At 39.9% G+C, this 71,150-nt stretch overlaps 2 protein-coding genes across 9 annotated transcripts; one reads left to right on the top strand and one right to left on the bottom strand.

Annotated features, from left to right (window-relative positions):
• The first annotated feature begins 3,022 nt into the window (after positions 1–3,022).
• LOC111872559 (zinc finger protein 501-like) lies at positions 3,023–14,729 on the top strand. The gene is made up of 5 exons (XM_023866596.2): positions 3,023–3,126; positions 5,252–5,312; positions 5,934–6,089; positions 8,498–8,665; positions 12,694–14,729. Exons 2-5 carry the CDS (start codon positions 5,253–5,255, stop codon positions 13,753–13,755), a joined length of 1,446 nt encoding a protein of 481 aa, XP_023722364.1. The 5' UTR covers positions 3,023–3,126; position 5,252; the 3' UTR covers positions 13,756–14,729.
• Positions 14,730–20,247: 5,518 nt separating this feature from the next.
• Positions 20,248–64,735, bottom strand: LOC111872557 (protein alan shepard; the record flags this gene model as incomplete). 8 transcript variants are annotated; one of them, XM_023866592.2, is given in 10 exon segments in its annotated part: positions 20,248–28,724; positions 32,377–32,537; positions 35,648–35,746; positions 44,341–44,424; positions 46,006–46,197; positions 48,215–48,377; positions 48,891–49,048; positions 59,082–59,206; positions 62,179–62,237; positions 64,521–64,735. In XM_023866592.2, coding segments are annotated over 9 exon segments (1,245 nt in total), but the record flags the coding sequence as incomplete, so codon positions are not given.
• Positions 64,736–71,150: the final 6,415 nt, after the last annotated feature.

Raw genomic sequence — 71,150 nt, 5'->3', positions numbered from 1 at the left:
TCTCCTACATATGTGAGTAATTTCATAAATGCACAGGTTCACAACACTGCGGATTAGATGACACAACAACAGTGAGCCTCACACCAGTTACAGTTCAGGGCTTGACAAAGACGTGCATTATTTTGTTTCATTTATAATGTACTGTTCTTAAATAATGTGAGTTAGAAATGGAGCCTGCATGGTTCTCGGGTATTGTGACTGTTGAAGATCAAAGGTCGTACATTAAAATCTAAACTTTATGTGGAAAAAACCCAACACAAATCCACAGTGCTTTAAGTGAAGTTTGTGGCGAGTTAACACTAGACCGTAGTACAGTTTCTCGCTCAGCTAGTCGTTTTCGTGGCAGTCGTGTGAGATGATCCAAGGCCAGGAAGGCCGAAAACATCAACAGATGAAAGACGTGTGAAACTTGTGTCAGATGCTCATGAAGATGATCGTGCGACATGTGAGGAACTTTCTAAAACCACAGGGATTCCAACAAACTCAATATTCCGAATTCTGACAAATGATTTAAAGAAGAGAAAGATTTCTGCGTGATTGGTCCCTCACTGCTTGACTGCTGAACAGAAGCAGAAACGCCTCAACATTGCAACCTTGCTGAAACAAAGATTTGACATTGAAGGGCAAGCATTCTTGTATCAACTTGTTGCTATTGATGAAACGTGGGTCAGAGACTTTCAATGGGAGCTGAAATCACAGTCCGAGTGGAGAGGTCCATCTTCCCCACGACCAAAAAAATTTCGACGATCTCAATCAAAGGTCAAACAAATGATGATCTTTGCTTATGATCACCAAGCAATCATCATGACAGGCAGAGTTTCGTGCGGAAAAAGTGCCACAGAAGTTTATTATCGTGACTTGATGCAAAATCTGCGCAGAAAAATACACAAAAACCGACCTCACTTGCTCGAGGCTTAGCCAATCATTCTCCGTGACAACGCTCGCTGCACATCAGGATTTTCGTAACAGAACAGCTCTGCCAATACAGTTGGGAGGTGTTGCCTCATGCTCACTACAGCCCGGACATGAGTCCACCAACCTTCGACTTATTCCCCAAGTTGAAACAACATATGCGAGGCCGTAGTTTTCCCTCCCTGGAAGAGCTTTCTGCCGCAGTTACCCGAGCCATTAGACAGATAAACAAAGATGGTGTCCTGGATGGAGCAGTAAAGCTTCCCACACGTTGGGACTCCGTCATTGAGAAGCAGGGGGACTATACTGAAAGACTGTCAAGGTACTTAAAAAAAATAAACGTGGACGTAAACAAAAAAATGTTTAGTTTCTTAGGCTGTAACAATTGACAGACAATAAATTCTTATGTGCACACATGCACAAAACACTCACCATCCTTTCTTTCAAGGAAATATCTCTTCAGCTATGTGGCAGAATTCTTGGCATTCCGTTACATAGAATTCAAAATCTTTCATAACCTTGAAACTTTTTTTTATCACAGATTATGTTTTGTGTTGCAATTACACAGCTTTACAAGAATTCAAGTGACATAACATCATATTTCTAACAAGAGCACCCGCATCTAGCTGCGAATATTTGCCCTACTCTGCGAGCAAACATACTTCAACATGATCGAACATAACGTCCAACAACCAAACCCGCGCAAGAACCAGCAACGTTTACGACATGATGGAAATGGCAGTGAGATTCCACGGTGACAAAGAAAACGTGGAAAGTTTACAAAGAGCATCAGTTACAACAAATATATGGAAAGTTCCCACAGCGACAAACGCAATAACAGTGGGACGCTGCCTGGGGATGCCTGGGAAAACAATCGCGTTTCCTCAGAGATGAAAGGAAAAGAACTGTTCATAGTGTTAAATCACAACAGATGGTTAATTATGTAGCAGCAGCCGAGGTTATAAAGCCGGGTTTACACCAAGGAAACTGGCAACCGTAATGCAACAGCGATTTCAAAGAAATATCGCAGGTTTGAAGAAGGCAACTAAGAAATGACCGCTTTCACATGAGGGGTTCTTGAAATCTTGGAAACTGTTTATTCTCAAAGTTCGTTATGTGGTTGGCTTGTGCTGATTGCATGATGAATTTGGCTAGTTAAAATCAGCCAATAGGGAACTGTTCTTGTGTGGGAGAGAAAGCAGCCTTAACCGGTAAATTCCCCATACTATGAAATACTCGATTGTAACTCTTATATGCAAGAAAGGTGAAAAGAAGAACTGTGCAAATTATGGAGCAATTTCACTGTTAACTACAATTCCCAAGGTGTTTGAAAAGATAATATTTAGAAGATTATTGTCACATGTTCACGCTTATGACATTCTAGCCAATGAACAGTTCGGATTTCGCCCCAAATTATCCACTGAAACAGCTTATATAACTTAATAAATACAGCTTTAGCAGCTATTAACAATAAAGAAAAAGTATGTGGATTCCTCTTCGATTTGAAGAAGGCTTTTGACTGCGTAAATCACGAAATACTTTTACATAAACTTGAATTTATGGTATAAATGACAACGTATATATGTTATTAATATCATATCTCCAAAATCGATATGAAATGGTGGTAATTAAAAATGGACCATTTCATAAGAGTGAATCAGATTGGGGTAGGGTCAAACAAGGTGTTCCCCAGGGATCTATCCTATCTATGCCATACCTCTTACTTTTCCTGCTATATATCAATGACTTACCTTTATCTATAAAATAAATGAACACCAGTGTAAAACCCCAACAGTTTTATTTGCGGATGATACTAGTGTAATCGTCAGTAATCAAAACATTGAGTTTCTCAGTCTCCCCGCGAGTTGCGTTTCCGTTTCCTCAATTTGCGTTGCTCCATTTATAACATGTGTTCAACTCTGGCTGATAACACTTCTCGGAAATCACGGTTGCGTTCCGGTTGCCAGTCTCCATGGTGTGCGCCCGGCCTTAGTTTCTTCAGTGTGCGCCTGCTAATTTGAATACCAGTTCTGTTATTGAAATTGGCGACATTTCTTTGAAATCACTGTTGCCAGTTTCCATGGTGTACGCCCATCCTAAAAGTGAGCAATCTAATAGAATCACGACGCTCAGAAAGGATACTGAAAAGTTTACAAGCTTCCAACGACGGATATCACGAACACAAACGTGTTCAATCCTAACAGTTCCGAAAATGTAATTTTTGTGAAAATTTCAATGAATGATATGATGGGATTGTTAGCAGACCCATCTGCTGCGCAGAATTAGTACTACATATACACCAGGTTGCTCCAGGCCCTCCAGCCCCTCCAGGCTCTCCCTGTTCAGCGCCCGGGTGCAGTTGGTCCAGGGGCGTGTGGCACACANTGGGATTGTTAGCAGACCCATCTGCTGCGCAGAATTAGTACTACATGTACACCAGGTTGCTCCAGGCGCTCCAGGCTCTCCCTGATCAGCGCCCGGGCGCAATTGGTTAAGGGGCGTGTGGCACACAATAGATAGGATATATAGTAATCTAGCAGAGCAGTGTAATTGCTGGTTATTATGAGTTAATGGCTGAGGGAAGAGAGGTGTAGGGACGATAAATATTGGGAATACCGGTCTTTACGTTAATACCGGCCATTGCGTTTGAATAGTTGTGTGTAAGTTTAAGTTAAAAATGTATTTTAAAACATATTGCTATATTATAGTGATAAATCACTGTGTGAATGTTATGTTATTTTTGATGTGAAGTTATTATTTGACATGTTCAATTGTAATTCTCTACATATATGGATGAAATTAATAATAATAATAATAAAAAAAGTTGTGGGTATTCTTCAGAGAATCATAACGATCATTGTAAGGAAATTGGATTTATTCATATTTTGGCAGTTTTAAATTTAATTGCCGACATTTTGTTTCAACGTTTTTCTGGCATGTCAGTTTTTGGTCGAGGTATAATCTGAAAGTATTTTACTTCGGTTTGGACCGGTATTTGCATATTATTGATAGTAACCTGTGGGCAAGTTATGCGCTTCGTGGTGAATGTAACTGACACAGATTTTATTTGGGTTATTTTGATTTTCCATTTGCTGTACCATCTCTGGAGATTTAAGTGATGTTGAAGATGTGATGCTACTACTGGATCATTATTTTCTGCTAGCAGGGCTCTTTCATCCGCCAAGGTTGCAATTGTAGTGTTCTTTGCTATGGGCAAGTCTGCAGTATAGATTAAGTATACTAGAGGCTTCATCACGCTTCCTTCCAGTACGTTGTGGGTTTTTCACTGTCACTTTTGGGCTGTAATTCCAAGCTATCCATAGAAAACAAACTTCTACTATATAAGTGTATAATAAAACCCATATGGACATATGGTATAAAACTATGGGGCTGTACAAAACCATCAAACACGAAAATAATTTAAAGACTTCAATCAAAATTCTTGTGCTCAGTGACTAAAGCACCTTGGTATATCTCAAATTTTACTATTCACAATGATCCGCAAATCCCATTTGTCATAGAAGAAATACATAGATTGTCAACACACTACCATCAAAGCATACTTGAACACAATAACAGACTAGTTGTAAAAATTATCAACCTACCAAAAGTAAGAACATTCAGGAGACAGCGCCCGTCTGACCTACCACAACCCGCAAATGATGAAGATTAAAATGATCACCATTCCTCTACAGGGCTTGTCATAGTAACATCAGTGGATGACTTCTCTACTCAAATCTACTCAGAACAAATTTACTTTTTATTCAATATTATTGAGGGTAAATTATATATAAGCTATTAATTAAATAAGAAAAAAATATTTTGGCACATTCTTAGCAGTGAACACAGTTGGGGTTCTTGATATTATTCTGCTGTTGCCAGTTCTACTTGAGATTCTAAATTTATCAGCACCTTTGTAAGTCACATGTTCACATACCCATTATCAGTTGTTACACATACCAGTCCAACTTATAGAGGAACTCATTAGGGCTATTGGTCTATGGTGAACTGGTTGAAGTTGCAATGTATACAATTGCATAGTGAATACTATAGGATTACCGTTTCTAGGATGTAAGTGAGTGCAGTCAGGTAACCTCTTTGCAACATTTTGGGAGAAAGCTGCCTTCAAAACCTGAGCAACAATCTGTCAAGACTACACAACACATAATGAGACACAAAGTTTCACAATTTCTGTTGTAAGAACAAAGAAATTCATATCGGGATGTTTATACACAGTCATCAGTATGTTTACTTACAGACTTGGGCAAACATTCTTAGCACCATACTGGCACACTTGTTATAAATTTGATGATATATCACTTGAATTCTCTTGCAACAGAATGCCAAGAATTCTGCTACAGAGAGCTGAAGAAATATTTCCTGCTGTAAGAGAAAGGATGGTGAGTGTTTGTGCTTGTGTGTACAGAAAAAATTTGTCATCTGCCACTTCTCACAGCCTAAGAAACTAAATATTTTATGCCAAGCTAGTGTTAGTTTTCATAATCAATCTGGGGAGTTTACATGGTTCTTCAGATAATAACAGTTTTGGATATTATGTAGGAGAGGGATCAATTCAGGGAGAGTGCTATGGGTAGGTCATATGGCACAAATGTGAGAATGATAAATGTATACCAAGCTTTAGACAGAAAACTTGAAAGAATGAAACCATTTGGGAGACATTTATGCAGATGCATTTTAAAGATATAATTTTGGGTTGTTTGGACTTCGCTTGTGTCAGGATGCAAAGTCATGATAGGCATGTGTGAACACAGTAATGAGCCCTTAAGTACCATAAAGAGCAGATATTTTCTGTCCACAATGACCATTAGTTTTTCAGGAAGGTCAGTGGACTATGAAGTTAATACTTGTCAAGATTTTTGAAGTCTGTAGAGAAGAAATCTGTACAGAGCAGCTGTTACTGGTTAGATGTAATGAGAAACAGCCATAGCAAGGAAAGCGTAAATTGTTTCATGTATGGTGTTGTACAGCCATGACTGATAAAAGGTATGATATCTTTACAGAACTATACAAATTCAGAGAACATTTTAGTGGGTCCATATGGTGAGACATACCCAGCAAGACATGATGCAAACCAGACCATGAATATAAAAGCTGAAGAAGTCTCATACGCAGAAGAGGAAACAAATCCTCTTCAGAATATAAAGGCTGAACCTGAGGTGAGCTGTGTATTTCCATCTGTTCACTGTTAGGCAGATATCACAAATCTGTCGAAGTGCGAATTATCTTTCTCATCTCCATATGCCTGTCTGTGTGTGCACATGAAACAGCTCCACTGTGCTGCTTACTGGACTTTGAAGACATTTCTCTGAAGTGTCTCTAGACCTTTACAGTTCCTTGAATGTTGCTTATGTTGTACCACTTCCCTTTCCTATTAAACAGGTCTTAAATTGTAAAGTAAAGATATCCCTGTAACAGGCCATGGAGGCCCATAGGGCTGTGAGATGTTGAGGTTCCCACGTTTTCTAGACAGTCGCCTCATAGATGGCGGCAAGGTTGTCAGCCCTACATGCTGGCCACCCCTTACCCCCAAGAATATTCAGTGTACTCATTTCTTTTAGAGGCTGAGTCAACCCCAGGGCCATAGTGCAGCTGGAAGGATTAGGTCAATTGAAAAAATTGAATGACCTCATCGGTACTTGAACCCACGACCTTCCGGCTTGTAGCATAGTGCCTCAACCAACTATGCTACCACTTGCGTTCTAATATAGAGGAAATGAAATACTATGCAAACTGAACAGTGTTTCAGACAAATTCTATAGTAACAAATATCCTTACATAATTACAGAACTGTTCACAATTAATTACTGGTACACCTATTAGAACCAAGAATTTGAATTACTGGGACTTTTGTAAACAAGTTCCAATGAATCCCACAAAATATTTATCATGTGATAAACAAGTTTCAAGGTTACAAAGGATTCTGCATTCTCTTGCAACAAGGGTGCCAAGAATTGTATTGCAGAGAGCTGAAGAAATATTTCCTGCTGTGAGAAAGGTTTCTGTCTTGTGCTTGTGTGCACAAACAATAATTTTATTATGATATAAACTCCGTCCCAGGTGCAAACAATATATTATGTGTCCTTGATCTTGCTCCTTTACACTACATATTTCGGCCTCAGACGGCCATCATCAGGTGTATAACACTCACTCTTTACTACGTAGACACGTAGTGTCTACGTAGTAAAGAATAACAGCGGCACACACACAGGAAGACTACACAGGATAACACCTATACCGTGTGGAAACAGGAACTAGCCGCTGCAGCACTTTAGAGATAGGGCGAGTAACCCTAACAATTTTAAATTTTAAAATTTAGAGAAAAATTTTAAAGGATTTTAAAATTAGAACTAAAGATTTTATAGTGCTACTACAGGAAAGTCAAAATTAACGTGTGTAAAATAATCTACAAACCAGACAGATATCAACGAAGTAGATGTTGATAAGAACAAGGAAAGTGTTTTTAAATGTTAAAGTTTGGGCTGGGTGCAGTGTGACAGCAACGTGAGCGTTATACACCTGATGATGGCCGTCTGAGGCTGAAACATGTAGTGTAAAGGAGCAAGATCAAGGACACATAATATATTGTTTGCACTTGGGACGGAGTTTATATCATTTATCGTATAGAGTGCAACAGGATGCTTAAATGTAATATAATAATTTTATTGTCGTATGTTAGTTCTCATGCCCACAGAATCTAAAATTTTGTGTTCATAGTCCATCTGGAGAGTTTCTTACACTCCATGTACACATTATAATAGTTTGGCATTTTCTTTAGGAGAGGGATCATTTCAAGAAGAGTGATGTGGGTGTCATGTAACACACATGCTAGAGTGAGAAATGCATACAAAGTTTTGAGTGGATAACCTGAGAGAAGCAGATCACTTGAGAGACGGAGTTGCATATGAAAAGGCGCTCTTAAGATAGAGTAAAGAAAATAATTTTGAAGGGTTTCTACTGAGTCTGCTTGCCTTAGGATACAGAGCTATGATCAGCGTGTGTGATCACAGTAATCAGCCCTTAGGTACCCCAACTAATTCCCATGGAGCTGAGTCCTTTAGATGCTACCAGTTCATTGCCATGTCCATAAGAAGCTGTCACAAGTCCCTGTCCTGAGCCATAGCACATTTCACAACACCCCATCCTATGTCTCTTTAAGATCCATTTTAACATTATTCCTCCACCTATGCTTAGGTCTTCTAGTGGTCTCTGTCTCTCACCAAAATCCTGTATGCATTTCTGTTTTCCCCCATGTCTGCTATATGAGCTTCCCATCTCATCCTTGACTTGATTTTAATTATGCTTGGCAAAGGTTACAAGTTATGAAGCTCATTATTCAGTTTTTAGGTACCATAAAATGTGAATATTTTATGTACTGTCACTGCACCACTTAGTTTCCCTGGAAGGTCACTGAGCTATGAACAGAAACTTTCTACTGATTTTGACAGCTGTAGAGAAGAACATCTGTACAGAACAGCTCTTATGAGTTAAATGCAATGAGAGAATATGCTGTTTCATGTGTGGTGTTATACATCCATTTCTGAGAAGGGTTTGATTGTTTTTACAGAACTACACAAATTCAGAGAATGTTTTAGTGTGTCCATATGGTGAGATGTACCCCACCCCTCATGATACAAATCAGGCCATGAATATAAAAGTGAAGGAAGGTTCAGATGCAGAAGAGGGAGAGGATCCTGTCCCAATAACATTTCCAGAAATAAAGGCTGAACCTGAGGTGAGCTGTATGTACATTATTAGGCAGATAACACAAATTTGCAGCAGTGCTGGTTGTCTTTCTGATCTCCAGCTCTGTCTGTACTCATGAAACAACTGCACTGTGATGCTGACTAGATTTTGAAGGCTTTTTCTTTTTCTGAAATGTCTCTAGGGAAGTGTAGGTTATTGAATGTTCCTTGTGATGTACCACTCCCATTTTCTTTTAAGCCAATATGATACAGATGAGATTAGATAATATGTAAACTGAAGAATGCTTGAGATAAATTCCATAGTAGGAAAAAACATGCACAATTTCCTTGTGCAGTGCTTTGATACTATGTCATGGGCTTCCCAGGATGTGTAAATGCTGATGATTATCATTTATTCATTTTCCATCTTCGATGCAGACTGTATCCATGTAATAACTTAAGAGTTGTCATTATGCTGAGGATTTGTAACAGGATAATTAATGATTCTCTACAGGTTTGTGACAATGTTTGACAGATTATAGACATGTGTTGCCAGTTACCCTTTGTTTCAAAGGAGATCACTGAATCAAATTCAAGGACACATCCTGCCCAACAATAGTCTCTAAGGCCTCTGATAGATGGGGGAAACATTATAGACACAGTTAGATGAAGATGACCAAGAAGGACGCATTCACTTCCAGCAAGACAGCGCACCCCCTCATTACCTTGGAGAAGTGCGCGAGTACCTCAGCACCCGTTTCCCAAGTCGGTGGATTGGTAGAGCGGCACCGATAGCATGGCCACCCCGTTCCCAGAAACTGACTCCCCTGGATTTTTTCTTATGGGGATTCGTTAAAGATCAAGAGTTCGTACCACCTTTGCCTGCAAATATCATTGAGCTCTGAACTCGACTTACTGCCTAGGTTGCAGAAGTGACACCAGAGATGCTACATAGTGTGTGGCAAGAGACTGACTACAGGTGGGGACATCTGCTGCATTACCAGTGGAAGTCACATTGAACCATAACTATCCGAGATAAAACTTGGTGTGTATGTCCTCTGTATAAATTTATATAAGCTTTCAAAGTTGTAAAACTCTTTTTGAAACACCCTGTATATTAAAACTGCTATACTGCATTAATATGCACTAAAATCATATGCTGTAGTTCACTTAATATAATAAAATAAAATCCATTAAAATTTTCATTACTTTAGTGAAATTCTGTTCCACCTCACAAGGGGTTTTGTCCGTTTGTTTAGAACTGTTCACAATCATGGAATATAAACACGGAAGCAAACACACCACGTGTTACTAGAGGCAACAGCACACAAGCAAGGGGCATATTACAGATTGAAGACGTAACAGAATGTGCTAACAAACATAAAAAAAGCTGCAGCAATAAAACGCCTGGACAGAAACATATAGTTTCTTTTTTAGAACATTTTGTTGACTGCAGGCTACCTTCTCACCTTACAAATACCTGTGGTAACCTCAACTGTAGCAGTACTTATTAACCCTTGTTTACATGATTTGTTGTGGGTGGAATTTCCCACTTTAAAGGGATTTACTTCAGGTGACACCTTTGCAGGCCCCACTAAACCACGGTTGCATGCAGCAGCCAGCAAAGCTGGGTCATTTCAGAGTTTGTCAACAAAACAACCTGAGTGGTAATGCTTCTGGATAATTTACTCTTTAATCTCATCATGGCAAGACATGTGGACCAACACACAGCATAACAGTTTGCAGTTATTTCGGCTGTGGTATTCTGGAGTGGAAGTCATTCGGCTCCATGAGGCCCAGTTGCCTGACACATGCTGCTGTTGCAAGGCGTTCCCACTCCTGGGAGATGACCGACATGAATTTGTTCATGGTATCAGGAAGGCCATGCCCTATATAGTATACATACTGTAACGTGTTTCGTTAATGAATAGGCCGTAGAGATTGTTAACTGGTTTATTCAACAATCTACAACTATCGGCTACAGTTAATTATAACAATGTTACGGGTTTCCACAGTTTACAAACCCTACAACAAAATCTCTTAACACTGTCTTCAAGAGACTTCAAGTATTAATAACGCGGGAGCTATACAAGTCTCCCTGAAATACACACTCTGAGTATAACTGTACTACAGCACTCACTATGTCTGGAAAGCACACAATAAGTCTTCCGCTCACTGACTTCTTAGTTATCGCACACTCGCAGGTTGCTATGTTTCAACTGTTGATAACACACTTGGCGACTGTCACATTACAACTGACTCGGCGACTGTTACGTTCCAACTCCGAACTACAACTGAAGTCGCCGACTGCTAGCATAGAACTCTCTCGTAGCTATATAGCCATGCGCTGTTGCTAGTGTGACGTGGCATATAGCCTAGCAACGCTGATATCTCGCGCCGTCGTACGTCACCGCGGAGGGGGGTAGGAGGGAGCGCTACGTCACCGACACGCGCCTGTGGCCTGAGTTGCCACGTTGCTGCTGGGTAGGGAGGGGTTCTCCGTAGCGCAACATGTTACAATACTGTTCTTTCACAGATTTTACTGAACCATATGCAGCCTGTCTTAGTGTCATTTTTTAACTTGGCCTTTATTGTTATTTAATTTTGCAATCTGTTGAACAGTGGCAGCACAGCTTAACTTTTATTCACTCAGAAACCAACATACATAGGTCATACCGAAAGTCATGAGCAACTCTTTTTTTGCATGCAACCTGGGAACAGCAGACGAAAGAGAGTACAGTGGTAGGTGGAACCAGTTGTTGTGTTAACCTTGAGTGTCTTGTGACATCAATAGCTTGCATCATGTGACCAGTATCACTCCTAACAAAATGGCCGGCAACAGTATGTTATTTCGCCACCGTGCTGTCATCGAATTTCTTGTGAAAGAGGAAATCCCCGCTGCAGAAATTCACCAGAGACTTCAGCGTGTACATGGGTGTGAAGATGGGTGAAACATTTTAAAGATGGGAACACCAGCATTGAAGATGAGCCTCGGAGCGGTCATCCTCGAACAGCCTCAACTGAACAGAACAAGGAAAGTGGATGAGATCATTCAAGGCGTGACTGTGGACACAATAGCCCTAAAACTTGGGCTATAGGAAAGTTTGTGCTCGTTGGGTCCCACTGTTATTGACTGAAGACCACAAAAGTCAGCAAGAAGCCATCACCTCAGAACTGCTGCAGAGATATCGACACGAAGGCGATGATTTTTTGCTCTGTATTGTGACGGGTGACGAAAGCTGGTTTCACCATTTCGAGCCTGAAACGAAACGGCAGAGTATGGAATGGCATCATTTGCATTCTCCATCAAAAAAGAAGGCAAAGACAGTGCCATCAGCTGCAAAGGTGAAGGGCACAGTCTTCTGGGATGCAGAGGGGTTTATTCTGGCCAAATTCCTGGAACCTGGGCAAACCATCAATGCTGCTCATTATGTCCAGACACTGCACAAGCTCCGTCGTGCAGTGTGCGATAAACCTCCAGGACGAAACATCATCATCCTGCACAACAACGTTCACCCCCACACCGCTCACCTCACATTGGAAGCAATTGCAAAGATGGGGTGGGAAGTTCTTCCACGCCTCTCATATAGCACTGATCTGGCACCTTCCAACTACCATCTTTTCGGATTTGTGAAGGATCAGTTGCGTGGACAAAGGTTTGAGACAAGGGAAGCCGTTCAGAAAGCAGTGCATCAGTGTCTTCGGATGGCTGGAACGGAATTTTACAGAAGGGGAATTTTCAAACTCCCAGAACGCTGGGAGAAATGTGTACAAAAAAGTGGTGGTTATGTGGAAAAAGAAAGAAAGGTCTGTAGATTGAGGTGGTGTATTTGGTTTGTGAATAATAAAGCATGTTACTTTACAAAAAGTTGTTGCTCATTACTTTCAGTATGACCCTCGCACATGGGATGGATTCATACACGCAACCACACAAGGGAGTGTGCGCTCCCTCTTCCCTCCCCATCACTCCTTTTTCACCCCCTCATGCCTACCAATTTTAACATCTCACTGCACTGGGGCTTCAAACTCTTTTTTCTTCCTACGAGGATTTTTCATGTTATTTCCTCTCATTTTCCAGAGTACTTTGAATGAACTTCAGCCTGTGCATGGTGAGGAGCAACAGTATTCTTGTGATGAGTGTGGTGATTCATTCAGTCAACAGCTAATTCTGAGAGCACACCAACATATGCATACTGGGGAGCGGCCATTTAGATGTGATGTATGTAATAAGTCATTCAATCAACGGAGTAACCTGAATGCACATCAGCGCGTACATACTGGGGAGCGGCCATTTAGATGTGATGAATGTAATAAGTCATTCAGGTGTAAGCGTAATCTGCAGACACATCTGCGCATACATACTGAGGAGCGGCCATTTGTCTGTGATGTATGTAATAAGTCATTCAATCAACGGAGTAACCTGAATGCACATCAGCGCGTACATACTGGGGAGCGGCCATTTAGATGTGATGAATGTAATAAGTCATTCAGGTGTAAGCGTAATCTGCAGACACATCTGCGCATACATACTGAGGAGCGGCCATTTGTATGTGATGTATGTAATAAGGCTTTCAGAGAACAGAGTCACCTGAAGACACATCAGGGCATACACACTGGGGAGCGGCCATTTGACTGTGATGTATGTAATAAGTCATTCAGTGATCATAGTGCACTGAAGAGACATCAGCGCATACATACTGGGGAGCAGTCATTTGTATGTGATGTATGTAATAAGGCATTCAGGAATCAGGATACACTGAAGAAACATCACCGCATACATACTGGGGAGCGGCCATTTGTATGTGATGTATGTAATAATGCATACAGGAAGCAGAGTACACTGAAGAAACATCAGCGCATACATACTGGGGAGCGGCCATTTGTATGTGATGTGTGTAATAAGGCATTCAGGAATCAGGATACACTGAAGAAACATCAGCGCATACATACTGGGGAGCGGCCCTTTGTATGTGATGTATGTAATAAGGCATTCAGGAATCAGGATACACTGAAGAAACATCAGCGCATACATACTGGGGAGCGGCCATTTGTATGTGATGTATGTAATAAGGCTTTCAGAGATCAGAGTCACCTGCAGACACATCAGCGTATACACGTTGACATGTGCAGTAAATCATAAAGCAGTAGAGATGGGTTTAGACTAAAGGAACAATATGTAATTTGTAGCATTCCACAGTATTTCATGTTGTAGATAAGACAGTTTTGCTGTCTGTTGCATGCTGCAAGATATTGGGAGCTTTTTACTGTTGCTAACCTTTCCAACTGACGGGAATGAACCAAGCCCCATAGTACAACATGTCAGTGTGTATCAACATCTGTTTAATTATAATTATTGACTGTGCACAAGACCCTGTCTTGTTGAGTGGAAACAGACATGACATGATGTTAATCTGCAGTGGAAGCTAGCAGTTAGTAGCATGTAGTGACTGAAATTGATTGGCAGCTTCATTTGTTTTTTGTTCTTTGTTATCTATGCTCTTCCACCACCTTCTGTGAGTAAATTCGTTGATTAGTTAGTTGCAAATTTATATATAATTTGGATTGAGTATAATGAGATGACTGTTATGAATTGGTCAGATGAACACAAACAGTGCTGTATTGGTTATTGCAGACAAAATATTATATTGTGGGATACTTGGTATAATGATTATAAAAAGCAATTTAAATAAAGATGTCTTGAGTCTTCTTGTGGAGAAATAAAATAGTACAGTAAATGTAATTTATAGGATCATGAAGACTTGCATACATCTTTTCATTGTGAATATCAGATAGCAAAGTGCAATGTGAGAGATGTGGATTTTATCAGCGCGTTGCTAGGTGACAAATCTGTGAACACTTTCATGGTGCAACAGGAAGTACGAGTGACATTACATACCCCCACTCATCGCATTGCTGTGTGACACTCGGTAAACAGCCCTCCCCACTAGGCTGTCATCACTCAACAGTAGGCAATCCATGTGTAAACATGCCTGAAAACAATACCTGATATCTGTTGCCAAGCAGCAGTGTGTTTTCTATGTGGTCCATGCCAAGTATTGAGGAGTTCGTAGAAGACATGTGAAGTTTTAAAGGATGATTCTGAAGGCTTTATGTGTGTGACGGTGCAGTGGATTATAAGGTGTATGTAAATCAGCGATAGCGCTGTGTAACCAAGCTGTTAATAAATCCAATCATCCAATCTAGAACCCATAGTTTCATCATGCGTACCCTCCTACACGTGACAATATAAACACACATTAACCACTGGCTCCCAGAGTAACATGAGTGACAAGTTTTCACAAAACTCCAGCATGGTGTCAGCACTGGAACATAAAGATCAATGAAGGGAAGACTCAGGCCATCTACTTCTCCAGAAGGCATAGAATGCCTGAAGATGCCCTACAACTAAATGGAAAGAACATCCCATTTGTAAATAGTATTAAATATCTCGGTGTCACCTTCAACAGGAGGATGACATGGAGACTACACATAGATAAAACCGCAGCCAAGGCCTTGGGCACGTACATTAGGATATACTCTATATTCAAAAGGAAGGACTTGAACACACACATTAAATTAATCGTGTACAGAGCACTAATTAGATAAATAATGTCTTATACCTGTCCCACCTGGGAGTTTATGACAGACACTAACACGTTGCTTCAAACTGTCCTGCTTATAACATCTTGGCACAAACCACATAGAAAACACTGTTTCCACTGTTATAGTCCAACAATACCTCCACCATCGTGTTTATATGCCAATTGCATAGCAATGGCTGCACTCGCTGTCAGTTTTGGGGTCTCTGCCCAGCAACGGGTCTATATGCCACAATATTAGAACCCATCATAAAGAATCAGGCTGGGAGGGCATGGTATGCATTTAACTGGCTCAAGAAAAGAACCAGAGGTGGACTCCTATCAACATGAAACTTACCCATCGGATTCCACGACATGCTGAGCCCCTGTCAGCCTATCGAATGACTCTGCTCCACGAGTTAGTATTGTCAGGTGTTGGTGACTAGACACAGGGCTTGGGTCCATTACTGAATTTACTGGCTGCTTGATATTTGTAACCACAAATAACTAGTTCTACGATTTGCCACAGCACATTCAAAGTCTTCCCAGTCTGCTGTCTTCACGTAATTGTGGTAGCGGCTTTCGACGATGGGAATTCTCTTCATTGCTTCCATGCTCAATGGAACCTTTCTTTGCTTGTTGACCACTAGCTGCTAATCACTATTGTCTCAGTCAGTCAAGTCAATTGCTGCTGATCTTTGCGAGCACAGTCAGAGTCAAGAGGGCCAGCCCACCCAAGTAATTTCCAGTAGTAGTGGGACCCCGCCTCTCGTTGAAGAGGAGGCTCCATCCTTCTTAACAGATGTCTATCAGTTCATTCAGAATTGCATGAGCTGTGGGCCAAACACACAGTCTGTTCCCCTTTGATGAGTCACATATGCACGAGCTGCATGAGATAATCACGACGAACTGCTTCCTGCTCCAACTGTCCCATTATCTGAGCAAGCAAGGCATTTACTTGTTCTAGATCTGCTGCACTTGACTGCTCAAATCTAGCTCTGATCTCTGTGTCACCTCCTGCTTCATCTATCCTCTGTAAGCAATCTTCATGTAGCAAATTAAGTTCACATAAAATTTCAAGAATTGTGGACCATTCACAGTCTGATCCGGGTTCATCTATTATTTGTTGATGATGATGTCTATCCCCATCCATAGTTTATTTTCCTTTGGTGCTAATATGACTCAACCAACCAACAAACAAACAACAGAGTCAGAGTTACTTTACGACTGAGCGGCCTCCATAGTCCAGGGGTAGTGTTCCCACCTCATGACTCAAGGTACACGGGTTCAAACCCGGCTGAGGTCGTGGAATTTTTAAGGGCGGAAAAATTCAGGGAACAAGTCCTCCGGGAGGGACTTTAAGCTGTGGGTCCCGTGTCGTAGCTTTACGGCACGTAAAAGAACCTCATGTCTCAAGGAGACCTCTGAGCCAAATTTGTAAGGACATTTCCCACCCAACAGTAGTTTCTAACACCTCTGGTAGATGGGGGAAGCATCTAGGTACCGCTGAGCTGGCAGAATCTTAATATGTTAGATTTACCGGGGGTACAGGTCAGATGGGACGGAGATGGCATCGCACCAGCAGGTGAATATACATTTTTCTATGGAAAGGGGAATGAAAAATCATGAATTAGGTACAGGTGTTTTCATACATAAGAGAATCATATCAGCAGTTAAGAGGGTAGAGTTCATTAGTGATAGGATATCATAATACTAAAAGGTCACTAGTGTGATATTCTTACGAATGTCCACTCCCCAACAGATGATAAAATTGATTACATAAAGGCCAGGTTCTATGAAGAACTAGAACATGTATTTGATAAATTCCAGAAGTACCCTATGAAAATTTTGCTAGATTTCAATGCCAAAGTAGGGAGGTATTTTCAAACTAACAACTGGGAATGAGAGTTTGCATGAAATTAGTAATGACAATGGGGTTAGAATAGTAAACGTTGCCACATCAAAAAATCTTACTGTCAAAGTACAATGTTCCTGCATCGTAACATCCATAAATTTACTTGGACATCTCCTGATTGGAAGATACACAATCAGACCAACAATATTCTGATAGATAGAAGACGGCATTCAAGTATCCTTCATGTCCAATCATTCAGGGCAGCAGATTGTGATACTGACCACTACCTGGTGGTGGCAAAGTTTAGGGAAAGACTGGCAGTGAGCAAACAAACAACGCATGGAGAAGTTCAATCTCAAGAAATTAAATGAGGTAGAGGGTAAAGAGCAGTATCGTGCTGAAATCTCAAATAGGTTCACTGCTTTGGAAAACTTGGACTCTGAGGTGAATGTTAATAAAGCTTGGGAACTATTAGGGAGAATATCAAAATTTCTGCCAAGGAGAGTCTAGCTTATTATGAACTGAAGAAGCATAAGCCATAGTTTGATGAAGGATGCTCAAAATTACTAGACCACAGAAAACAAGCCAAATTGCAATGGTTACAGGATCCAAGCGAAATAAATAGGGATATTCTGAACATTATAAGATGCAGAACCAGCAGGGATTTCGGGAAGAAAAAGAGGGAATATTTGAAAACAAAACTTGATGAGCTTACAATGAACAGTAAGAACAAGAACATTGGAGACCTGTACATAGGACTAAATGACTTTAAGAGGGGGTTACCAACCTAGAAGTAACTTAGTAAAGGATGAGAATGCCGATCTGCTTGCAGATTCCCATAACATTTTGAATATGCTGAAGAACTACTTCTCTCTTATTGAATGTACATAAGGTCAGTGATGTTAGGCAGATAGAAATGCACACAGCTGAGCCGTTAATAGCTGATCCTAGCCCTTTTAAGGTTGAAAGTGCTATTGCAAAATTGAAAAGATATAAATCGCCAGGCAGTGAACAAATTCTGGCAGAAATTATTCAACCAGGAAGTGAAATATTACGTTCCAAGATCCATAAGCTAATTACTTCTGTGTGGCATAAGGTAAAACTGCCTGATCAGTGGAAGGAGTATATTATTGTACCAGTTCACAAGGGTGATAAATCTGACGGTAGTAATTATCGGGGGACATCACTGCTATCAACTGCGTACAAAATTTTATCCAATATTCTTCTCTCAAGGTTAAGTCCATATTTAGATGAAATTATTGGGGATCATCAGTGTGGGTTTCGATGTAACAGATCACCTACAGATTAGATCTTTTGCATTCGTAAGATATTGGAGAAAAAATGGAAGTATGATGACAGTACATCAGCTATTCGTAGACTTCAAGAAAGCCTATGATTCAGTTAGGAGGGAAGTATTGTACAATATTCTGATAAGAGTTTGGGATACCCATGAGACTAGTTATGATGATTAAAATGTTTAAACGAAACTTATAGTAATGTCCGTATAGATAAACATTTGTCTGATAAATTTCCTATCCAGAATGGTCTAAGACAAGATGCTTTATCGCCACTCCTTTTCAACTTTAGAATATGCCATTAGGAAGGTCCAGGAAAACCAGGTGGGACTGAAATGAAATGGGATACATCAGCTGTTGACCTATGCCGATGATGTGAATCTACTGGGTGATAATACAGATACCATACAGAAAAACACACAAACTTTAATTGACGCAAGTAAGGAGGTTGGTCTAGAAGTAAACATAGAGAAAACTATTATTTTTTTATTGCTAGTGGGGTGGGACTAAGTCCCTTGTACTGAGGCCACTTCTGGCTTATTGTACCAGCCCCAGATGATAAGTGAGGGTGATTGTGGAGCAATTGGTGGAATGAATATTGGCAGGGGAAACCGAAGTACACTGAGAAAACCTGACCCAGCGCCACTTTGTCTACCAGAAATCCCACCTGACCAGACCCGGGATCGAACCCGGGATGCCGCGGTGGGAAGCCAGCAACTAGCCCCTTCAGCTATGGCATGGTCCCTGGACAAAACTAAGTATATGTTGCTGTCTCGTCACCAAAACGCAGGGCAAAATCATGACACGATAGAAAACAGGTGTTTTGGAAATTTGGCAAAGTTCAGATATTTGGGAACGATAACAAATCAAAACCTGTTTCAGGAGGAAATTAAAAGGAGATTGAACTCGGGTAATGCTTGCTACCATTCAGTCCAGAACCTTTCGTCTTCTCATCTGCTGTACAAAAACATAAAAATGAGAATACAGAAAACTATAATTTTGCCTGCTGTTCTGTATGGGTGTGAAACTTGGTCTCGAGCTTCATAACTTGTACTCATCTCCAAGTATAATTAGAATGATTATGTCAAGGAGGATGAGGTGTGCAGGGTATGTAGCATGAATGGGGGCGAAAAGGAAGGCTCATGGGATATTGGTGAGAAAGCCAGAAGGAAATAGACCACTGGGAAGACTAAGGCATAGGTGGGTGGACAATATTAAAATGCATCTTACAGAGATAGGATGGGATGGTATGGTATGGATTGGATTGATCTGGCTCAGGATATCGACCGGTGAACATGGTAATGGACCTTCAGGTTCCATAAAATGCTGGGAAGTTCTTGAGTAGCTGCAGATTTGGCTCCTCCTTAAGAAGGGCTCAGCTCCATAACTAAGTATGGTGTAACCCATAAATGTGTATAATAAATGCTTTCTGAGATATATCATTTTGGATACCTTTCATCCATACACACTGTATTATCAATCCACCTATGTCTTGGTCTTTCTAGTGGTCTCCTTCCTTCTGGCTTTCCCCACCAAATCATCTATGCATTCCCCTTCTCCCCCAGGGACACACTATATTAATATGGCAGTTAAGATGTATCTCCTTGGTTGAGTGGTAGTAGCCTGTTTTCCAACCATCTGCACAACATGAATAGACAAACGCATTATTTATCAGTTATTTACTTCTTTAGAACCACACGTTTTGGTTAATTAACGTACATCAGGTGGATATTTCTACAAATAAAAAGCAGGTAAGTGAATTGCTTATTACTGACTACACAGCACCAGATGCATCTGTATGCGCAGAAACATAGCGTTCAACCAGCTTGAAGTACATACAGCCTGTTTTAAAGTAAAAAGCACATACTTCCACAACTGCAGGATTTTATAAAAATCTAGACACATTTCTTCCCAATGTAGGGATCTTTATTGATCAAAAGAGGGAACCCTACTAGCAACAAAATTTGTGCCCTCATCTTTATTTTTTGAAACCAACTGATAAAAAAAATCATACACTTTTTTCATGTTTTTAATTCTCTTTAAACATCCTCATCTCTTATCCAGTCACACAACATATTAACTAACGCCCACATCTGAACAACTGTTTATTTCCAACTTTTCCTTCGGTTATGTACTGTCAAAGGAATGTCTCTTAAGTCTTGAGCACTGGTTATCACTGTTGCAGTCACAGGACTGAAAAGTGTGAAGGTTCCAAATGTGAATTATACATACAATTCCCATCCTTACCTCTTACATGGAGGTCTAACTGACATGATCAGATTAATCTACTGACCAATCAATCATCACAATAATTTTATGTGCCACAACAGTCTACATTCATAGCATTAGCAATCAAATTCCTTGAAGGAAGACGCTCTTCATGTGTTGATACTGGAAGTGCAGTTAAACAGTTATCTAGATGAGGCTAAAACTATTCGTGCAATATTCAAGCATACAGAGTTTCTTGCCCTTTAAACAAATGAATGTTGAGCTAACAAAGTTCTATAATCTAAATACACAAATACATGTTTCTCAACAATATCCATCTTCCAGTTTTTATTTAAAGCACAATGTTTCAGAGACTTGATTCTGGCCTCCATCTCCCAAGATAGGGACCAGCTCTATCAACAGGGCCCAAATGAGTACGTTTTACCTGAAGATGGAGATGGAATCCAGCCTCAAAAATGTTGTTTCAAATACAAACAGGTTGATATATAATGCCCAGAAACACAACAATTGTATTAATGTACCTCTGTCACAAACTTTTAGATCTTAATCTAAATACAGTAGTAAAACACCTCAATCAGTTATCTACATCTCACACTAGTTGTGGTTTAGCTACAACTTCAAACCATCTGCATCAAAAGCCTTACCAACCACACAACAAATTCTTCGTATGTTATCATCTCTTGCACAATTCAGCACTCACACTTCTCACCTTCCCTGTGCAATTTCATCAATATATCAAAAGCAAACACTCATCTCTTCCTATTTAGTGGAACACTACGTTTCGGCCCAACTGCCTGCCATCATCAACAGCTACATAAACACAAAATTTTTACCAAAACCCACATGTGCACACAACAAAATAATCACGGCATGGTATTTTAAAAATAATTTAGAACAGTTTATAGTATTTTACACTTCAAAATGAATGCACAGTGTTGCAGCGTGCCAATGGGACAGCAGTCTCCTCTAGTGTCTTTATTAACAGGAAGAGATGGATGCTCTGCACAGGGCCAGTCAGAAGTGCAACTGCTAATTCCAATCTAATCTCAAATCCCTGGTCAGGCAGGGTTGGCAACCATTCAATACTACAGGCTAAACACAATCAATCACTCTGTGTAGAAGCTATGATTCCTAAATCATGAACAACAGTTACCACAAAACATCTTTAGGTGATAAAGTACTTCCATTCATTAAGCTATTTAAATATGGGGGAAAGTTTCTTCATAGGCTGTAATAAAAAACGGTATAGTACACGAAGTTATGTGAAAATAGAATCAATCTTATCACATAAACATTCTCCAATGAGGCACTTCCATGGGTGATGGAGAACTGTGCTTGGAATCTGAAGGCATATGTATTACTTAATGTGATATACCAGTACTTCTACCACAGGCCTAGATGTAATCAGAACTTGGAACTGCACGATTTGATGCTAACAAGTTATACTCAATCAAGATGATGAGAACCTAAACACCCACCGCAGCTACCCTATACCAACACAGTTTATAATATACTCTAGATAACATTAAGATCTCCTATTCAATGATTATTACTCCTTCATTAGAAACAACATGAGCTGAATCATGTCTTATGATGAAATGGTATGGTATGGTAAAATAAAAAGAAAACTTGGCAACCGAAATTTTGAACATGTTTGAATATACAAACACAAACTGGAAGTATTATTTGCACAGCAAAGGAAAGAAACATTAACTATCACCAACAATTCATTCATGGACTGAAAATCACCATGATAATGATATGGTACTTCCCAGCTGTATGTCTTCTGTCATAATATCACCTACACTGCTTCCGACCAGTATGTCATGTGGTTTTATATAATGTACTACTGAATTCCCACACACGCACCCCTATCCATGTTGACTTGCCTCACTACATAACAGCAAAATCAAGACTTCCGTTACGATGGCCTGGAGGTGTAGCAGGTCAGTCACCACAACTATAACATAAATTACAGTCATGACACTATGAAAGATTATAGAAAAGGCTGATGAAGAGAACTAGTCTAATTTATAACATAATGTAATGTAATCTGCTACACTAATATAATACAATTACAAAAACCCTGGGGAACAAGGAAAGGAAAGTCTTTGGAATATTACAAATAGCAGCTCCAGTAATCTGCTGCCAATCACAGCACATTATCCGTCAAAGAAACCCAACACTGTTGATCCTGTTATATGAATGAAAAAATCGAAGACAGTAATATATGCATTACAGAAATATCCTTTAGCTGTTGGCCCTTCCAAATGCGCTGAAAGTCACTAAAAAACTAGAGTACTATGAGGGCTATTAACCAAACTAAATACTGTTACAAAAATAAACACACATTTTCTGTAAGGACAAAATATGTTCAATCAGACAACTATATTTTGCAAAGTCATCATGTATCCAGTATTCCATATCCTGAATGTGACTACTAAACATATACCATTATTTTTATAACATCCAGCGCATCCTATACATCCAACAAGTATACAAAGCCATGCACTTTAACCGTACTTCCAACTGAATATGCAGATGTATGTTCTCAGGATGTCTTCCCTGCAAAGTGGGACTCTCCTTCCAGCAATTCAACAAATAACTTCAACTTTCAGGATTCTGCAATAAAATATCACTCAATAAGATATTGGAATATTTTAACAGAAGACGCTATACTATTAGATGGCGATTAAAATTAACCAACAAGAAACTCCATACACTTGAATATGCACTACACCATTCCACTTTAGCATCCATGACATTTCAAACCCAATAGCAACACAAACACAAATCCCCGTTCTCAAACAACTTTCATTACAAATTTAACCTCGGATTTTAAAATTCTCAGTTGCTTTCCGTATTTCTTCTCTTCTTTCACAAAGAGTTTTTCTCAGAGTAACTTTGTTCAACATTTTGTAGTCACATAAACCATGGCCATGGAATTTAACTTGATGGTGCATCTTCGGACGTGGGGAAGACTGGAATGCTTAAACACTATCCGAGATCTTCTCGATACTTTGTGGCACCAAACTGTGGTCCATGTATCCAAAACTCTCGAAGGATTCACTTCTTAATATCTAAGTTATTTATACTTTTTTGTTTTCATAAATTCTAACTACTGCTGAGGCTGAAACATAGCATTCTAGCAAATATTTACAAGGAACTTGACAGTAGCACATCACGAAGGGAGAACATATCCAAGTCAATGTTACCTTCCCAATCAAACAGAACTCAGCTCTGTAGATGAGCCACCTCTCATCAGTTCACAGGCGCTCAGTATTCTAGTCATCCCTTTCTTTCCTTTCCTTCTTTTTCTTTCTTTCTTTCTTTCTTTGGAGAGAAGATAAAAATATCTACATTCTACAAAAACACAGCACACTTTCTTAACATGACAACAAGAAAAAGACTTCTACGTTATTTTCACAAAAAAGTTTTATAACAAAATAAACTTTTCTTTTTTAGTTATTATCATAATTTTTAATAATATGCTTTACTACACTTTGTCATATGGCTTGGTTCCCTGTCCCTAATCCAATGATCTGCTAATTCAAAAACGTACATATCAGGCATTCTTGCAGAGTGGAAAGACACTCAAACAGCTATGGCTGTGTGTATTTCTATATTCACAAATTTTCTCAGGATCCATCATGGATGCTGTTGCAGAGCATCATCAATCTGACAATCCAATATTAACATTATTGGCAATAAGTAAAAATGTAATTAGTAGTTTCCCAATCCTGACATTTTGCTTAAACCTTAAAACATGCTGCCTGAAACAATGAAACAACTAAACAATCTCAAACCAACAAACAATTAAACGGAACTGGGAAGGCTCCCTTAACATAAAATGAACAGAAAATTATCTTCCATTGGATGTTATAACATCAATATCAAACTACGGAATGAACAGCATCCATCGTCTTAGGAACATCTCTACATGTAACTACATCCATTTTGGAAAGATACATAAAGACTAGGACTTCCCTTTATGAGGTGGTAGAGATGAAGAAAAAAAACTAAGGGCACTTAAACTTGACCAATATTTGGGGCTCATTCTCTTCTCCGCTATGATCGCTGCCTGCCACCCGCTATGACTCAGCCTCTCCAATGCTATAAACTACCAAATTCTATTCTAATGCAACTCACTGTTGCCATTCACTTAACACCTAATATGACTACAGACTGCTTTTTTTTTTCTTTCACACAGAAAACATTAAACCACACTTCTAGACAAACACGACAACTAGTTCTCTTAGATTACTGACATGAACTTAAATGACACACATTACAAAAGAGAAGGCCAGGGAACTTACACAATATTGTACAATAAAATGAAGAATCACCTTGACCTCTAAGTTCTACATATGTAGTTTCACATTAGAACATTATGTGAAACTTGCATTTCTCCCCATTAAAAGCCTACAACCTTCTTTTACCTCAGTCAGAATTTGTATTAAAAAAAACACTACTAACCCTACCAATGATCCAATGTACCTACTCTTATCTACATCTAAAGGAAAAGCAACAATAGCATCCAAATTCCACTCAGCTACATTTACAGTACAAACTATTTCTACAATTTTTTATAACTAACTCTAAATTCTAATCCTTGCACCTAGATTAATCAGGTGCAACTTTCAGATTTTTTTTGTAAAGCTGTGTCCTCGTTTTCCTTACAATATGGAAACTAACACTGAAAGTCGTTTTATTATTTAATTCACATCATCATCGTCATAATCATCATAATCTGTTGAGATGGTGCTGCACACAAGTGTCTGTTCATATGGCTTTTCCTTAAAGACAAGAAGAGCGGAATAAAGTTCTATCATCTCAATTAACAAACAAGTCTCTCTGTGTAAATGTTGTCAAAACCCTAAAAAAAGTGTGTACCTCTTGTTTTCTGTCTTCCTCTTCTTGATCACGAAACACATACTCATGTAAATACAACACACGATTTTATTTAATATTCAATATGGACTCTTTTCTGTCAGTAATGTGATTCTTAAAAAATAGTTACCATCTCACCATCGAATTCAGATGTACCAAAATAAACTAAATATCTCTTATTTTTACTTCATCAGTTTTAACACTGTAAAATCTTTTCCGCAGTTCTCAATACAGTAAATACGATGCATGCACTATGGAAACATTAGCTCTAACCTCTACTAAAACCTGATTCTTTCAGTAATAGTAATCGCTCCAGAACCAGATTTCTTAATGGCAACAACCGGAACAATCTGAGCTACTGGGTATCACAACCAAGAAACCAGATTCTGGGAAAACTGATAAACAATTATATTTACTTATATTATTAACGAATTCTCTAGCAAACACTCATGACTTAACAGCATGATGGTATCTGTCAGACAATAACCAATTAACTATTAACTACAGTTGGTTTACATTGTTTTTTGGCTGAAAGCTATTCTCTTAATAGTTCCTGTATCATCAGTTTGTCATTCATTCACTGCTTCATGTCAGCAGTGTATCCGAACACCCATCCTTAACTGAAGCTATCTTTTCCACTAAGAAATCCATACCGATTTCTTACGACTTTAAATGCTTCTTCTAACTTCAAAATTATGCAAAAATCTATACTTTCAAAAAAAAAAAGTCCACAGTAAAGTTCGGTAAGTAACCAATCAATGGAGATCTCACTGCAAATTCCATTAAGAATAATTTTTACAAACATGATTCAGTTAATTCGGAAATATCAAAACCTCTCACTACAGGATCAATGTGTTTATCTGCTATAATGAAATATCTCCATTACCATCCACAGCTTTAGTCACATAAAGAACTAGGCTCAACTCTAGTTCAACTTAATGTACATTTTTGAACTGCTACAACACTGAAACAATTAGCAACTAGAAGATAAATTTGGCTTCGTGATTAGTGTTTTATAATATATATAATTATTTCCCTGTCTTTGAATTATCATGAAAAGGCACAATATCTAAAAAAAACATGTCTTTAAAAAAGAACGAAATAGTTTAAAAACTCGTTTCACGCATGGTTGATATAGGCATTTTTCATAAAAAAAATAACACTGGAAAAAACCCTGCACTAACAACAGTTAAAGTCGTAGAAAAATATGAAACACAAAATAATTTACTACAAGGCAACATGTTCATGCTTGCCATTTGATTGGAATGTGAGAAAATGAAAAGGTATGGGTCACTGAGTTCTCCATACAACATTCATACTTCAAGTTCTGCTTTCTTCTGTCAGCAAGTCTCTCGCCAATACTGGCAACTCAGCAATTTCATTCTGGGACTGAGGAGACCTGAGCTGCTGCATCTTCTGTCCTCAGGATACAGAATTTTAGAGACTGCCAACTGAGCAACCATGCTGAATACAGAGACAAGCAAGCGCTTTGTTACACAAATGTCCAGCATTCTGACTAATTACCTTTACTTTACATGTGAAAAGTTAATGACAGATTCAAGTCTCAATTCGGTCATTTTTTAGACAGGTATAAACAACGTGGTGACCAAGAATTTTGATAATCAAACACAGAATTCACATCTCGTGATACCATTACTCTAGCTCACAAAAACAATCAGCATTCCTACCTACCGTACTGAAGAAAGAGAACTGATATTAGGATGTATCAGTACAGACAAGAATCAAAACATGTACAAAATAAAATTTAACTCGTTTGAGTTTTAGCTTTGGAAGGTATGTCGGAAGAAATCTTTGATGTGAGCAGCATTTATGTTCTGTTATTTTTAAGGGTTAACAAACCCTATTTTAATTAGTCTTCTCGACTCCACTAACATGGCTGCAAGATGTTCCATGGCATGATTAGCTACAAAACACCAAACATGTGTATTTATTCTGCAAGGGAAAAGTAAACTTAGCTACAGCTACAAAGCACCAGAGCAAACGGCCATGGGCTACTATCGATCTGTTTCACAAGTTCATTCACATTGTAGATGCAATAAATCCTACTACGAACATGCTCTCATTCTGGCACATTTCCTTCCTTCCTCTGTGTAGAATTTTTTCATGGCACACATTCTACATTAGAGAAATAAGGAGCTCAAGAGATGGCAGCATATATATATATTAAAAATTGGAAACAAAATTAATTTTACATCACATTGTATGTAGTACCACAGCTTCTGGACTTGAAATGGCACTCCACTCTAAGTTATTCCTTAAGGTGGCATCTAGTACTATTCACAATTTTCTGTGAAATGAAGAAGAAATCTTTTCAAAGCTTCATGGATTAGCTCAATCTGTTATACTTAAGAAACAAAGTTAACCACAGGAAATGAATCAAAATTATGAATTTTCCATATAGATGAATACTTCCCAGAAAGTTATATATGCATTTTTGATGGTTCATGCTGCCAATGCAACTAACTGCTGGGGCATGTGGTAAATTTTGTAAGTTGTGCCAACATAACACAATGCACCCAGTACCTGTTTAACTGATATTAAACATTATACATCAATAAATTCATTAAATTGGTACTACTGAATTAGACAAAAACAAAATTGGACAACAGCAAAATATATGGCAATCTCTTTTAAAGTATAAAACAAATAACTGGTACAGAAGCATTGAGTAATTCATGAAATCTAACACTGATTAACATAAAAAGTAGAAGAATATTTGTATTGCCCTTCCATGATATGTTTCTTCTGAATGCTTGCAACATTACTGACATGAATGGTACTTTATATATCAATGTTCATAAGCAAGTATCGCTTGCTAACAATGCCATGGAAAATCCTTGGCATCCACTTCCCATACAACCATTCTAACCTCTCCTATAATTCAAAAGAAGCTAATATTAATAATAAAAAAATATGATACAACTGGAAACTCGACAGCATAGCTAAACATATCTCCACACTACAATAAAAAAATAATAAACTATTTTCTTATATATATTTGTTTATTATGTTTCACTGATTAGCAGATGGTGGCAAGTCCGGGGTTGCTTCCAGGATGTGGCAATTCTTCATGTTCTTCATTCTCCCACAATTCTTCAAACTGACTGGCTTATTCAGGTCATGTCTCATCAGGAAATCTCTCATCTTTCCTTCACAGCAAAAAAAAAAAAACATTCACCCAAATCTTGACATGGTTCCATTCATTTCCCAAATGGATTTCTGTTAACTTTCTTAATAAAATCTGAAACAGAGGGCAAGCAAACATGTTATTTGCCGACAGCCTTCAAACTGAAAACAGCCAACTTCTCTAGCATCATAAAATATAAGGCATGTCATAGTAATCCAGCTCAAAATAAAATAGAAAGAGCCTGAAAATTCTGCAAATTTCTAGCATCCAGCAGATGGTTTCTGGAGTACTCAGGTATCAATAGCAAACAGGTCTGTGTAACAGATCAACCGAATTCAATGAGTACACGGATATGGGGTGCACATAACTTAACGAGTTTCATTTATTCAAGTCTGTAGAACTGTTCAACTACATCATCCTCTTTGACCAACCGATGCATGCGCGCACACGGAGAGGGAGGGGAGTCCTCGAACAATATATGTGTGCGCACATGCACAAATATGGAGAGGGGGGGTTATCTGTCAAAACTTTTAGAGAATTCCTGTCCCTTGTTCTTGTTACTTCCAGAGAAATGAAGAAAGAGTCAGCCTGTTTCTGCTATGACATGACCACCCTTGCAACTGTATGCAACACACATAAAAACTGTTTTTGTGTGATAAAGAGAAGGCAGTTTTATCCTCATTCTGAGCTTAGAACCCTCCCGGAGGAGGGGGGGAGGCAAGCATGCATGTGAAGAATGAAATGGGATGCAGTGTGTGTGCTGAGTGAACTACAAGTCAGTTCACTTCCAGCAGGAAGACATTGAGCAAGGTATCACTTTGGCGACAGAGCTGACAGAGCCACTGTTCATACTGTATGTATGTATGTACGTTTATTGTATAAGCTTGAAATTATAAGATGAATATTCATGGGAGGATCCATGTGTGAGCAGAGCATCCCAGGCTTTAGATGTACTACAGAGAGGGTGCTTACATAATAAAGAAGGCGTGATAGCAATTTAATTGGTATTCTCTGGATCTTCCCCCCAGTGTCAGGATGCAGCTGGACACCTTACGTACCTCTTCAAACCAAAGGCAATTCAAAGAGGCCCATACCACAGGCAGCCACCCCACAAAAAAGAAACCAATAACAGTTATATTGTCCCAGATGCAGCCTCACCCCTATGCCACAGTATGACTTCTTATGACCCTAAGGGGAAGTATACTTTGACAGAATTTCTCATCCATGATCATATGCGCAGTCCAACTGAGTACGTTTGCTAAAAGTTTTCTTATCATACAATTATTTGAACTCAAACTCTGTATTAGTTGGGCAAAATCTTATCTTTTTAACTGAGATGATGAGTACTATTTTTTTAAGTTGGGATACATTAGACACACTGTGAAAACCATCACATGCACTGAATTCAGGTTTACTGAAGTCTGATTACATACTAGAGTGCCAGGACAAACATTCCTTTCTGAATATGTTTCAACAATTCTTTCTCTCTTTTGCCAACATAAATAACTACACTGACGTAATATATTTCTTCACAAAATGCAACAGTGCAGATACCAAACAATGTAGCTAGTGCTGCACAGGTCACTTGTTCTACTAGTGGGCATGATCTTATGGGTCAATACTGATTCAAAATAAAGTACAATCCCAGAGACTACAACCCTTACTGCAAAGACTAGTTAGTGGTAGTTACACTTAGTAAAACTGTCATTTACAGGAAACCTCTCTGTAAGCATATTTTGATCCATGCCATTATTTTCATTATACTGTGCACATTAAATCTGGGTAGTTCAATGTTTTGGTACCAGACTTGAAAGGCACTGCTCACTCCAGCAGTACCAACTCCTGTTTCACTTATGTTCTAGGTACAGTACTACACAATGCAGGGGTTTCGTCTTCATTTTATTCATTTACAATATTTAATTTCTGAGAATTGTGTTCCATAAAAAAAAAAAAGCAGAGGGCAAAGTCAGAAAAATCAAATATAATCTTTCCTTCTCCTCCTTCATCCCTCCACCACCACCAACACAATCTGCTTCCCCTTCTACCTGCCTCCTGATTGGCCACCAAGGAGTTTGCATTGGAATCTGTGTAAATTAGTTGTGTGCACTGAAATTAAAACACATTTTCAAGCTTGCAAATAACAAGGAGTATCTGTACTTACTTTTTGTTTCAAGCTATCCTTCCCTGAGACATGCTACTTAATGAAAATAACAAACATCATGGATCAAATTAAGTTACAGTTTGCAGTTCGTGACATTGTTATTTGTGACAATATACTCACTCACGTATGCAATACATTTCAAATAAAACCTTGCATTCTTCATGCATAAAAAACTGATGCTATGATTTTAACATACGTTCAAATGAGACCACTTCGAATGTTTTCTGAATTAGTTCCGCAGAACATCTTCTGTAGAGACGTGTATCATACAGTAGACCCTGGGGTGGGTTCCCACTGAGGAAACATTCCTTCCTTCAATTAATGCAGATTGGTTAACCTCACTATCTAGGCCTTCATCAATTTCTTCATGCTCTGCATGCGTTTCTTTTTACATCACTAATGTCTGTACAGTTGTTGGGCAAAAGGTGATTTGGATTTAAAAAAAAAAAAGGTGACAAATTGTGTACATCCATTATTTTGACAGTTATTTCACTGCATGTAGCTGCTGTAATACACTCAGATTAAGATTTAACTGCAGCAAACTGAATAGAGCAGCCATGATATAGTGCAGGTTGTTAGGCACTTGCTCCTCACCACAGACCCTCAGGTTCAATCTCAGGTGATTTCATACAAGTATATACAAGGTTCATACAAGGTGGCCGAAATGGCACTGGACCAGGTTCTCCTCCAAGCCTCCTCAGTTTCCCCTCAGTAATAATAAAAATCATTCCATGATCGCTCCCAGGCATCTCTCATTACCACTGAGATGTGTGATAGCCCTGATCAGGCAGTACATAATGACATCCTTTGTCTTGAAGTGGGTTGGNGGGGGGGGGGGGGGTCTTGGGACTTTGACCTGGCACTTGGCTGGTTACAGAGTAAGGTAAGTAGTCAAACTGCCCTACAAACAATTGAGTATCTTTACATCCATCGACACAGTTTCTCATAAAAATATACAAATCTTGAGATTACTTACATTAAAATCTAAAAACCTTAAATGAAACACATGTTCTGACCCTTACTGGGTATCATCAGGTGTACTGTCTGTGCTTAGGTGCTGAACTTTTTTTTTAATATGGATTCATATTTTCAATGTGACCATATAACATGTAATATTGTGCTTGGTAACAAAACTCTTGGTATTATCTCCTTTTTAGTCCAATCATGTACATATAATTACTTAAATCACTGTATATCTAGTGGAAGGTTACAATTAGGATTAAAATATATGCATATATCTATTAGTTATTTTGTTGGTATACTAGTTGCTCTGGTCTGGTTCCTTCCTTGGTGGGTACGATGTTACCAACTCTTCTTGTATATTCACATGTGTTATCTCTAATTTAACGAGGTTGCAAGTTGGGTGCAGTAGGACTATCGTACAGACGTTAACATATGGTATATGGAGAATTCCCGTATTGTCTTGAATGCAGGTGGTCTTTTGGACTGACACACATATGGTGCTGAAAATCAGGGGTGGGGGATGAAAAAACTGCTGGAATTTACCCAGGGACATAAGCTTGATAAATGAGGTATTTTCCAAATTCTAACATGTGAATCATGACCACTAATAGACAGTACCCCATGCAGCTGTCTACTACTTACCACATGCTTGCTTACTTGGGTGGCTGATTTTGGTAAGGCTGGTAAGTGTCATCAGGTGAGGCAGCATTGGAAGTCTGTTCAGAGTCTGCAATGGGCACAGCATGGATGATGGACGCACCCGGGCCAGGGTAGAACTGGTATGGATGGGGGCTTGCAATGTACTGCAAACAAAGAAACATAAATGTACACACATTAAAGCTACTACACATATTATTACTTCATTCTTCAGTGTAGCACATCCTGTTTTATGTCTGACATACAACATACAATTTGAAGAGTATGGGGTGTACAGCCCTCTGGGTTGAAATGCCATGTAGATCAGCAAAACAGTGATTGTGTTTCTGGCATTATCTATCATCCTGTTTTTATTTAAAACACTCAACTGGGCCAAATTAATAGAGCTAAGTCCTACCTCCAGATGATAGGGTCAAGCTCTAGTGATTGCGACCAACCAGATTCCACCTGAATATGGAGACGAAATCCAGTCTCCAAAATGTGAATTTTAAATAAAAACAGGACGATTTATAATGTCCAGAAACACAATAATTGTATTAATATTTACTGTGACTCTGGCTTTTTGTTGCCATCCTCTGCCTTCAGACTTGTCAGGAACTGCAGTAATATTTTCACTCCTCCTGCCTCCAACACAGTTTTCTTCTTCTGAAAACCACTAGTCTTGTCTGGAAGTAGATTGGAAAACAAACCACCCTCATTTGTATTAAATATATCCTTCAGATAGTGTTCACTCTGAAGTGATGGAAGCACTCAGTTCTGTAGTTAAGGCCTGCAAATTTTCTGAATCAATTGCACCAACCATTTAGAGATGTGCATTTAATACTTAGTTTTAAGGCCTTCGGTCTTCTGCCTCAACATCACACCCCAAATTTTCTGCCTCAAACCACTCTAGAAGCACTCATTCCATCTTCTCATATTTAAAGCATGTTTTCCTTGTTGACCATATTACTATTTAGCGTCCACACAGGTACAGTAATGTGTTCTGTCTTAACCGCTCAGCGTGGTTTGACGTGTATGTTTCGTCAAGGTATTTAAATCATCTGCGGGGGTTCGACGTCTATGTATCGTCCAGCTGCACACCTATGTTATAACGCCCATAATAATTGATGGTTTTGCTGTAGATTGTTAGATTTTTCGCTGGCCTGTTGTCAGAAGAACAGTATATAATGAAACATGACTTTAGCTGCGTTAAGTCATCGTTACATATGCCTGTCTTGCAGCAAAATCCTGTTGCTCTTGGAAGAGATTTCCTCATTCAAACTGTTATGAATGGCGTGTTTTCTTTCCTATGAAGTTATAAACAGCAGAGACGATATGTGCTGTGTTTATAATATCATATTGCCCTGAGCTGGCCACACTAACACACTCAATTAGAATTCTTAGAAGAGGGATGTCCAGAAGTTTATTCTTGCAAGATCCATTGATTTCACACAGTACATAGCAGCAAGTTCTTAGAATAACGTCACGAATTAAGACAGAACACTGTGGTCACCCCCTGTGGGGGGGGAAGAACTCATTCCTTCCAGTTGACTCCATTTTATCGTACTGACCTTGGTGGGCCTTTCGAGGGATGACCATAAATATTTTTTTGAGCCAGCTAAGCTCTGCTTTCGTGCACTACATACCAGCCGGTTCTTAGAATAACTTCATGAATTCTGTGGTCACCCCTATGACATCTGCTGCAGCCAAAATGGATGGAATATGAAACGCATAGCACCAACCACCAACCCCTTGTTATGATAACATAAAGGTTGAATTTACTGCAGCTGATCTGGCAAGCTAAACTCACAGAAAGACATTTCCTTGTATTCCCCCTTTGGGAAGAAGGCAAGACCGCACAGAAGATGTGTGGTTTACGGAAAAAAGGGCCAAATGAAAGACACGCAGTATTGGTGTGGTGAATGTGAGACAGCGTTGTGTATAGAAGAATGCTTCAATGCGTACCATACACTGCTCAAATTCTAAACCACCTGCTTCCATTGCCGAGATACCGGGTGCTCATATTATAAGGTAAGGTTATAAAAACCATCTTTTAAGATCATTTTAGTGAAAGTTTCATGCTTCAAGCCGTACCATACACTGCTCAAATTCTAAACCACCTGCTTCCATTGCCGAGATACCGGGCGCTCATATTATAAGGTAAGGTTATAAAACCACCTTTTAAGATCATTTTAGTGAAACTTTCATGTTCCTATCTTATATAATTTAAGAACAATGATGAATAAATCATTTTCGAGCAAAATTTAAATGGTCGGCTGAATATATTACCGTCGGAGAGACACGGCAGCAGAATTTAAATGACCACACTAAAGGGTTAATGATCACCAGTTTATTAAAACTCACGTATCATGAAGCCATGCATTCTTGCACACAAGGACTACTAGCATGCTACTTGGCTAGGGGGATGGTGATCAGAAAGTCACCACTAATTCTGACCAACTCCTTTCTTCCACTCACTGTGTGCTACTGAATGCTGCTATGTTTGAATTATGTAAGTACGTACTTTAGTTCTCGTCTGTTTCTGTATATGCAGAACATAATCCAACAGAACCTTATCAATATCTGATGAATGTCCCTAAAACTGTTCATTAGGCCGGATATGTTCCAAACGAGACATAAATAAATTACTCTTATGGTACTGCTTCTGGAACCCAATCATATATATAAATGTCTTTATGTGCAAAACCATTTTAAATGAAGTCTTCTTAAGAAAACGTCCCACGCTGTATACCTCGATGCGAAGTCTTTCACTTTATGTGATCCAATGCCAGTCTACTTAATGCAATTTGTGAGAACCTGTACTTTTGTGGCATGTGTAGCCAGCCACTACTGCCTTGTTCCTTCTTCACACAATGTTCCAGATGTTCACTGTCACACATCACATGAATAAAGGAATTGTATATCCTGGAATGTGATTGATAACACAAAATTTGGCAGAACCCCCTGGGATATAACAGTGTGTAGTCAGATGCAAGTCAGCTGATGTTTTGAAGGAACATGTCACCTCCAGCTTCAGGGTCAAAGAATAAGCAAGCCAAAAAGTTGGTGTCAAAAAGGTGGCAAGCAGAACCCACTCTGGATGCCATAAGCATCTGTCCAGCAAAACCAATGGTTCTTCTGTGACGATTAGACACAGAGGTTAAAACTTTCAAATAAAAACTTAATTTAATTTAAGGAAACAGGTGGTGAAGCTGTTCTTCAAAACAGGTTAAGTTGGCAGGGGGAATATAATATGAATTTTACAGAAAAGGCTTACAGATCCTGTCGTGCCAAGTTGCAGTGTAGACATGTGTGTTGCCAACTGGGGAATCATAGAGCTGTACTGCACCGAGCTAGGATCTGATGTTGGCATCATCTGAAATAAACAATAAATATGCCAAACCATGATTATTTACTAGAAACTTGTACAAGGCTAAGAGAGAACATACTCCTTACTTATCATTACATAATTCTGTATCAGTGATATCTGATTGCATGCAAATTGTGGAAAAAAAAGAGTCTGAAAATAAAAGTCAACAACAAGCAACACTGCCTATTACTCACTCTGGATTATAGCTGCTTTTCTTGTCAACAATACAGTGAAACATTAAATGACATATAAACAACATTAAAATTAAGAAATAAAAATGTAGTCATATAATTAAAAACAATGCTACCAAATGAGCAACCAATTTACATCCAAAAATTCCACTGTGATGGTTGCACATCCCTTTTTAAGCTGTGACTACAGTATGTATGATGGTAAAAGTATGAAGTACATTTCATAACATCTTTGGATATTCTCTATCAGATAAATGGTAGGAATGTAGGGCACAGAAAACTGAGGAAAAGTTACATTTATATACATATAAACACACACTCTGAAAACTACCACCTTGGTTTTCTTACTAAATATCTGGAAATTATACCTTTGTTATTTTCTTTAATCTTTATACAAACATCTTGAAGCACAATACTGCCATCTACACATACTCCATACCATGTTCATATTCCAAGAGATGCTTCCTCAATTCCTATCATGTAGAATTATGCCCATATAAACAACAAAAAGGGTGGATGAAAGGTTACAACCCTGCTACATTGCTTCATTAATGTCTTTATGTGTCATTAAAACTGGTGACAAAATAATCAACAGTAAACATTACCAAATAAAAGTTATGCAAGACTGCCATAAATTCCCTATCAGCTCATAACAGGAATCACGACTGACACCTGGAACAAGTCTCTCAGCAAATGGTGCTCACAACAGGCTCCAGGTCAGGGAAAATCAGTAACTCTATATTCTGCAGAATGGCGCAAAGCAAGCAGAAGACTAACTGTGGGAAATGATTATCATAGTCACATCATACTATTGTGTTGTGCAAAATGAACAAAAATTGTAATGTTGTTGTTACCTATACTATTCATATTGAAGAATGTGGGTTAATTCAGAATTCTGTGGTTGGAGAAGAGGGATTATCATAAGGCTTGTCCACAGTCATTGCAATGACAGCGACAGTAACACTAATAAATCCATGCCCTTTTCAATTAACTTTCATTAATTCTCTGATTGAGAACTTCATTTATACATGTTTATTGGTACCTTAAATTAAAAAAAATCAGTATTTTGATATTGTAACATGTTTCTGCCACTGAAATTTGTTGGTAACATGTGTAAGTCCAATCCCACTTCTGACACCAAATGTAACGTGTTTTTTCCACTGAAATTTGTTGGTAACGTGTGTAAGTGCAATCCCACTTCTGACACCAGTGTAACGTGTTGGGTTACTGAAGACGCCGTTCGGATTGTTAATTGGTTTATTTAACAACTACAAGTCGTACCTACAATTGATTATAACACTGTTGGGTGGTTTCACACTTTATAACCCTATTCGCAATAATCTCTTCACTCTCGGGCATTTCACACTTTATAACCCTATTCGCAATAATCTGTTCACTCTATCTTCAGTAGTCTACACGTATTCACAGTACGGGAGCTATATAAGTGTCACTGTGTTACACACTCCCAATTACTTCTCAGTTCACAAACTATCACTGATTATCACATGCGTCCGGTTCTTCTTTCCACGACTGCTGCTAGATTCCAACTGTGTTGCTCCGGCTCACACAGTAACTCTCGCTTACTTCTCAGCCAGCTTTTATTCCGTTCGCTGTTGCCTGTTGCCCATGTCAACAGAGGCGTTGCGTGCCACGTCACAGTAGGAAGTGGTGAAACGTCACAGCAGGAAGCTGTGCCACGTCACAGTGCGGGGGGGGGAGCGCTGACTCACCTGCTACGTCAGCATGGCCAGAGCTGCCATGCCACCACTGGGGATGGAGGGGGTGTCCTCCATTGCACAACACATCACAATATTAATTAAACTTTAATGTGAATCTATAATAACGTATACCATTGTCTTGGACATTTAATGTTTTGTGTGGAAATTTTTAAAGTCTGGCAATGTCGAAATGTTTAGAGTTCTGACACAAGTGGACAAGAACTTAGGATAGGGCACAGAAAACTGGACACCCCTACAAAAGTCAGGTAAAATCTCTGTCAGAAATTGGTTACTGTGTCTGTTAATAAATACAATACAAGGATCACCGCATGTTCCACATTCCAAATCAACTGATTGTTTGGCATCTCAGCTAGTTTAGCATACTTGCATCCCCACCCCTCTTGTGGATTTACAGTTAACCTTTAAGAGCCGAGCGACTCCATATGGCGTCATGAAAATAAAGTCAAGGGGATGAATGACGCCATATGTCATCGCGCAGTCCACGCGTGCGGCCGGCTTTTTAAAATCTAATTTTAAGTTATAAATTATTTTTCTACTTACATGATTTTTGGTCACCAGCTTTATAAGTTGTCTCTCTTCCCACCTGCGTCGTCTAACGGACTGTTGGCTTCGTGTGGAAATCTTGGAAACATCCAGAAATCCAGTGTCCGACGTCGCACTTCACGCAATTTGTCCGGACGGTTCTTCGTTTTCCACGCGAAAAGCACACACGACACCTCAATTGCAAAGTAGAGGAAGTCGACCAGTGATGTGGTTTGGTCTCCTATAATCGAGATATCTCCGATAAAACGGCAGGGGTTCGACCCCTGGGCAGTTGATGGCGAGGTGGACCCCTTCCAGCATGTTCCGCACAAGAGCGAGACGAAATTCTCTTTGTGACAACAGGATGTAACTGTTCAGATCCAGGAGACAGAAAAATAGTTTATTTGTCCATTTCCAGGTTCGATGACAGATGCTATAACTGTTTGCCACAGTTTGCCCACAGCTCCACTTGAATAATTATTCACACTTCTCTTGCCATGCTGGTGTCGTGGTGGTCCCCAGGTTGCCGACCAAGATGATGGTTCTTCGTCGAAATCAACCGCCAGTGATGTGGTTTGAGCTCCTCTAATCGAGGTATCTCCAATGAAACGGCAGGGGTTCAACCCCTGGGCCGTTGAGGGCGAACTGGACCCCTTCCAGCATGTTCCGCACAAGAGCGAGACGAAATTCTCTGTGTGACAACACGCTGTAACTGTTCAGATCCAGGTGATGGAAAAATAGTTTATCTGTCCATTTCCAGGTTTGACGACAGCTGCTATAACTGTTTGCCACAGTTTGCCCACAGCTCCACCTGAATAATTATTCACACTCCTCTTGCCACGCTGGTGTGGTGGTCCCCAGGTTGCCGACGAAGTTGATGGTTCATCATCAACTTAAATTTTTGATTCACTTTCTTCCTCGCAACTCTCAGAGTCATCGGTACAACAGTCTGAATCGGTGTCATTTGTAAGCTGATTCTCAATTCCAGCGTCTTCCAAATATGAGGCCATGGTGGACAGCTGAACACAACGCTAGCCTTGAACGTTCTGACACTGCTCGGCTATATTTCAAAACAGACTACTTCTTGTTTCTGTATACGAGATAATACAGTCAGTGTTTCTGCGAATGATTAGACATCGCCCACACTCGTGCACATACCGAAAGGAAGCTACGAACTGGAGAATGAGGAACGCAAGCATAAACTTCCGCCCCTGTTGCCACGTAAGCCATAGTTATAAAATGATGTCAGCAGCAGGCATTCAGACTGCAGAAACGTTTTGTGCAGGAACTGTATGCATTTTTGTGCACAGACGTTCGAAATTGAGGGAAAAATTATTTTTGGCATCAGTGTAAAAATTTTAAGAGATTTTAAAATCGGTACATTACAATAACTGATTCTATATTCTTTCTAGATAAAAGCAGCGTTTATTTCGTTCGTTTATCACAAAAATTGTAGAAATCACAGCATTTTGAGTAACATGATTACAATTTTTATTACTCTACAGTGGTGGGCATTTAAATTAACTCCGTCCCACTACCACTACCGGAATTTAAATGGCCGTCTCTTAAAGGTTAAACCACTCCACCCTTTCTATTTCCTTCCAACTATAATCATTTAATACATAAAAGATATTCAGGTAAAGAATGTATACAAGCTGCCCGAAAAACAATTAAAGAAACAAAAAATATATAAACAATACTTAAGCCTGATTATAATGTATAAGCTGGTGACAGAATTCTTTTAGGCTGGGGCCACACAAGCGCACAAAATGCGTCTGTTGTAACAAACGTACTTTATGATGGACGTTGCTGAGGACACCACACAGTTGCAGAATGTGGTGCGTACCTTTTGGCTGCAATGGAGCCAGAAGAAAGCGTAGTATTCGCCTCTCATTTCTACAATTGACGTCACAACGTTCGTTACAACGGACGCATTTTGTGCACTCATGTGGCCCCAGCCTTAACAGTTGTGGGCGCATGACAAAATCATTAACATGGTAAGACTTCCAACAGAGGAAACAGCCAGATGTTTACATTACAGTTACATTCCAAGTCTTGCCAACCCTCATTTTCTTGGCTGACTCCAGATGATGAAAGGATAATCGTAGTGGCTTCCTTTCAGACATGACAAATTTCTTACTAATCCCTATGTGAAGACATCAACCCCTACATGTACCACCAGCTTTAATACTGTAACATACCACCTGAAAGGTGAACAGTGGAATGAGTAGAGGCGGTTACTGCTAGGCAGCAGCACAGTAAACACATTTCTGTGGCAACAGAGATACTGACACAACAACAGAGGATTTGATGTTTTCTATGCAGTCTGTGCCAAGATATGCAGTGAGGACCTGCATCAGTCATGAATTAAGTGAGCTGTGGCAGTTTGTGAGGGATCTCCATTGTTAGTAGCTGCTACTTACCAACAATAATTGCACCAGAAGACTTTGGGTCTGCTGTAGTCGCAGTGATTTATAATGTGTGTGTGAATTAGTTAAACTGTTATAATCATTTGTAGTTATGAGTTATAAGTGCCCGATAAATCAAATTATCAATCCAAACCCCGTGTCTAGTCACTGACACATTCCATCTACAGTTATAATCAATCCATGTCATACCGACCCTCACTTTCCTGGCTGATTCTTGTTGAAGAAAGCATACGCACAGTGCGTTCTTTCCATACAAGAAGAATTTCTTACTAATTTCTACGTGAAGATATCAACCGCTTAAGGCTAGCTGTTACTCATACATACCAACCTCTTTATCAGCTACCAACTTTGGTTTGACCACAAAGTATAAACTTATGTAGTCTGTAAGGGTCTCAGCTCTAACAGTAATTATACTTAACCAGCATAACTAATGGAGGACGCATGTTTCCCATGAGGTATGAACTTATTTAAAATATTATTTAAATTAATTTCAAAGGATTAAAAAGGTTGCTTATATTGTATTTTGTTAAAAAAACAAAGAACAGAGGCAATGATAACAGGTTATGAAGTATCTATCACAGTCCTCACGCTGCAGTTGCATAACATTCTAGTACAGGATTCTCATAAAATAAAAATATAATGAAATCCACTACTGATAATCACTGTACTAGATTTTTACTTCATAATAAAACTTGCACACAGATGAGCATAAGAGTTCANGCTGTGGGAATCTGCAAGCAGATCACTATTCTCATCCGTCACTAACCCTCTGACGTGGTCATTTAAATTCCGCGGCCGCGGCTCCTGCGGTAATATATTCAGCCGGCCATTTAAATTTTGCTCGAAAATTATTTATTCATCATTGTTCTTAAATTCTATGAGATAGGAACATGAAACTTTCACTAAAATGATCTTAAAAGGTGGTTTTATAACCTTACCTTATAATATGAACCCCCTTTATATCTTCAATGGAAGCAGGTTGTTTAGTATTTGAGCAGTGAATGGTACGCTTTGAAGGATGAAACTTTCACTAAAATGATCTTAAAAGATGGTTTTATAACCTTGCCTTATAATATGAGCACCCGGTATCTCGGCTATGTAAGCAGGTGACGCCTTGAAGCATTAGTCTAAACACAGCGCTGGCTCACATTCACCAAACCAATACTGCGTATCTTTACTTTTGCTTTTTTTTTTCTAACCACACTTCTGTGCGGCCCTGCCTTCTTCCCCGTGGGGGGAATACAAGTGGAAATGTCCCTCCGTGAGTCGTATATTTTGACAGATTAGCTGCAGTAAATTCAACCTTTGTGTTATCATAACAAGGGTTTGGTGCTTCTGCGTTTCAGATTCCAACCTTTTCGGCTCCCCAGATGTCGTAGGGGTGACCACAGAATTCATGAATTTATTATAAGAACTGGCTGGTATATAGAGGAAGAAAGCAGAGCTTAGCTGGCTCAAAAAAAATAGTTATGGTCATCCCTCGAAACGACCACCAAGGTCAGTACGATAAAATGGCGTCAACTGGAGCGATAATGAGTACTTTTCCCTCCCCCACACACATCCGTATCGTCTCAGGGGGTGACCACAGTGTTCTGCCTTAAATTGTGGCGTTTTTCTAAGAAATGGGTGCTATGTACTGTGCGAAAGCAATCGATTTTACAAGAATAAAATTTTGGACAACCCTCTTCTAAGAATGCCATTTGAGTGTGTCAGTGTGGCCAGCTCGGGGCAATATCATATTATAAACACATCACATCACGTCTGACATTCATAGCGGTGAAACCGCTAGCAAGAGCCACAGGAACTTTGCTGCAAGACAGGCATATGTAACAATGACTTATCTCAGCTAAACTCGTTGGCTTAGTATACTCTGTTCTTGTGACAACAGGCCAGCGAAAAATCTAACAATCTACAGCAAAACCATCAATTATTATGGGCGTTATAACATAGGTGTGCAGCTGGACGAAACATACAGGCCGAACCCCCCCAGACGATTTAAATCCCTGACGAAACATACACGACGAACCACGGCAACGGGTTAATGACACCCACATTCCTCAATGTTTCCATGCACATAGGGCATCCTGTAATCAGTGTTTGCAAAAACATGTAAACTTTTGGGCTTATGAATTTAGCCAAGAGCAAGGCATATGCAATTTGGTTGGTATAATGGGTTACAAATACTTTCATAAACCTACCTTGTTACACGCACTGGGTGTGGAAAAAGAAACATTGCAATAATGCACTGTACTGGAAATCTATAAGAGCGGCTGAACTACTTCGAATAAAATCTCTGGCATTGCAGGCAGCATGCTTTTGCATTATATATAGCAAGATCAGCAAGATTCCATTTCAGTGCACATACATAACATCAAGAAAGTTTCATAAGCTTCTGCAGACATTACTGTAACCTCTTCTAGTTAAAATCATGAAACAAAAAAAGAAGTGTATGCACTCTATGCTGATTACAAATTTTAACAAACAAACATTTTTGTTATATAAGTAATCTTTACAAAAGCTGTACATTTCTATTTTGATTATTATTAAAGTCACAACTTTAGGTCCATGATTTATTTCAACCGTCTTCCAGCGCATACACTCATCTATCTCCTCCTCTCTCTTGCACTACATGTTTCGGCACAAAAGTGCCATCTTCAGGTGCTTATTCGATTTACGCTAAACTAGTTCATTGTATGCCTTGTCGTCTTCGTATTAAAATAACTAAAATATATATTTATCATACATATTGATAAATGTTAAATGTTAAAAATATTAAAATTGTTCAAGATTCCTCATCCCTACGTCGTATCTCACTACGCGAGTCACACCTATCCTCTTCTGTCGGAGCACGCTTTCACTATCGTGTGTGTATTGTGCTTTGTGTTGTGTCTTGCTCCTGTGACTGCGTGAGTTCAATATATATGATAAATATATATTTTAGTTATTTTAATATGAAGACAACAAGACATGCAATGAACTAGTTTAGCGTAAATTGAATAAGCACCTGAAGATGGCATTTTTGTGCCGAAACATGTAGTGCGAGAGAGAGGAGGAGATAGATGAGTGTATGCACTGGAAGACGGTTGAAATAAATCATGGACTTAAATCAGTGCAACAGGACGCTAAAATATAACGTCACAACTTTAGTTGTCCACAAATTAGGGCCTTATCAACAGGTACTACTACTGAATTTCAAATCAGGGATGATGATATATGCTTTTGGCCAGCTGTACCAGCTGCATGTGGCACTACTTTATTAACACAATACAAGTCAATGGGGCTGGGCAGCTAAGGCCCACCCAGCCTTCTATCCAATGGGTTTGGGGGGGGGGCAATTTCCCTTGGGGTAAAGGAGCCAGGGCATGAAGCTGTGACCACTCACCTCCAACTAGAGCTGAGATCAAGAATGGTGGAGCTAGACCTACACTCCCCCATATGTCTTCATGGCATAATGCTTAATTAATTCAGCACAAGCACAACTTGTATTTTTTACACCCAATTCAAAGTGCTAATTGCAAGATGCTGCAAACATGGAATAACCTCAAATATGTATGAATGGTCTCTGGAAACTGTTAGTGGAATTGGCTATCACAAAAGTTTGTTAGTAATTCCGCACAATGAAACAAAGAATATGCATCCTTGAACGTGAAGTGGCAAGTGGAGGGGTTAATGGTTAGGTTAGTACACTGCCAAACTTAATGTGGTCCAACTCCACTTACCACAGAAATGCCCCTGGTGTGGTGATTCTCATTCTTGTAATTATGCATGTGGGAGGTGGAGGCCAACTGGCAAGCAAATTGGTCCTGAAAACAGGGTACAGCAAGTGATATGAACTGGGCCAGTGCGCACAAAGTTTCTTTTTGTGTGTGAAACCAAATTATATCATATTTATTTTTAACTGCTTAATTTAGGGAGTTCATTTGGATGAGACTGAAAGTTGTGGTGCATAAAGTGCGGCAATACTGCTTTCCAGAGCAGCTGACTTTCATGTGGTAACATGTGTTAGAAGATATCACCCACCCAAAATCCATAATGAGATTCTTTCATGCACATTGACAGTTAAATGCCACTCGATAAATTTCACCTGATGCACAATTTTTGTGAAAAACATGATCAAAGTTATGAAGTATGACATGGCAACAAGGCATCAATACTAACACCTACACAATTCAAGAAATGATTTAGTGATGAACATGGCAATATTTCAACAATTGGGAAATTTTCATGGAAAACAAGATAGAGTTCCCACATACCATATCGCTATAATCACATTCTTCATAAAAATTACAAATTGTTGAAACTTCACCAATGGGACATGTTTACTTTTTATTCCCCCCCCCAAATTCATCCAAAACTCAGGGTGCATACATTACATGGAAGTGTAAATTATGAGTGTAAATATGGCAATCATGCTCACATTTCCAACCCAATGAAGCATGGAGATATCAAGAACTCATTCACAAAAAATTCTGTCAAAAAATCTACTTCACACTTATTCCACACCCCTATTAAACTGCTCCAATTCACTGCACCAGGCTGATTCATGTTGTGCAGTCTGCCAAGTATGTTCGTAACACAAGAAACTCTGGGTATAATTTACATAAACCGTTTTTAACACTTAGAGTGTGGTTTTCCTCAAAGATATCAAGATCTGAACTTGAATAATCAAATAAAAGGGTCATCCAGAAAGTAAAGACCGCTAGCACTTGTGCACTACATGCTCACTTTGCCTGGGACATTTTTTCTGTCCTCCACAGTCCACAACTGGATCCCAGTAATCTTCACTTATTCACTTATTTTGGGTGGCACTCACATTGGTAGCGATGAAGTGAATGAATAAGACAGTGGTTAAAGACTGGTGGCAGATTTCTATGATGTAGGCATACAGAAATTCATCACACGATAAGAGTGCCTGAATTTTCATGCGGATATGTAGAAAAATGATTTAATGTCTGTAATAATAATGTACAATATTTTTCTTTTTAATTTTGTTTATTTCTTTTACTCGCCAAACTGTCTTTTGTTTTCTGGAAGACCTATGTGTTTAGCCATTCTTTAATGAACAGCAATTTTACTATCACTGCCAAACACTCTTCTACAAACCCAATTACTGCACATATAGTGGCAATCACCTACTTCAGGTACTATCTCAACACTCGTCTTGAAGGACCAAGAGGGGAAAAAACCTGAGCCATGGCAGTGTCTTTGTGAAGATCTGAAGCACGCACCTCTTGAACACAAGTTTTAAAGTGTTCATCTGTTACTAGTTCAATCACCTTGCTGAATGTATCACCTAAATCTAACCAAGGCAATATGTATCAGAAGTGAGGAAGATGATGTACATTTAAATTAACATAATATTCTCTCTCTGTGATGTTACTCACTTCCACCTGAGTCATGTGAGGTGCTGGTGGCATCACATACTGGGGTAACCAGGGATTTCCAGGCAATGAATAGCTCTGCATAGTCTGAGCACCATAGTGTCGGCCATACTGTGTCAAGGCTGTGGGAAGCATGTGCTGTGTCGTCACCCCATTCTGTGCCATGCCACTTGGGTCATAGCTTACTGGAGCAACCTAATTGAGGTCAAAACATACAGAAGTCTTAAACACAAATTTTCATTTGCAGTACTGTTTATCAACTTTTCTGGATAGAGGGTGTCACATAGTCAGAGCAACAGATCCCCACGGCTGTTAATCTCAGTCTTCTAGACTGGAGCCGCTATTTCCTTGAAAAAGCTCCTCAGTTATCCACGCGAGGCTGGGTGGACCCCGTTCCAGACCCACTACTTCTCAGAAAGTCTGGCAGCGCCGGGAATCGAACCCAGGATCCTTGTATCTGTAAGCAGGAACTCTGACCACCATACCACAGAGACAGTTGGCACTAACTTCGCCAACAAGCGACAGACGCTTGGTCAGTACAGTTTCCTTGCAGGCTACAAACGACGGAGTCTGAGTTTGATTACTGTTGATCAGAAAGCATAACCTGGATATACGACAAAGAAAGCCGTCTATGTAGCAGCAAGTCATCATCAAGAATCTAATAGTTGCTCAGCTAGTCAAGAGCTTCCTGAGTTCTGCAAAACTCGAAGGTTCTTTACCGTTGTTACGAGTCTGCCATTGCTTCCTTCCCTCAAACAAATTTTGACCCCTCCAAACATAAATTTTAAATACTATTCTCCCATCCATTCCTAGGATTTCACAGTGGTCCTTTACCTTTAGGTTTGCTGATCAAATAAAGAGCCATCCAGTGTAACAAAATTTAATACAATAACAAATTTGGTGTATGGCCTTACAAGCTCTAGGAGGTATGAACATGAAAGGAAATTACATCAAGCGTAAAGCTAATTTACTTAATTGTCATGCCTGTGAAGACAGTCCCAAGGGGCTATAAACATGTAAGGCCCTGTAATCTAATTTGATTTTAAAATCTGTTGTTACACTGGATGGGCTGCCATTCTAACTATCCTTGCAGGTATTTCTGTCAGATCCTGCTACCAATACAATTTAGTGTGCTTCTTTTAACTTACAAATTTACAGATAATGTTGCATGCTTAGCTATTAGATATTTTTCTTCTGAAACGATATAGTTCATAATCAACCCCTAATAAGACTGCAAATTCTCATACATTCTCATTTCTCAACTGTTCACCTGAATGTTCAAAACTCCATTACAAGTAAAACTTCACACCATCATAAATAGCCTCACTTGCAACAACAATCATCAACAACCAACGATACAATCTCAATCGGTAGTGATGGGCCATGGGCTGCATGACCTCGGTTCAATTCCCAGAAGTGCAACACCTTCTCTTCTCTGCAACATTAAGACTGATCCTGGGGTCCACCCAGCCTCGTATGCAATTGGTACCATGGCTTTTCCCTGGTAGTAAAGTGGCAGGGGCATGAAGCTGACCACTTACCTCCATCTAGTGTCAGAGGTCAAGAATGGTGGAGCTGTAACTGCCCTCCCCAATATGTCCTCATGGCACAATGCTTAACCAACCACAGAGACTTTTCTTTTGCCTACACTTCCAGCTGCTGAACTGATGCTGTTTATGTACAACACAAAACATCTAAATGGGGATTAACATTACACTTTCCATTTAAAAAAACTAAGGATATTAATGAGCTAATGGAACCCCCACCAGCATCATGCCTGCCACACTTCACGTAACTTTCATGCTATTTGAGACTGACAGACCCTGTTAGTCTCAAGTGAGTAAGGAACAACCAGAAGCTGTACCATTACGTGATTAATAATACTGTCTGAGATTCTGATTCTCACAGTGGTGACATGGAGTTTATTGTCAAGTGGGATGTGACACCGCACAGTCTGGTACATCATCTTCACTGGAGCCTCCATGTTCAGAATATAAGACAAAAGCAGCAGATTCTTCTAAAACAGTACCAGATTACACACTAATACATCCCAAAAAGCAGCAGCCTGGAGCAACTTCTGATGTTCACAGTTCCGAATCCCAAATTTCTCCACTGCTTCAACTGAGCATGAATAATTATAATAGGAAATCTGCTCCCAAATCTACATTTCTGTATAATACATGAGAGTGTTATAACAGATTCTGCACATTACCTCTCCACCTTCTCTCCACATTCGTTGATCCGGACTCTTGTATAGGCTACGTTTCTTATTCCCCCCATCAGCAAATTTCACAAGAAGAGGCTCCTTTGACCCGGCCAAGGGGTTCCCATTAAATATCTGAATTATCTGTTCACATTTCTCTTTTGATTCCATCCTGAAAGAAGGAAGAAAGAAGAGTTCATGAACAAAATTCAGATTTTCATTATGAGCAAATAAAGTATACTTCTAATCCAACCAAGTTTACATTACAAGAAATTTTTAACCACAACTAAAAAATCTGGCACATTCATTAATAACTGTAACTTGTAATATTTCTGAATTCTTATTAACATACAAGATAATTTCCGCACTTAAGGGAAAATGAAGTGTAATTTGCTGTGTAAACTTAGAACTGCATATTTTCACATTCTAAGGACTGATGCGTAACTCTGCAGCAAGCAGTTCATGTAGCAACAGCAAAAAGCTAATCATAATACTAATGTGAAAGCATTACTGAATTTGGGGCATAAAACCTATTCAGATAATTAACTCTGTACACATGCAACATTTTCTGCCTATAAAACCATATTTCATCAATAAAGCAGCTTGTATGTGATACAACAGCCCAGAGTTAAGTAACCAAGTGCATCCTCAACATAAGTCACATAAACTAGCGATGCAAGCTCACCTTGCAAAGCCAACACCTTTACTCTGACCAGATGTGTCCCTTAGTATTCTTGTCGAGATGACTTGTCCATACTTTGCCAGCAAATTGTCTACATCATTCTCCTTGAAGTTTAGGGGCAAGTTGGCAATGTACAAGTTTGTAGGATCTTGCTCTTGTTGCTGCCCAACACAAAAAGAATGCATTTCATTCATACTGACAAGCACGAATGAACACAGTGATCATTATGGTCATAAGATCATTAATTTCATGTACAAATACACTTCTAAAAGTTAAAGAAGTACCTAAAAACATTTAAAATCACTTTAAACACGTACAGACAGAATTCCTGTAACATCAACAGTAATGCTACTTGTGTGGCCCATCAATCAATCACAATGAGAACCATAAAATTCCTTTCACTGCAAATTCTGAGTGTCATGACAGCTACTACTGCGCCACTCTGAAAAATATGATTAATAGTCCATTGCTAGTATCGCAGGAATGGATACAAACACAACACTGTACTGCTGGAATCGGTGTCTTCAACATGGTCCATGCCAAGGCACTTGCTAGACAAGTTACAGTTAACTTCAGAGTTGACAACTGGAGCGAAAAGTTATGTGAGAGACAGCCTGCCAGCCAGTAAGCATATGAACACGAAAGCTCTCTAATCTAGATTGTTGGGAGCTGTAACTAGCATGGTGACAGCAGCAACTTTGTCACCCCAAGAACTCGGACCACTGTCATGTCACGTCATGTCCAATGCATGACCCTGTCAACAGGACATTTCAAAGAACCAGACTAGAAACTGAACCATGCTGACTTGTTGGATCCAACCATGCTTGATTTACTGTTCCACTTGAAGATGAAGTCAGCAAGCTCCTCAGAAATACCATGCAAAACAGAGCCACATCCCAGAAAATAGTAATCCTCACTCTCAACACCATAAGAACTGCAATCTAATGTGATGACCAACATTTTCATAATATCTAAGAAAAACTTTTCTGCTTGTTGTTAATGACAGGCTCTCTACAGTCATGCCAGACACAGCATCATGCTTACCCTGAGAGCAGACTTTGTTTTCAATAAAATATGATATGAAAATTCAATTTCACATTGGTGTGATGAGGCAACAGAGAGAAGAACGTGCACTTCACTTCTGAAAACTGGATTCAGACCCACTGGAAAACAATTATGGGGAACTGCCCATATCACTGATTAAGTGATCATTCAGCTGGCTTATTACATTGCTCATCTCTGTCACGCACAAAAAGCCATTTTTTGTATTCTTCCCTTTCAGGATCTTATCCAACCTGTAGAAGTAAAGTAAAGTAAAGTAAAGTAAAGCTACCCCTGTAACAGGCCGTGGAGGCCCATAGGGTTGTGAGACACTGAGGGTCCCACAGTATCTAGACATTTCTAGACAATCAGCTCACAGATGGTGGCAAGGTTGTCAGCCTTATGTGCCGGCCACACTTTACCCCCAAGAATATTCCTAGTACTCATTTCTGTTAGAGGCTGACTTGACCCCAGGGCCATAGTGCAGCTGGAAGGCTTAGGTAAATTGAAAAAATCCACCTCATTGTGATTTGATCCAGTGATTTTCTGGCTTGTAGCATAGTGCCCCCTTATCCCACCTGTACAGTTTACAATGGTGTCATGTAATTTTTTTCTGGCAGCGGAAATTAAGAAACCTGCTGTCAAAGAAAAAGAGATTTTATTATTATTATTATTATTATTATTATTATTATTATTTGACTTCATAAATACATCTGCAGGTATGACAATTTTAGCAGCTGTGATATTTTCAACCTGGCAGGTAGAATGAGCAATATAAAAATCCTTCTGGATGTACATGCACATACGTGCTTGCACAGACCAGACTGACAATCCTACAAAAGCTCTTCCACAGAAGAGAGAGAGTAAGAACCAGTTTCAGCAAAACAATTTTAATTGGAGTTCCAGTTAAATATAAGCCCTTTTTTAACCCTTTGCACAATACATTAAGGAAACTTGTAAACAATAACCCTTTCACTGCCAACACTCATTGATTATACAAAAGGTAACTCAAATTAAAACAGCAAAATCAAAATAAAGATGCATATTATTCAAAAACTGATGGCAGTCTTTGTGTCAAATTACTGAACAATCTGGTGGTAACACTAAGTGAGCACACACTGGTTTTATTTGGAAACAGCTGGTTTCCAAGACAGGGAACCTGCAGTCATGCAGGGTAAAGATGTGACATACGAGGGTTGGAAATTTTATTGTGGCAACAATGCTGTAGACACACCATGCAACGGAACCAAATAATGTCACTTATACCACACGTTAGTTACATACCTACCTTACCTCAGAGCAAATGGACTCTCCCTTCTCACATCACGCGTATGCGAAGTGACGAGAAGAACAGAGCCTCGTGTTAGCTGGCGGTCTAATGTAGTGTTGTCACGATGTTTTCAAAACAGGAACATCGGAGTTGGATAAAAATTGAATGTGCCAGAGGCCGTACAGCATGACAGTGTCATCAAGGTCAAGAGGCTTGCGGGGAATCTGCATTGCCTTACAGAGTAGTGGCAAGGTGGGTAAAAGCCTTCAACGAGGGACGCCAAAATGTGGCACACATGCGTTGGCCAGGTCGTCCTAGGGTCAGCGAAGAAGTAGTGTATGCTCTTTCTGCGTTACTGGAGAGTGATCAACACCATAAGATTCGTGAGCTGGCTCGAGAGACAGGATTAGAGCATACAACTGTGCTTCACATCCTGAAGGTATGCTGGGGCATGAGAAAAATTGCATCACAATATGTTCCGCATGATTTGATGGAAATGCAGAAATGGCAAGCTGTTGCTGATTTGTTCGATTTATGGGGCTGGGAAGTGCTGTACCATCCACCATACTCCCCGGACTTAAGCCCTTGTGACTTCAACTTGATTCCTAAGTTGAAAGAACCACTTTGTGGCATTCAGAGATTCTTCAGGCAGTAGACCACTCCATTCAAATTATCAACCCAACAGGCGCTAAAGATATCCTACGACTTCCACAGCGCTGGCAACGGGTTGTACACAATGCTGGTGACTACACTGAAAGACAGTAAAGCTTCGAAACGTGCATCTATTTTGTATCAGTTGTAAATAAATAGTTGCCATTATTAAAGTTCCAACCCTCGTATAATTTGATTTCTGAAAGCAGAAGAAAATGAGCTATGCTCAAATTTATAACAGAATGCTGATTCATTCACCCAACTCAGCTCCATGTCATCATCATCATCTTTTCTGCACACTTAAAAGGTACAACTAAGAGATGTAATTTCTCATGAGTTAAAAAGGTCATGACAGCAAGGTACAAATGGCTTCAACATCAACAATATTACTCTCAAGGAATCCAGGCATTAGCACAGCACTGCAGAAGTGCATCGAATGTAATGAGGACTACACCAAAGACTGGCTTATGTAGTTTCCTTGTTGTTTGTGAAATTTTAATGTCTGTGGTTTTCATCTGAAAGACTTTCTGCGCTTACTGCAAAACTGAAACGTGTGCTGCATCAGCCCCGAACACACTTGCTTTTAGATAGGCCAATTACCTTTGCCCAACTCAGAACACAATCACGTTAGATACAATTATTGTGAATTTTGCAATCTAAGATCCTCTGCAGAGTGGTCTTCTGTGTTAGGTGCCACATCCCTGTCAGAGACATTATCATAATGCAGAAATCCACAATGTTAACTTCTCCACCATGAAAACTGCAAACTTGAACGAATTCAAAATAGAATAAAATGTAATATATTGGTAGCAATATTTGCACAAAAACAAACCGGCAGGAAAAAACTTGTCAGCAGTTGAAAATCTGGTTAAAACAATTACTGTGTGCTTTTAACAGTTAAGAAAGCAGCAACGGCTCAAAGTAATAAGAACAACAAACAGTTCTGAGAGATGCAGCATCTTAACACAGCTATTACTTTCCACTGGTCGGTTACTGGCACGGGAAGATGAGACACTGGACCATAAATATATATGTACAACACACACAAGAGTTACTTCTCTTGAAACAGGTATCACTCACCATACATATACATGAAAATGTATTAGAATAAGAATTTCTCATGAGTTTCCACGACTGCTGGATTAAACACCATTCCTTTATGAACCTTTAGTATCGTTATCTTCTCTTGACAAAGTATAGTGCATATTTACAAGGCATTTTTAATCTGTAATTGCAAAAGCCCCCAAAATTATTCAGGAAAAGCAAATGCAAACATAAACATATCATACAGAAGAAAAAGAGGAGGATAAATTTAAACAGAGGCGTGTGCGCACATGCACGCCCACACACTTGTAAGCCCAAATGCACTCTCTCTCTCTTAAAACTCTCACATCACACCAAATCCTGAAAGAGAATAATTAGTTCTAGCTAATGGTTTCAGTTTAGAGGTGAAAATTTACAAACAATTAAAATGAGAGAAAGAGTGTGAACTACCAAACTACATTATGAGCTACAGCCTACTTTAATGCACTACTTACTATTTTTCAAATTCCGCTACTATGTGGAACAACTGAGTTTAACATGGCTAGAAACTATGCTAATTATGTTATCAATGGTATTTATATTATTTACATTAAAACCTATTTCAAAGCTACAATCAAATAACCCACCACTAGTGCTACATTGCCATAATGTCAACTTTACAAAAATAAAAGCACATTACAGTCAGCTGTAAGTAGCCTACTTGGTGACCTATATTAATACAAAGTTAACAGTTTCTTCACAACATAAGTGAACACGAAAACATGTAAATGGCGTTATGTAATAAAATTTGGATTACATACACTACTGGTTCTTCACTATGTTATATTTCTGGGTGGTTTATGATCCCTCAAGTGCTCTGACTTGGTCTTTTCTGGTAAATTCAGGTTACAGTGGGTCAGGTCATGCTGAATTAAATTAGGATGGTTTGGTTGGATACATTAGGTTAGGGTAAGGTTAGGTGAAGACAGCTCAGTTTATGGGAATTTTTACCAAAATGTGCACTGTATCTGTGTTCGTTACTTCTAACAGTCTCCGCTTATGTGCAAATAATGCAATAAAGTGTTACATTACAGACTACAATTGCATATGAGGTCTGACAATAAAGTTTGCAAACTCGTCGTGTGCTTGCCATGGCAGCAGTGGACAGAAAACTCAGTATGGTTTCATGAAATTGGCATATCAGCATTACACAGCTGTGTTATTGTTGATCTATGGCAGTCTCTTTCTGAGTGGCTTCTATTATTGTCTGAAGGTGTTTTGGCGTGCCGTCAAGAGAATGTCGGAGCTCAGAACAATAAATGAACATTAAATTTCTCGTTAAACTTGGCAAGAGTGAAATCAAAATCGGACAGATGTTAGTGCAAGTTTATGGGGATAATGTTATGAAGAAAACAGTAGTTTACATGTAAGATTTGAGGCTTTCATGGCAGTGACTATGAAGAAAGCAGTCTTCTGGGATTTGGCACCATGTATATGTGGTGTTAACCGACGTTTCGGAGGAACGTATCGCCTCCATCTTCAGGGTAGAAGAAAAAATATAAGAATTCTGCAAGCGGAGAGACCGTGAGAACCGGTAAAAGCAGACTGTGTGGAAATACACAGCTATGTGAAAGCAGAGAGGGTAGGGGGGAAGGGCAAGTATACAAGTGAAAGCAGTAGTGTGGGAGGGGTAGGGGAAGGAAGCTGGGACAAGCGTGTTTTTGTGTAGGGAAGAGAAAGGCAAGGTTAAAGGCTGGGCACTAATCCGTAAGCTGAGGGGGGTGGGGGTGGTTGTTATGTTGGTTGGTCATGGCCTGTGTGGCCTTCTGGATCTGGCGTCATATCCCGGTGGGGGTTTTCTAAGAGAACAGATGAGAGGTTTCCAAGACTTGCTGAGACAAAAACCCCCCTCTCTGTTCATATTTCCTGGATGCAGTTCAATCTCAATTGCCTCCCTAATGATGCGATCCATATAGCGGGTCTTGGTGGCGAGGATGGAGGTATTCTGAAGCTGAATGCAGTGTCCCAGGTCGATGCTGTGTTCAGCTACGGCCGACTTGTCCGGTTGTTCGAGACGGATGTGCCGCTGATGCTCCTTCAACCTCATGTCCACGGAGCGGCCTGTCTGCCCAATATAGACCTGCCCGCACTCGCATGGGATACTGTATACACCCAGTGTCTTTAGGCCCAGGCTGTCTTTAACCGGCCGGAGGAAATTGGATAATTTGTATGGAGGCAGACCCACTGCTTTGATGTTGTGTCGGGACAGCACTCTGCTGATACAGTTGAATATGGTCCCGACATAGGGAAGGAAGGCGACCGAGCCCGGTTTGTCTTCAGGCCGGCTGATGTTGAGCCGACGGTTGAGAACTCTGTAGATCTGCCGGTTGTTGTATCCGTTCTTATTGAATACATCCTTCAGGAGCACCAACTCCGCATGTAGGCTGTCTTGATCACACAGTGCTCTAGCCCTGTGCACCAATGTTGAAAGTGCAGCTTGCTTGTTGGAAGGGTGGTGGTGGGACGCAGCGTTAAGGTACAGGTTAGTATGAGTGGATTTGCGGTACAAGATCTGCCGGTTGTTGTATCTGTTCTTCTTGAATACATCCTTCAGGAGCACCAACTCCGCAGTAGTTTACATGTTGGTGACACGATTTTCTGAGGGAAGAGAAAGTGTCACTGACGAAGAAAGATCAGGATGACCAGCAATGAGCAGAACTGAAGAAAACACTGCAAAGTTCATAAAAATTGTGTGAAAATGTTGGTTGACTCACAGAAGCAAGCAAACATGGACAGAAAAAAGTCAGGGAAATCTTAACTGAAGATCTTGACATGAGGAAGGTGTGCACTCAAATTATTTGCTCAAAAAGGTCCTTTCGAAGGATTGAAAGTAGTTTTCGCAATAATAATAACCAAAACGAAGAATACACGGTACCTAAACCCAGAAGACGACTTTCTTCAATAATAACCAGAGTTCCTGCCTACAGATGCAGAAGTCCCGTGAATGATTCCCGGCACTACCAGATTTTCTGAGAAATACTGGGTCTGGAATGAGGTCCACTCAGCCTCGTAAGGATAACTGAGGAGCTACTTGAATGGAGAAGTAGTGATTGGGTCTAGAAAACTGAGATTAACGACCACGAGACACCCTCTATCCAAAAAAATACTGGCACTAACTTCGCCCACACGCAGCAGTCACTCAGTCACTTGCAGACTAAAACCCATGGAGTTTTTTTTTTAATAATCAGAATGCAAACATGACTCAACTTCACATAACCCTAAGTTACATATTACAATTATGAGAAGAAAAATCTGCAAGGTCTTATCATTATGACTGTCTACATTTTGACAATAACTGTTCATGTCTGCTACATACTCAAACGTTACCTCATACACTTCCTCAGTAACATGCGGACTAGAATCCTTTCAGTGTCTTCAGAATGATATTTGCAGACTGTACACAGTGACATTTCTTGTGAATTATTTCATTATTACCAGGTTTCAGAGTATCATGGCATCATTTTTACTTGGGGGGGGGGAGACAGTAAGCTTTCAGTTTCAAAATTATCTATCTTCTTTTGATGGACGGGGGATTACACAGTTTTTAATATGGGCACAAAAATCGGAATAAACACAGGATGAGAGACCATGTGCCTTCTTTGCTACATACAAAATATTTCCTTTCTGAAATAAAGGCTCACTTACACTATGTACATGCAAACAATAAAGTTGTCCCTTGTGTGTAACTAGCCACCATGTCACAAGGACATACAGAAGAGTGGAGGTACAGCTCCATGCATTCATAACACCAGCGCTAGATGGAGGTGAGAAGTCAGCTTCATACCCTTGTAGCCCTAACCTGCAGAAAGAGCCCATTACCCACTAGACAGGATGACTGGGTGGGCTCCTGAGCTCATCCGGAGAGCAACAAGAGAAAGATCTCTGCCCCATTCGAATGAAACCAAAATTCTCTAGTTATTCAGCTGGTACTCTAGTCATGAACTAATTATATGTGCTAAACCATGCCCGCTCTCCAATCAGATGACAGAAACTCCAATCTCACGTAGCAGACACTGAAACCACTCATCTCCCATTTTGTTTGAACTGATTCTCTTCTTTAAACATGTGAAACTGGAGCAGATAGCAATAATACCATGCTCAATCTGGTTTCCCATCACTGCAGAGATGATGTTTAAATATGTGTAACAGTAATAATATCCAACTTCCAAGCTTCCAGTCAGCACTCCAATACTTCAGTCTAGCTCATTTCAATGATCCTAAGAGAGAAGACCATTTCTCCATTACACCTGACACTAGAAACATGCCTGGTTTCCAAAATTCTTTCTGCATCAAATACACTTAAGACAAGGGACAACCATAACCTTCCTATAATAACTTAGCCATAGTCACATGTCTTCAGATATTATCAGCAGTTTGTGACAAATTCTGACACAATAATAAGTAAGTAGCATCTCCTTTCTCTTCATGCAGCTGATGCTCGATCAGAGCAACGGCCTCCTCTCTAACCACAATGGCTATCGAAATCATACTCGAAGAATGCAACAGGACTCTTTAGATGAGGTCTTATAGGAATCAGAAATATCTGCTCTCATAGCTGCTGTTAAGTACATGATATCAAATGATACAGTAACATCTGTACACTGGAGGCAGATTATCCTTACTTAAGACTGGTCGTTGCAGCCGTCACAGCACTCTTCTCACATAAACCTGTGGCAGTAGCCAATTAACTCACAGCCCACCTTTCTGCTGTAGTTTTTAACTCACCTTACTTTGCAGATGAGTCTCAAGGCTGACTCTAAGCTTCTAAAGGATACCTCACATTATTATAACCTATACACAAACTGTGCCGTTGCATTATCTTGTACAATTCAAAATGTCTTCCTATCCAGCACCAATCCCATAGAATGTAATTTTGTTACAATATTGCAAATCACTGCTTCACATAACATTGTACAGCCAGGACACTTCTATGAAAGAAACTTTCTGTGACACTTCCTCCATGACAAATGTTGTACAAAGATATTACATATACTGCTAAACACTACACTTCATTTCTGAGCACTGTACTTCACAACACTAAAAACTGTACTCGTATGCATTTCAGCACTACTGACATAGCCATTAAGCGAGTTTGGCAGCCAGCAGCAGTCAGTCATGGGAGAACAAATTTCTAGCCATCCAGCCTCAGGATAGTCTGCCCTCCCTCCATTTGTCAGCTTTCATTGGCTTGTGTTGCCTCCCAGATTTATGACAGAAGCTGTACTTCAATGTGATGCCTTATACACAATATTCCTCGAAATGTAAACAATGTATTCATAAGAACCCCGTCTTCTGAGATGTGGTGCCATGTAGTTGTTGTGTGAACAGACTTTTTGGAGCCTCCATCTTCAGGGTACAAAAATCTGTGAGTGTGGAACCAGCATGAGCAAATGGCTAGCAGACTGACCCACAAGTTGAGAACACCCAGCTATATAAGAACAAAGGGAAGGAGGACAGAGAGTGGGCTACATGGAATCAACAGAGGAGAGGGGTAGGGTCAGTAGAGACCAGGTAGGCCAAGCAAACAAGCAAGTACCAGAGGGCGGGCCACAGAAGGTAGAGGAAAGTTGTCAGGGAGAAAAGGCATGGCGAGCATTGATTTTTCTACCCTGATGATGGTGACACGCTCCTTCGAATCATCAATTCACACAAGATCTACACAGCACCACATCTCAGAAGACAGCACTCTTCATAGTCACCAATGTGAAAACCTCAAATCCTACACAATGTATCGATAATGTCACTTCTTACCTACTAATAATTTCTATGTCTATAATGAGCTTGTTCAGAACTGCCACCCAAATAATATGGAAGAAATCAACCAACCAACCAACCAACCAACCAAGAGATCTGCTTCCATCAATCTTCACAAATAACCCCTACATTTTCTTCATAGGCACTGCAAGCATGCTTATACAACAATGCGTTTTATATTCTATGCATATCAAATGGTTTAGATCTATGCAGTTGATCTAGCACAACAAAACTGTCTATGTGAACTAGATATAGTTCCATAAAAAGTAGGTAAGACCTTGCAAAAATATTTTAATATTACAGAAGAGTTAGAGAATGAGGTTATGGAGTGAATAGGTATAGTTTTTTACTCTCCCTGCAGCAAGCAGTATTGCTCATCATGCAACGTAACGTACACTGGGCAGTCTATGCAGCAACGAGATACCCACTTTCGCCATCTGCGCCTGAACTCCCTTTGCCTGGAGTGCTTTAACTGCAGACTCGGCTGATGCTGGAGTCTCGAAGTCCACAAACCCATAACCTGCAACAGTTAACCCCATAAAAAAATAGTCACTAGCAGCACCAAACGTAATGCAGTCAATGCAAGATACAAGTGAAAATAATCCATTAAGTTCTCAAGTCTACCTACCACGTTAAAGGGGTAGTATACAAAAATTTCACATCCAGCTAGACTAAATGTAACACCATCTTGTATGACCACTCAGCACTTTTCAAGATATATTAAAAATAAAAAATCAAGAAAAGTATATAACACACTTCCAAATTCAGTATCTACAGCAGAACTTTCATTTTATATCCCCTGCTTTTAGGTGTTCCCTGATTCAACATTCAATTTCAACGATGCGAAATCACTATTTAATTTCTTTGCTTATGATTCTGTTCATCACTGTACAACAAATATACTGAAAAACAAAAACTGGCTGAAGCCATCTTCGGCTGTTTGTGTGAACTTCTGCCTATTGTGGCTGTGTGCTAAAATAAACTCTATTTTGCACTATAAAATTATTTACACTTCAAATTTTCATATATTCATTCTGAACGTATGCTACGTCCTTCCCAAAGATATAGTGTCATTCTGACAAGAGTTCAGATAAAATAATGACTGATGTAACTTCACTGGGTTCCACTGAAGTATACTACACATATTCAATAAATTTCACTAACTTCCTTTGTTTGTAAGGAATATGATCTTTCAACATACAGTGGACAAAACTGTGAATTCTGCCTACTTCCACGATATCCCAATGTGAGTGGAACCTACAGGGATCATTTTAGTTTTCACTACAAGTCTCATTCATATTACTGCGGTTAGGTGAACTTCTGTGAATGCTGGCTACTTGAGAATAAAGAGTTTCTGTTTTCTCAGGCTTTAATGTTCCTGTAATCCAAATGTACATACATCTATTACTGTAAAGCAAACCAACAGTATATATATATAAAACAGGGAGAGAGAGAAAAAAATCTGGTGCTCTTACTTGTTCAGTGAGCATACTAAGTAAAATCATGAATACAAAGTGTCACTGATCACCTGTAACACATAATTACAGACCAATGAAACGATCATCTTCAAAAACTGCATCTAAGGATAGGAAGGAAATTTCAAATTCTTCTGTTGATTTTCAACAGGCATTTTCACTGGCCAAATTAAATATATTATTTTTGTGATCTGAGGTTCTCATGGCAGTGAATATATTAAGACTCTTCTGGGATGTGATACTGTGTAGGTTTTTAGTATATGGATACGTGTACCGATGGTTTAGAGGAACCTACTGCTGTGATCTGCAGGATAGAAAACCTCACATATCCCTGCACCCACTTTCTCTTCCCCCATAACCATTAATCCGCCTAACACAGCTTTCTCCTCTATCCTGGATGATGGTTGCAGCAGGTTCCTCCAAAACATTTACACACATTAACAACACTAAATGCCATTACATCTCAGAAGACCAGGGTCTCTGATGCTCACTGCTGCAAGAACTTCAAGCCGATGGTTGCAGCAGGTTCCTCCAAAACACTGATACACATTCACAACACTAAATGCCATCACATCTCAGAAGACCGGGGTCTCTGATGCTCACTGCTGTAAGAACTTCAAGCCTCATATGCCTGCCAATTAATTATTAAATCCTATACAAGGAAAACTTGACATACTGCCATTTTGTATTTACCTGTGACAGAAGTTTAAATTTGTGACCCACCCACTCAATATTTGACTACTCTACTTATTAATGGCCCTAAAAGTTGATCTCTACTGTGGGGGGCAGACCATAATATATATATGCTCTTGAAGGGCAGCTATAACTCTCAAAGACACACTCACTTTATACAGGTCTTCAGATAAACCTAGCCCTAATGATTAGCATCCTCCTTTTAACCCTTCAAGAAAATAACAGTATTTACCTGCTTCAACATAAAAAAAAAAAGTTAATTTGGTTCGGTTTATTTATGGGTTTCACATGGTTACCAAAATAAAGACAGCATTTACCTAAACACCATTAAAAGACTGGTACTTGTAACTGAAATGCAGTGTTTTCTCCTACATAGGAACCGAAATTTGTATGTTTTTAAAGCATGTGCACACATAAATGTGCCTATTAACCCTGTCATGTATCACAGTGTCTTGTCCATCTTTCCACATGCAACAGCTACTTAAGAACTGTTGAACAATTTCAATTAAATCTGTGACCAAATGAGTTTCGGTGACATCTGTAGACACATCGGCACCCATCTTCAGCTTAACTTGCTGAACATTTACCAGTGCTTTAAACAGAAGTTGCAGAAAAATGACACACATTTTTCAACATATTGTGACATGTTGACCCCTACCTCCCCAGCTGCACGTAGCGGTAACGTAGCGCTCGCGTAATAGGCGAGTAATCACCCCGCATCCTGGTAGCTAGCAACGCGCGGTGACGTCACAAGCGGAGCCGAAGTGTGCCGAGCGGAGCCGACGTTAGCCGAGTCCTCGCAACCTTGAGGCTATGCAAAGCGAATCAACAGCGGTGACGTCACCAAGGGGTAACAGTGTCCTCTGCTATAAGCCACGTCACACTAGTAACAGCGTCCTGGAGCTACCGCCGAGTGAGTCCTGGAGCAACCACCGAGTCAGTCCTCGAGCTACCTCCAAGTTAGTTCCGAGTTAGCCAGCAACCAGTCAGTTGTATTGTGGCATTTGGAGTGTACTATTTGTGATACTGCAGATAGCAGTAATCGTAAATCTGTATTTTGGGTGATTGTAAGAGCGAACGTGAAATAAAATTCGCTACATCAAATACATCGTGCAGTTATTTGTCGCGCTATACGGCCGATACGCGACAATATACACTTCTTCTGTACCACTTGGTTCCCAAGATAATTAAACTGAAAGAAGGGGCATGCACCTGAATTACTATGCTATGCATACATTTCCAAAGTTCCTAAAGATCAATCCATAAAGGGGATAAATAACTGGGAGTCTGTATAAATGAAACTTAAAATACATTAAAAACATACCTTTACATTTATTTGTATTCTTGTCTAGTATGGCCTTGGTGGATATGATGTTTCCATACCTGAAAGATTAAAAAAAGGCATTAACACATACATTCACAATTACTGAACAATCAATATTATGTTTTACAAGATACAATGTGTAAAAATTAGAGATTATCTACACTGATTGGTGGCAGACACACATGCGAAGTGTGTGAAAAAATAATGCTGGAGTGAAGACGTGTGATCTTGTACGAGACCCTGCTGTTATCATAAATGCAAAGTTGTCACTATGCACCCCAGCAGAAAGGCATAATATGGGGGCAGAATGGAGGTAAAGATTCAAGTATTCTTAATCTTGAAACTGATGCAGGTGGTTAGCTCCACACCCTTGCCAGTTTACCTCCATGAAAGAACCCTGGTACCCACTGGGCTGGAGGCTGTGTAACCTCCAGAGCCAACCTAGAACCTGTATGGAGAAGACACACGCCTTTGCTCTTGCTGGGAATCGAATCCGTAAGTCCTTGATCAATATACTGAACTACTGCTGCTAGTACAGTGACTTTTACTTCCAATGGTTGCAGGAAAACATGACAAAGAGTATTCACTACCATGCTGGGCATTTTTTTTTTCCTGATTCTGTAAACATGATGTGTGGTGTAACAAATCACGGAATGCGCTCCTTAATAAATTTGAAACTGTGTCTTGTTCAGTCTCTTTATCTGTACATTTCTTTATTTGCAGCCAGACAACTGGCTCATAGACAGCAGCAAAGTTCTCAGCCTTACCCACCGACTGTCAGCCCTTTTATCCCATTAGACTCCTGGTACTCATTTCTGTTGAAGGCTGAGTCAACCCCAGGACCACAATGTAGTTGGAAGGATTAAGTCAATTAAAAATCCAATTACATAATCGGGAATAATCAAACCCACAAACTTCTGGCTTGTAGCAATAGCCTATACCAACTATGCTACCACATGACCCTACCTGGTATAGCAGAGATCTGAAAAAGTTAAGTGATAGGGTGGAACTATCTACCTGCCAGCCTCAAAACTGATAAGCTGCAATGACATACTTTATGTAACTGTTTTACTTCAGCAAAACTTCTGACGATGTTGAAACAATTAAGATAAAAATTCAGTCTTCCATGTTTCTGTACATTTAAATGCTGTCCCTGCTGCTCCTCCTGCTATGTATTTCTTACAGGAAACATTCACAAACGCCTGGAATGGATATCAGGACATCTGCAGAAGTTCCACGAATAATCATGCTGGGCATGTATCACTGTCTGAAGCGCATCTGACACACACATAACGTTTTGGAGATGGATTAAATCCCCTTCCATCATCCATCACCCAGTGATTGAGCTGGTCTCTTGGGCTCAACTAAGCAGAACCCTCTGTCCTTTGCAACATTTCAAACAGGATTGAGTTGGATCCAGTTTCCAAAATGCTCTGTATATACCAAACACATTGGAATCTACGTAAATCTGAATCAACATAAATACCAAGTGGCTTATGATAACCCATCCACATACATGTATGTGTACACACAAACAGGCACCTCCAAAAATGACACACATAATCATATTATTTAATTCCTTCCAGTAAAAATTAATTCTTGTGAAACATGATATTATGTGTTAATGGACCTGACTCTCTGGGAGGTGAAAGATTTATCCTGGTTACCACTTGCGCCACAAGCATTGCATTTAGATTAATGTCAAGCAGATATAAATTGTGCCTATAAATCTTCTGAATAAATAATTTTACTAAAAAGACTAATTTTTTATTTGGAATTCTGTAATCCAAATGATTTGGTAGTCCAAACACACAACTGCTTTAATTAGTTTTGAATACTGGGGCTGCACTGCATACCTCAAAAAACAGCAACCAATGTCCAACATAATATTTACATAAAAGAGTCAACCACTGTCACAAGCCCTTGCAGAATCATTCACTACAAAAGGGGTATACGTATTTTGGAACAGGTGTGTTAGTCTCACCTCTCTAAAATAATTCTCACCACATCAATATGCTGAGGAAATAAACTGTGTCCACATATTTTTACCTCTCAAAAGCCTCTAAACTGAAAACCTGGGATAAGACTAAATGTCCATTGCCTCCACGTTTAAAATATAATGGTGTCAGAAGCAATATATTTCCTCTGTAACATTAATACCCATACCTGACTATAGGGTGTAATAACCCAAAGGCCAGAATATGAATATTGATTGGTCTTCATTCTGTGTTCACAGAATCTACAGACATTTGAAATGGGTGAAATTTTCTGTTTAATCCAAGTTCCACTGTAAATAAGTTACACTTCATTCAGCTATCAATTTGCAACCATCACATACTCACATTGAACACATCTGGACCAGGTCCTTGTCTGTGGTGTTCTGGTTCAGGCCACGTATATACAAATTAGTTTTCGACAGCTGTTCTCCAACAGGTGCAGGTCCCATGTTGTTGCTGAGACTGGTGCTCAAAGTTCCACTCTGAGAGCCTGTGTTGGAACTTGAACTACTGTTCGTGTTGGAGGGTGAAGCTGCTGTAGGAACTCTCTGAGATCCATACTGCAAACACAAAATGAGCAGCTTTAAAAACACAACACACACATCTGTGTTTCATGATTATTAATGTCCTCCTGCAAAGATTATGACTGTCCTCCTACAAAGATTATGACTGTATTATATAATTATATAATATTATTATATTATATTATATTATTATATTATAATATTCCGCTCCTCCGTAAGTAAACCCCTTACTCAAATGGTTATAGTTAATCAGGATCTAAAAACTAATAATACATGCTTTAAAAGACACATGGCATTTAAGTAGACAGTTCAGACAAAACTTGACACTTTCTTCAAATCTACTTGCATTATTACGTTCATAAACGAGCACAACCTTTCAACGTCTTCTGTTGATGAACAAGTGTACTGTCTTTCACAGCTTTTAAAAAAAGGTTCTAAACTGATATTTTATTTATTTTCATCAGAACTTTATTTTCCATTTAATTGTGTCTAAATTTTTTCTCTCTTTGGGCCCTTTTGCTTCACCAATCCGGATTATGACTTAATCTAGATGACCTCACCAATTACTCCAGATTAGAAAGTGTTTACTGCAATGATCTTTACAGTCACCACCATAAGAACACCAAACCTCACACACTCACTCACTATGGAGTCTATAATGCAACATATGCAGATTTGAAAAACTATGAATTAAAGAAAGCCAGGCTACTTTGTTCCCTGTCCATTCTTCAATCCTTAAAAAAAATCACACACAAAGACGTATTTTCATCAATGTTGTGAGAATCTCAAATATCACGTCTATGACATATGTCCAAAAAAAATTTTCATTCACTGGAAAAACGTGTAATAAATTGGGACATCACTGTTCCCTTCAAGAAGGTATGCAAAATCCGGAGGCGGCTTTTATACAAGTACCAGTAAAAAATTTTTTTGCTAGTGGGGTGGACTATGTCCCTTGTACTGCGGCCACTTCTGGCCTATTGTACCAGCCCCAGGTTAAGATAGGTGAGGGTGATTGTGAAGCAATTTGTGAAATGAATATTGGCTGGGGAAACCGAAGTACTTTGAGAAAACCCGCCGCAGCGCCACTATGTCCACGACAAATCCAACTTGACCAGACCCGGGATCGAATCTGGGTCGCCACGGTGGAAAGCCTGCGACTAACCGCTTGAGCTATGGCGCGGCACTATACAACTAAATAACTTGCAGAATTTGTCTTGCAACACAACGTTGCATCTTGTTTGTGAAGCTTACAAATGGTTATAGTGCAACCTCACATGGACTTTATTCCATTATGACAGGAACATTTCAGCCACTTTTAATGGCCTCTTTATGCACGAAGTAGTCTGAGTTGCACCTCATAATGGTCAAGTAGCAGCGGTAGAAACATGTTGCAGAACTGATCATGTCTTAACGGAATAAATATGGTTCGTGTGATGACCATGATCGATAGAATCTGGCATGATCTCTGAAGGACACTCCAAATCTTGACGCATCATTTGTTAAAAAAAAAAAAGGCCATTATAGAGAGACATCACACACCTTAATATTAAATCTCTTCGCCTCATGCCTGAAAACACCGAAGAGCTTCGAAATATCCATGTTACTCAGCTTCTCATAACCAGTTAACAACACCGAAGAGCTTCGAAATATCCGTGTTACTCAGCTTCTCATAACCAGTTAACAACACCGAAGAGCTTCGAAATATCCGTGTTACTCAGCTTCTCATAACCAGTTAACAACACCGAAGAGCTTCGAAATATCCATGTTACTCAGCTTCTCATAACCAGTTAACAACACCGAAGAGCTTCGAAATATCCATGTTACTCAGATTCTCATAATCAGTTAACAACACCGATCCCAAAGACGACTGCATATCTAGACTTAATTCATTAATCTCCCTCTCATTCTGCATCGCACGGTCCATACAATGACAGCATCCTTACATTACCCACAAAAATTCTTATGCTCATGTCATGTACCAATTTTCTAAATTACTTAGTTCACAACGGCCCTTCTGATTCCACGGTTTCATGCTGAGAAGAATCTGGATAAAAATGGCGTCAGTAAAGGTCCTGGACACACGGACACCTGTGGCGCCGGTCGAATGTGATCACAGCGCGGCATACCAACTCGTGTTTATCATACACCCGAGAAATGCTGCGTGCATTCATTCCATGGGTAACTCATTCCCATTACAGATATGCTGCAAGACTACGAATAACAAACACAGAGCCTCAAGCGAATAACGCTATCCATTCATGTATATAAGGCTCAATATCTTATCGCGAAAGTCGCTGTTTCATCCTCCACATAAGCAGAACGTGCGCAAGGTGTAGGAAGTAGGCCTATTACAAGCTGCTGACGCAGGAACTTTCGGGAACTTTCATGCGGAAAAGCGAAGGCGTTGCATGCCGGACCCTTGGCCCATCCATATTGGTAGTCTAGGGTTCACTTAACACTTATGCGTATGTATGATTTTTGTTTATTGCTAGTGGGGTGGCACTAAGTCCCTTGTACTGTGGCCACTTCTGGCCTATTGTACCAGCCCCAGATGATAGGTGAAGGTGATTGTGGAGCAGTTGGTGGAATGAAGATTGGCAGGGGAAACCGAAGTATTCGGAAAAAACCTGCTCCAGCGCCACTTTGTCCACCACAAATCCCACTTGACCAGGCCCGGGATCGAACCCGGCCCGCCGCGATGGGAAGCCAGCGACTAACCGCTTGAGCTATGGTGCGGCTCCACTCGCATGTATGATAGAAGAGTGCTCGGTTTGTTCAATATATATATATATATAATCGGCGTCAACTGAACACCACTAATAACAGTACAAAGCTCGATTTGTTCGATATATCGGGATGAAGTAAACACCACTAATGAAGGTACAGTGGTCTGTATATACATACCGGGGTCAACTGAACACCGCTAATGACAGTACAAAGCTCGATTTGTTCCATATAACGGGATCAATTGGCATGTACTGTCTTCGCTCGCTTGGAAACCGGGATAGTGGGTTCGAATCCCACTCAGGGCATGGATGTTTAGTTTGTGTGCGTTTTTCTGTGTTTGTGTACGGGTAGAGGCCTTGCGACGAGCTGATCACCCGCCCAAGGAGTCCTCTACCGAACGTGTAAGATCTACAAAAACCGAAGTGAACGGAGAAGTTCATGGAGGTAGGCCTAGGCCCACTGGAGCAGTAATGCCATATAAAAAAAATTACTGCAGAGTGGTCGATTTGTTCTGTATATATACCGGGGTCAACTGAATACCGCTAATGACGGTACAATGGTAGATTTGTTCGATACGCACCACGTGGTTAGGGGGGGGGGAACCGGAAGTGTGACATTATGGCGGTTTGGACTTTCGAAATCGGGCTGAAAGTTGGCACTGTAATATGATGAACACGGCAGACATGGATTCGTTATATTCGCACCTAATACTATTTCAATTAAATCTCCTTTATGAAATTAACCAACATTTCGCTATTTGTTATATATTAATTAACCTTACCCGGTAATTCTGAAACTCTGTTATACCATGAATCTCTAATCCCCACTTGTCATCGGAAAATGCAGTTCTACACACTGTTGTTAAGTCACTATCTATTTGAACTTAAAAAGAGTTTCAATGAATCTATCTACATCGAATGATCGAACTGTAATTAATTACTCGACGAGTAGAGTGCTAATATAAAGGGAGAAAATTGGAATATCAGTGAGAAATTTGCATTTAAAATAAATTATGGGAAAACGGGAACATTTAGGTACGCATCATTCGGAGGAGCTGCAAATCAATGGGAATAATTAGTGTAGTAAAACGGTTTAAGTTACTTGGAATCAAAAGTTCAAGAAAATGGCTCGTCTGGCCTTGAAACTGAATAAGGGATTAGTGAAACGAGGAGAAGAGTTATCAGCATGCTGAATTCAGATTCGTGGAATAGAAACATCATACACTCAACAAACTTACTAATACGCAAACCAACAATAAAAAGTATATTAACATATGTACGTGAAACATGGGTCATTAAAACGGAAACAGACATAAATTATTAGCTACAGAAATTGATTATTTTTGGCGTTCGGCAAGGATATCGCGCGAATGGATAGAACTGGAAATGAAATAATTAGAACAAAAAAAATGGGAATGAATAAAGGTATATATATATTACAGAAAGAGCAGCAATTAAGATGGTGCGGGCCACGTCATGTGAGTTGCTAGACAGGTTGCAAGGGGGAAAGGAGGCGCGACAGCTCACCCAGCACATGGAAAGTTGGGATTGCGGACAGCACGCAAAGCAGACCCCTGAAGATGAGTGTTTCAATCGAGAGCTCAGGACGGGGATAAATCACGCCTTCGGGTTGAGCAAAACTGTAAGTAAGAAAGAACGTAAGCAAAAGTATCCCTGTAACGGTCCGTAGAGGCCTACAGGGTTGTGCCATGTTGAGGTTCCCACATTTTCTAGACAATCGGCTCATAGATGGCGGCATGGCTGTCAGCCCTACGCGCCGGCCGCACTTTACCTTCAGGAATACTCCTCGTACTCATTTCTGTTAGAGGCTGAGTCGAACCCAGGGCCATGGTGCGGCTGGACGGATTAAGTCAATTGAAAAAAAAAATCCAATGACCTCATCGGGACTTGAACCAGCGACCTTCCGGCTTGTAGCATAGTCCCTCAACCAACTACGCTACAGTCACAGAAAGCTTCCTTTAATAATGATATATCTACATCGGAAAACAAACAGTTTTCTTTCGGCCACAGTGGCCACGATGTCTTCAACAGCTCGAGCGCTGGGATAATGGGCTCGAATCCCATTCCAGGCAGAGACATATAGATGTTCCTGATTATGTTGTCGTATGTAGGCAAGCCTTGCTAAGGGCCGATCCCCCTTCCAAGGAGTCCTACTAAACTGTGATCAAATTCAGACAACCGGTTCCATCGTGCCGTATAACAACGGATGTCCATGGAGTATTCATGCAGTTACACATGATTATGTCGGTGTATTGGAAAGGACGTGAAAGTTGGTGGCCCTGGCCTACGTCATTTCCAACCTTGGAAATCGCCTATAATGAACGAGGAAAATCACAAAACACTTGATTCTACATAACATGCGCTGTCCTGGCTTCGAACAGATTCCTTCCGAATAAAAGGTCTCTTTAACGCTGTAAGCAGCTACGACTATATATGAAAAGTTGTGGGAGGAACGGTCCTGATCCTACGTGAGATATGCCTACTTATCCTGACACCTACTTAGAGGAAAGGAAAGTAAACGTTCCTTCAGGATAGGCAGTACCTGGCCCAGCTTTGAACGCAGGAACTAGCGACTCCGAAAGAGAGTGCAACGGCGCGGTTCACTTATTGAAATAAAGTCAGACGCGTCATTATGGCAACAGGAACATGCAAACAATGTCCGTATTTAAATTCCAAATATTCAGCTCCCAGCTGACCGTGTTATCGGAATGGCTGGAGCTTTTATCGCAACCAAACTGTCTCACCTTTGGAACACACACTGAACTTCAAACCAATTGATGATTGATGAGAGCTGGAACACAATGCGCTGTTGCCAATTCAACCTTTGTGTTCTGAGTTTCTGGGGGTGTTTTAAACGGTATTAACCGTTGGGGGTTCTAAACGACATTAACCCGTTTTAAGTTGTTACTTGTGCGCCCAAAGCGTTCCCCGCACACCGAACAGCTAGTTTTATCCGGCACTATCAAGGTTGAAATATGCACTGCACCGGCAGACGTTGACGTTAGATAAGGTAGACGACACTAAACAGAATTAACTGATTCTCAAAACGGTGATTATTTCCCTAAACTGGATTAACTAATCACTGTAATGGAGAAGCTTTGATTCTTCTACGAGCCGGCGGGCTGAATGTTTTTCGAAAAAAAACTTGCACATCTCACTGGGCTAAAGGCAATGCAAGTGAAAACTGCCTGGGCACGAACTGCCACATTTCTTTTTTCTGACTGAATTCCGATGGTCAACCTTCAGAACACAGCAACATGTATACGTATGCCATTCTTGCTCAGACAGAATGGTAGGTCCTGTTCTACCATCCTCCGCGGCCGTGGGAGCCACGCGGTAGCGTAGTTCGTTGAGACACTATCCTACAAGCCGGAAAGTCGGGGGGGTCGAGTCCCGATGAGGTGGATTTTTTTTTTTGGTTGACCTAATCCTTCTAGCCACACTATGGCCCTGGGGGTCGACTCAGCCTCTAACAGAAATGAGTACCAGGAATCTTGCTGGAGGGTAAAGGGTGGACGGCGCGTAGGGCTGACCTTACCGCCGACTGTGAACAGACTGTCTAGAGAAATTGTGGGAGCTCTGACGTCTCACAAACCTACGGGCCTTCATGGCCTATTACAGGGACAGCTTTACCCTTTTCTTCCTTTACTTTACCCCTCAATGGCCGTGAGTGGTGGCGGCGGCGGCGGCGGCGGCGGCGG

This window comes from Cryptotermes secundus, unplaced genomic scaffold (assembly GCF_002891405.2).
Source record: "Cryptotermes secundus unplaced genomic scaffold, Csec_1.0 scaffold1038, whole genome shotgun sequence".
NCBI lineage: Eukaryota > Metazoa > Arthropoda > Insecta > Blattodea > Kalotermitidae > Cryptotermes > Cryptotermes secundus.
This window is presented reverse-complemented; position numbering and strand designations above follow the sequence as displayed.

Bases quoted from the DNA above. Each gene is read 5' to 3' on its own strand.
- LOC111872559 (XM_023866596.2), top strand. From the start codon at position 5,253: ATGCCAAGAATTCTGCTACAGAGAGCTGAAGAAATATTTCCTGCTGTA. The intron at 5,313-5,933 runs GTGAGTGTTTGT...ATATCTTTACAG, and splicing joins CTGCTGTAAGAGAAAGGATG to AACTATACAAATTCAGAGAA. The intron at 8,666-12,693 runs GTGAGCTGTATG...CTCATTTTCCAG, and splicing joins AAATAAAGGCTGAACCTGAG to AGTACTTTGAATGAACTTCA.